Here is a 72089-nt window from a genome sequence, read left to right as displayed (position 1 = left end):
AGCTCTACCTTTCGGGTCCATGGCTCTGCCCTCTGGACCTGTGTCTCTAACCTCTGGGCCTGCAGCTCTGCCCTCTACTTCTGCTTCATCCTCTGCCTCTGCCCTTGGAGTCATTCTTTTCTTTTCCTGAAGGGTAGCACATGTTTGAAACTAAGTTGCATTATCAGCCCATTTCCACTTTTAGAATTTGGAAGTCCAACAGTCTTCTCTCATTTTTTCCTGTCTCTGTTTCTTTCAGTCCATGCTGGCAGTGTTTCTGCTGATATAACCTTCTCCAAAACCTTGTAGATCTTCGGTGTATGTCATTGTGGTGGGGGTGCAGTCCATGCCATATATATAAGGTCTCTCTGCAGAGCTGTCCGAGATAATCCCATATCTATTCCTGGTTTCTGTTGAGATGATTGATGGATCCATGAGTTACATACCTACTCTTTTTAGCAAAATGTTGTCCAGCCCTGTCCTTGGTCTTCTCTCCAGAGCATGCTTTCCCCAAAATGAGTTTCCTAATTTTAGTACCTTTTGCAATCAGGATTGCCTGAGAACCTCCCAAATCATCAAGTACTGATTCCTTTTAGCTTAGCACTTGCTTCCTCAATTTATCTCTTTCCTCTCACATTTTACTATAAGCAGCAGGAAATACCAGGCTCTGTTTTTGACACTTAGCTTGGAAATCTCCTCAGCTAAATATTAAGTTCATCACTCACAAGTTCTTTCCATCTAACAGGAGAACACAAGAAAAATGTAATGCCAATTTGTAACAAGGATTACCTTTCCTCCAGTTTCTAATAACATGCTCCTCATTTCTTTCCGAGACCTTTCAAGAACAAGCTTAACACCTGGATTTCTATCAAACATCTCTTCAAGGGAATCAAAGCATATTCTATGAAGCACCTCAAAATTCTTCCAGCATCTACCCATTAGCCAAATCCAAGGCCACTTCCACTTTTTTAGGTGTTTGTTACAGGAGCACCATTTACCTGTACTAAAATCTTTATTAGTTTCTTTGGGCTATCAAAACAAATTGCCACAAACTGGGTCACTTAAAAAGAACATAAAAATTTCTCTCACAATTGTGGAGGCCAGAAGGCTAAAATCAAGGTGTCAGTTGGGGTACACTCCCTCCAAAGACTCTAAAAGAGAACACTTCCTTGCCCCTTCTAGCTTCTAGAGGCTACAGGCATTTCTAGATTTGGGCTACATGATCTCAGTCTCAGCCTCTGTCTTCACATGGTCTTCTTTCCTATGTGTCTGAGTGTTTCAAATCTCCCTCTGGCTTTCTCTTAGAAGGACACCTGTTACTGGGCTTAGGGCACAGCTTAAATCCAAGATGATCTCATCTTAAGATTCTTAATTACATCTGTAAAGACCCTTTTTCCAAATAAGGTCACATTAACAAGTTCTAAGAGTAAGGACTTGGACATAATCTTTGGGGACCACTATTCTAACTACTATGGATATCTATTCAGGAGTTGAATTGTGAGTCATATATGTTTAATTTTTTGAGGACCACCAAATTATTTTCTGTAGTGGCTGAACCATTTTACATTCCTACAAGCAATGTATGAGGGTTCTAATTTCTCCATATACTTGTCAACATCTGTTATTTTCCTTTTTAAAAATTACAGCCATTCTAGTGGGTATGAAGTGGTATCTCATTGTGGTTTTGATTTGCCTTTCCCTGATGGCTAATGGAGTTGACCATATTTTCATCTGTTTGTAGGCCATTTGTATTTATTCTTTGGAGAAATATCTGTTCAAATGACTTTGTTCATTTTTAAAATGGGTTGTTTGTCTTTTTTGCTGTTGAATTGTAAGAATTATTTATATATTCTGGATACTAGCAAGTATTTTCTCCCATTCTGTATGTTGACTTTTCACTTTCTTCATGATGTCCTTTGATGCATAGAAGTTTAAAATTTTGATGAAGTTAAATTATTTTTTTTCTTTTTTTCCTTGTACTTTTGGTGTTTTATGTAAGACCATATTGCCAAATTCAAGGTCATGAAGGTTTACCACTATGTTTTCTTCCAAGAGTTTTATAGTCTTAACTCTTTTATTTAAGTCGTTGGTCCATTTTATTTGTTTATTTATTTATTTTGTTTGTTAACATCTTTATTGGAGTATAATGAGTATAATTGCTTTACAATAGTGTGTTAGTTTCTGCTTTATAACAAAGTGAATCAGCTATACATATACATATATCCCCATATCTCCTCCCTCTTGCCTCTCCCTCCCACCCCTCTAGGTGGTCACAAAGCACCAAACTGATCTCCCTGTGCCATGCAGCTGCATCCCATTAGCTATCTATTTTACATTTGGTAGTGTATATATGTCCATGCCACTCTCTCACTTCGTCCCAGTTTACCCTTCCCCCTCCCCATGTCCTCAAGTCCATTCTCTACGTCTGCGTCTTTATTCCTGTCCTGCCCATTGGTCCATTTAAAATAATTTTTGTACATGGTGTGAGGAATAGATCCAACCTCGCTCTTTTGAATTTGGATGTCCAGTTGTCCCAGCACCATTTGTTGAAGAGTCTGTTGCTTCCCCATTGAATAGTCTTGGCACCCTTGTCAAAAATCTATTTGCCATAAAGGTAAGAGCTTGATTCTGAATTCTCAGTTCTATCCCATTGGTCTATATATCTATCCTTATACCTGCAAACAACCTATTTTGTTTATGTAGGTTTGTAGTAAGTTTTGAAATTGGGAAGTGTGGGGCCTCCTACTTTGTCTTTCTTTCCAAGATTGTTTAGGATATTCAGGGCTCCTTGAAATTTCATGTGAATTTGAGGATCTGCTTTTACATTTCTGTAAAAAATGCTGTGGGATGTTGATAGGAATTGCACTAAATCTGTAGGCCATTTTAGGTAGTGTTGCCATCTTAACAATATTAAGTACTCCAATCCACGAACACAGAATGTCTTTCTATTTATTCAGGTCTTCTTTAATTTCTTTCAGCAATGTTTTGTAGATTTCAGTGTACACATCTTTCCACTCCTTGGTTAAATTTTAAATTTAGTGTGCAAGTCTTTTACTTCCTTGGTAAAGAATAGTATACTATCAGATACTATAATAAATAGTATTGATTTCTTAATTTTCTTTTTTATTTTAAATTGCTATTATATAGAAATACAACTGACTTTTGTGTGCTAATTTTGTATCCAGCAACATTGCTGAATTCATTTATTAGTTCCAAGTGTTTTTTTGTTGGGGGGTGGGTGGATTCTTTAGGTTTTTTAAATATAAGATCATGCCATCTGCAAATGGGGATAGTTTTATCACTATTCTTCCTTTTAATTTGGATGCCTTTTATTTCTTTTTCTTGCCTAATTGCTCTATCTAGTACTTTCTGTACAATGCTGGATAGAAGTGGCAAACATCTTTATCTTGTTTCTCATCTTAGGGGGAAGGCCTTCAGTCTTTTACCATTGAGTATGATGTTACCTGTGAGTTTTTCATAAATGCTCTTTATCAGTTTGGGGAAGTTCCCTTCTATTCTTAATTTAAGTACTTTTTATCATGAAAGTGTGTTGTATTTTGTCAAATGCTTTTTCTGCATCAAGTGAGAGGATCATGTGGTTTTTCTCCCTTCATTCTATTAATGTGATTGATTTTTTTCTTGATTGATTTTTGTATGATGAGGGGTCCTTGAATTTCTGGGATAAATATCACTTGTAATCTTTTTAATATGTGACTAGATTTTATTTGCTAATAGTTTGTTTAGGATTTTTGCATTTATATTAACAAAGAATATTGATCTGTGGATGTGTTTTCTTTTCCAGATCTCTTTGTCTGGCTGTAGTATCAGGGTAATATTCGCTTCACAGAACGACTTTGGAATTGTTCCCTCCTCTTCTATTTTCTTGGAAGAGTATAAGAAGGAGTGGTGTTGATTCTTTCAAAAATAACTGGTAGAATTCATCAGTGAAGCCATTTGGTCCTGGGATTTCATTTTTTGGGAGTTTGTTTGTTTTTTTAAATTATTGATTCAATCATTTTACTTGTTATGAGTCTCTTAAGATTTTCTATTTCTTCTTGAGTCAGTTTGGTAGTTTGTGTGTTTCTGGGAAATGGTCCGTTTCTTCTAGTTTATCTAATTTATTGGCATGTAATTGTTCATGGTATTTCTTTACAATACTTTTTAATTCTGTAAGTTTCTAGTAATGTCCCCACTTTCATCTCTGATTTTATTAATTGAAGTCTTCTCTATTTTTCTCTTAGTCAATCTAGCTAAAGTTTTGCCAATTTTGTTGAACTTCTCAGAGAACCAACTTCTGCTTTTGTTGATTTTCTCTATTGTTTTTCTATTCTCTATTCCATTTAACTCTGCTCTAATCTTTACTATTTCCTTCCTGGCTTTGGCTTTGCTGGGTTTGGGTTGAGTTTACTCTTCTTTATACCCTCACCCTCAGTTCCTTAATATGAAAACTTAGATTATTGACTTGAACTCTTTCTTCTTTTTTAATGGAGGCATTTGCAGTTATACATTTTCCTCTGAGCACTGCATCAGCTGCATCTGTAAGTTTTGATATATTTTGTCTTAATTTTCATTGGCCTCAAAGTATTTTCTAATTTCCCTTGTGATTTCTTCTCTGATTCAGTGATTATTTAACAGTGTGTTGCTAAATTTCTACATGTTTGTGAGTTTCCCATATTTTTCTTTCATTTCTAATTTTATCTCATTGTGGTTAGAGAACATACTTTGTTTTATTTCTATCCTTTTAAATTTATTGAACTTTTTTTATGGCCTAGTAAATGGCTTATCCTGAAGAATGTTCCATGTACACTTGAGAAGAATGTATATTCTGCCGTTGTTGGGTAGAGTTTTCTATAGATTCATATTAGGTCTAGTTGGCTTATAGTGTTGTTCAAGTCTTCTGTTTCCTTGTTGTTCTTCTTCATAATTGTCCTATCCATCATTGAAAGTAAGCTACTGAAGCCTCCACCTATTATTGAGTTGTCTATTTCTCCATTTATTTAATTTTTGCTTTATGTGTTTTGGTGTTCTGTTATTACATGCACATATATTTATTATTGTCATGTTGTCCTGATGTACTGATTCTTTTATCATTATAAAATATCCTTCTTTCTCTCTAGTAACGTTTTTTGTTTTACAGTCTATTTTTATCCAATATTAGGATAGTGACTACAGCTTTCTTGGGGTTGCTGTTTGCGTGACATATCTTTTTCTATCCTTTTAATATATTTGTATCTTTGACTCTAAAGTATATCTCCTATAAATAGAATATAATTAGATCTTTTTAAAATCCAGTCGGGCAATATTTACCTTTACATTTTATTATTTAATCCATTCACATTTAATCTTATTAATATAGTTAGCTTTACATCTGCCATTGTACTTTTTGTTTACTATATTTCTTATGTCTTTATTGTTCCTCTGTTTCTCCTTTACTGCTTTCTTTTGCATTAAGTGATTATTTTATGATGATACATTAAAATTTTTTTTTAATTAAAAAAATTTTTTTTGAGTTAAAAACTATTTCTCTAGTGCTTACCACTTATATTTCATCAGTATCAGCCATACATTTATACTAGCTTAATTCCAGTGATATATAGAAGAGTTACTTCTATATAGCTTTATTCCATTTCCCCCTTTTATGATATTATTGTTATACATATTACTTATATTAATTTTTTAAACACCAAATACATTTTTATAATTATTACTTTACTATCTTTAGTCATTTTCTTAGCCCAATACAGATCTGCTCCCACCTACCTCCTTTGTGCTATTTTGGCACATATGTTTTTATATTTTATAGGCCCAACCATACATTATATATATATACTATTTTATAGAATTGCTTTTTTTGGGTAAATACTTAATTTTTTATAGTGGTAAAATACATCAAACATAAAATTTACCATTTTAACCATTTTTAAATGTACAGCATCAGTGGCATTAAGTACATTCACATTGTTTTGCAACCATCACCACTATTCATCTCCAAAACTTTTTCATCTTCTCAAACTGAAACTGAACCCATTAAACAATAACTTTCTATCCAGCCCCATCTCTAGCCCCTGGTAACCACCATTCTACTTTCTTCCTCTATGATTTTGACCTGCATTTGTTGTATATGTTTCAGACATAGTTTTCTAGGTTTTGATGGTCTTTTTATTTTGTTACAGTGTTTGCTCCTGAGGGCAAAGATCACCTCTTGCTTAACTTTGAGTCACCCACAAATTATTTGTGCATTATTTACTAGTGAATTAAGATTTGTTGAAAAGACAAAACCTAGAATCTGGACAAATTTGAGAGATGAACAGGAAGACTGAGGTCCAAAGCCTGGAGGATTGGTGCAAATGGATCATTCATGCAGAGATGGAATGAAGTGAGTGGCAAAAGCTAGAGCACAGGTGGGGCCAAGAGAGTGAGAGAATCCAAGAGGACAAGAACCAGAGGCACAGAAATAGAAGTGATAGTGAACACAAAAATGAGCTTACTGCGGCAATAGTACAATTTGTTACCTGCTCTAACAGTATGTATGCATTGGCTTCATGCAAAGGACTGAGCTATCATAGATATTTCGATATTTTAGAAAAAGAGCCTGATAAATAATTTGAACCAGTGAGTTAACACCATAAAACAGAAAACCAGTGGAATAGTCCCAAATAAGGATTATGTTTCCTCAGAGTGAAGTTTTAAGATGTCTGGCAATAAATTACTTTGTTATCCTCAGGCAAGCCTATGGTTCTTTTTTTTTAAATTGAAGTAGGGTTGATTTACAATATTACATTAGTTTGAGGTGTACAACAAAGTGATTCAGTTATATGTTTTCAGATTATTTTCCATTATACATTATTACAAGATATTGCATATAGTTCCCTGTGCTATACAGTAAATACTTGTTGCTTATCTATTTTACGTATAGTAGTTTGTATCTGTTAATTCCATTATCTTAATTTATCGCCCCCTCCTTACCCTTTGGTAACCATAAGTTTATTTTCTATGTCTGTGAGTTTGTTTCTGTTTTGTAAATAAGTTTATTTGTATCATTTTTTTAGATTCCACAAATAAGTGATATTGTATGATATTTGTCTTTCTCTGTCTGACTTCACTTACTATGATAATCTCTAGATCCATCCATGTTGTGCAAATGACATTCTTTCATTCTTTTTTATGGCTAATATTCCATTGTATATATGTACCACTTCTTCTTTATCCATTCCTCTGTCAATGGACATCTAGGTTGCTTCCATGTCTTGGCTATTGGAAATAGTGCTGCAATGAATATTGGGATGCATGTGTCTTTTTGAATTAGGGTTTTCTCTGGATATATGCCCAGGAGTGGGATTGCTGGATCATATGGTAGTTCTATATTTAGTTTTTTAAGGAACCTCCATTGTTCTCCATAATTGTTGTACCAATTTACATTCCCACCAGCAGTGTAGGAGGGTTCCCTTTTCTCCATATCCTCTCCAGCATTTATTGTTTGTAGATTTTTTAATGATGGCCAATCTGATTGGTGTGAGGTGACACCCCATCGTAGTTTTGATTTGCATTTCTCTAATAATTAGTGATGTTGAGCATCTTTTCATGTGCTTTTTGGCCACCTGCATGTCTTTTTTTGAGAAACGTCTATTTAGACCTTTTGCCCATTTTTTGATTGGGTTGTTTGTTTTTTTGATACTGAGCTGCGTGAGCTGTTTGTATATATTGGAGATTAATCTCTTGTTGGTTGCATCATTTGCAAATATTTTCTCCCACTCTGTGGGATGTCTTTTCATTTTGTTTATGGTTGCCTTTGCTGAGCAAAGGCTTAATTAGGTCCCATTTGTTTATTTTTGTTTTTATTTCTTTTGCCTTGGGAGACTGATCTAAGAAAATGTTGCTACAATTTATTGCAGAGAATGTTTTGCCTATGTTCCCTTCTAGGAGTTTTATGGTGTCATCTCTTATATTTAAATCTTTAAACCATTTTGAGTTTATTTTTCTATGTGGTGTGAGAGAGTGTTCTACAATAATTTCATTGATTTACATGTGGCTGTCCAGCTTTCCCAACATCACTTGTTGAAGAGGTATAATAGATTTTTAAATCAGCAAAAAGAAGAAAAAAATGTATTTATGCTGTCTTTTATAATTACATAATTACCATTAATGGTGATATTATCAGTGTGGATATGAATTACTGTCTAGGGTTACTTGCTTTCAGCTTGAAAAACTTTCTTTAGTATTTCTTGCAAGGTGAGTCTGCTAGCAATATATTCTGTTAGTTTTTGTTTATCTGGGAATGGCTTTATTTCATCCTCATTGTTTTGAAAGATAGCTTTGCTGAATATAGGATTATTGGTTAACAGATTTGTTTTTCTTTGAGCACTATGAATATGTTATCTCACTGCCTTCCGGTCTTTATTATCTCTGCTGAGAAGTCAGCTGTTAATCTTATTGAGGTTTCCTTGTCAAAACTAGTTGTTTTCCTATTTTTTTCTTTTATATTTATATATTTTATTTTCCCCTTTATTTCTTTGATCTCTTCTTTTTTTAACATCTTTATTGGAGTATAGTTGCTTTGCAACATTGTGTCAGTTTCTGCCGTATAACAAAGTGAACCATCTATACGTATACATATATCCCCATACCTCCTCCCTCTAGCATCTCCCTCCCATGCTCCATATCCCACCCCTCAAAGTGGTTACAAAGCACAGAGCTGATCTCCCTGTGCTATGCAGTAGCTTGCCACTAGCTATCTATTTTACATTTGGTAGCGTATATATGTAAAAGCTACTCTTTTTTTTTTTCTGCTTCTTTCTCCCTCTCCTCTCCTTATGGCATTTCTATTATGTGTTTGCTGGTGTGCTTAATGGTGTCCCGTTTTCTGTGAGACTGTTCATTATTCTTCATTCGTTTTTCTCTCTATTCTTTGGATTAAGTAATCTCTATCAGTCTATCTTCATGTTTGCTAACTCTCTTCTACTTGATAAATTCTGCTGTTGAAAACCTTTAGCGAAATTTTCATTTCAGTGATTGCATTTTTTACCTCCATTTCCATTTGGTTATTTTATTATAATTTCTATCTTTACAAAAAGATATTGATATTGTCTATAAATATGTTTATAATGGCCACATTCAAGAAATTTTCTGTTAAATCTGATCACCCTCACAGGCAGTTATTGTCTATTATTTGAGTGTATGGTTCATACTTTCCTGTTTCTCTGCATGTTTCATAATTTTTTCTTGAAAACTGGATATTTTAGATAATATATTGTTGCAACTCTGGGTTCTCATCTCCACACTCCATGGCTTGTTATTGTCATTTACTTTTTTGTTTAGTAACTAGCTGGATTATTTTAGTGATTATTTTAAAGAAGTCTCTCTGCCCCACCCCACCCCCCCAGCAATTTAAACCTGTGATGTTAGCCCACAGAGAGGCACAGCTTTGGGTTTGCCCACAGTCAGTCTGAAATGACAGCGGTTTGGGCAGGGCTCTTTTCATCCCTTTCTCTGACCACATTCAGCTGTTAAACTCCACTTCTTTTTTTTTAAATTAATTAATTTTATTATTTATTTTTGGCTGCATTGGGTCTTTGTTGCTGCATGTGGACTTTCTCTAGTTGTGGCAAGCAGGGGCTACTCTTTGTTGCAGTGCATGGGCTTCTCACTGCGGTGGCTTCTCTTGTTGCAGAGCACAGGCTCTAGGCACATGGGCTTCAGTAGTTGTGGCGTGCAGGCTCAGCAGTTTTGGCTTGCAGGCTCTAGAGCACAGGCTCAGTGGTTGTGGCACATGGGCTTAATTTCTTTGTGGCATGTGGGATATTCCTGGACCAGGGCTTGAACCTATGTCCTCTGCATTGGCAGGTGGATTCTTAACCACTGTGACACCAGGGAAGCCCTAAACTCCACTTCTTGCCAGCTAATCTATTGTTTTAAACAATACCCTGTGCATAAATGGCTCTATGGTCTAATTCAATCAAATCAGGGCTCCTTTGAAAGAAGCCTTTAACTTCTCCATACTCTGTTGCAAATGAAGTCGATTCCTTTGGGAAGACATTAGTAGCTATTTGCCTGCTTCCCTCTGCTCCCAGGCAAAATCTCTCAGTCAGTGTTCTGGAACTTGGAGTGTCTCTGAATGACAGCTCCAATTTAGGAGCTGCGTATTCAGTGGAGGGAGGGGGCAATAGCTTGAGGTTCTCTCAGCTTGCCTCCTTGGTATGAAGCCACCACGTTATGAGCCAGGACAAGGGTGATTTGGGTCCTGGTTTTCTCAGTGGTACTGCACCCATGGTAGATTCTCATTTGCATGAATCAGGGTTGGATGGAAAAAGGGAGTCCCCACGTCTTGACTGCATTCACCCAGAGCATAGCCTCAGCAGCAGGTAGTTGGTAACATCCCGCCTCAGGATGAGAAGTGCTGACATCCTACCCCTCTCAGGACAAAAGCCCTCTGACTAGGAGCTGGGGGAAAGGGAAGCCTGTGTTCTTGGCTACACCAGACTAGAGTGAAGTTTCTGTCTTGCTGCGCTGTTAGAGGGATGGGTGGGAATAGTCTTGGTTCAAATACCACAGACTTGCTTTTCTTATTGAAGTTTTGTAGATTTTCTTGAATAGGTGCTTCTTCATTTGCTGTATGCCTTTAGGACCATTTCAGAGGTTTTAAATGGTTGTTTTAAAAGTAATTTTTGTAGGGAGACCTTCAAGATGGCGGAGCAGTAAGACGTGGAGGTCACCTTCCTCCCCACAGATACAACAGAAATACATCTACACGTGGAACAACTCCTACAGAACACTTACTGAACGCTGGCAGAAGACCTCAGACTTCCCAAAAGGCAAGAAACTCCCCACGTACCTGGGTAGGGCAAAAGAAAAAGGATAAACAGAGACAAAAGAATAGGGATGGGACCTGCACATCAGGGAGGGAGCCGTGAAGGAGGAAAAGTTTCCATGCACTAGGGAGCCCCTTGACTGGTAGCGATGGGGGGTGGGTGGGCGGGTGGGAAGCATCAGAGCCATGAAGGAGAGCACAGTAGCAGGAGTACAGGGGGCAAAGTGGAGAGATTCCCACACAGAGGATTGGTGTCGACCAGCAGTCACCAGCCTGAGAAGCTTGTCTGCTCACCTGCCGGGGCGGGTGGGGCCTGGAAGCTGAGACTCGGGCTTCAGAGGTGAGATTCCAGGGAGAGGACTGGGGTTGGCTGCATGAAGACAGCCTGAGGGGTCTAGTGCAGCACAGCTAACCGGGAGGGTGTCTGGGGAAATGTCTGGACCTGCCGATGAGGCAAGAGACCATTTTCTCAGGGTATGGGAGGAGAAGGGATTCCTTCCCCATGTGCCCACAGTAAGCAGAGCTCCACCTAAGTGAGCTCCAGAGATGGGCATGAGCCACGGCTGTCAGCTCAGACCCCAGAGATGGGCATGAAATGTTAAGGCTGCTGCTTGTGCCACCAAGGATCCTGTGTGCAAGCACAGGTCACTATCCACACCGCCCGCCCTGGGGAGCCTGTGCCCCCACCCTCAGAGAGCCTGTGCAGCCCACCACTGCCAGGGTCCCGTGATCCAGAGACAACTTCCCTGGGAGAACACACAGCACACCTCAGGCTGTAACAACGTCATGCTGACCTTTGCCGCCGCAGGCTTGCCCCGCATTCCAATTATGACTACTGTACCCCTCCCTCCCCCAGGTCTGAGTGAGCCAGAGCCCCCTAATCAGCCACTGCTTTAACCCCCTCCTGTCTGCAGTGGAACAGATGCCTGAGGACGATCTACATGCAGAGTTGGGGTCAAAACCAAAGCTGAACCCAAGGAGCTGTGCAAACAAAGAAGAGAAAGGGAAATTTCTCCATGCAGCCTCAGGAGCAGCGGATTAAATCCCCACAATCAACTTGATGTACCCTGCATCTGTGGAACACCTGAACAGACAATGAATCGTCCCAAACTTCAGGTGGTGGACCTTGGGAGCGACTGTAGACTTGGGGCTTGCTGTCTGTGACTGATTAGTTTCTGATTTTTATGTTTACCTTAGTTTAGTTTTTAGTGCTTGTTATCATTGGTGGATTTGTTTACTGGTTTGGTTGCTCTCTTCTTTTTTAAATTATTATTTTAATAATTTAAAAACATTCTTTATTATTTTTTTCCCTTTCTTTTGTTCCTCCCTTTGTTTCTGAGCCGTGTGGCTGACATGGTCTTGGTGCTCTGGCTGGGTGTCAGGCCTGAGCTTCTGAGGTGGGAGGGCTGAGTTCAGGACACTGGACCACCAGAGACCTCCCAGCACCACATAATATCAATCTGTGAGAGCTCTCCCAGAGATCTCTGTCTCAACGCTAAGAGCCAGTTCCACCCAACGGCCAGCAATCTCCAGTGCTGGATGCCCCATGCCAAAAAACTAGGAAGACAAGAACACCAACCCATCCATTAGCAGAAAGCCTGCATAAAATCATACTGAATTCATGGACACCCCAAAAACACCACAAGACGTGGCCCTGCACAACAGAAACACAAGATCCAGCCCCACCCATCAGAACACAGGCACCACTCCCCTACACGAGGAAGCCTGCACAAGCCATTGAACCACCCTCACCCACTGTGGGTAGGCACCAAAAACAACAGGAACTACGAATATGCAGCCTGAAAAAAGGACACCCCAAAAACAGTAAGTTAAGCAAAATGAGAAGACAGAGAAATATATAGCAGATGAAGTAGCAAGGTAAAAACCCACCAGACCAAACAAATGAGGAAATAGGCAGTCTACCTGAAAAAGAATTCAGAGTAATGATACTAAAGGTGATCTAAAATCTTTGAAATAGAATGGACAAAATACAAGAAACGTTTAACAAGGGCCTAGAAGAACTAAAGAGCAAACAAACCATGATGAACAGCACAATAAATGAAATTAAAAATTCTCTAGAAGGGATCAATAGCAGAATAACTGAGGCAGAAGAACGGATAAGTGTCCTGGAAGATAAAATAGTGGAAATAACTGCCATAGAGCAGAATAAAGAAAAAAGAATGAAAAGAATTGAGGATAGTCTCAGAGACCTCTGGGACAACATTAAATGCACCAACATTCAAATGATAGGGGTCCCAGAGGAAGAAGAGAAAAAGAAAGGGTCTGAGAAAATATTTGAAGAAATCATAGTTGAAAACATACCTAACATGGGAAAGGAAATAGTCAATCAAGTCCAGGAAGTGCAGAGAGTCCCATACAGGGTAAATGCAAGGAGAAACATGCCAAGGTATATATTAATCAAACTATCAAAAATTAAATACAAAAAAAAAAATTAAAAACAGCAAGGGAAAAGCAACAACTAACATACAAGGGAATCCCCATAAGGTTAACAGCTGATCTTTCAACAAAAACTCTGCAAGCCACAAGGCAGTGGCCAGAACTTATTAAAGTGATGAAAGGGAAAAACCTACAACCAAGATTACTCTACCCAGCAGGGATCTCATTCAGATTCGATGGAGAGATTAAAATCTTTACAGACAAGCAAAAGTTAAGAGAATTCAGCACCACCAAACCAGCTTTACAACAAATGCTAAAGGAAATTCTCTAGGCAGGAAACACAAGAGAAGGAAAAAACCTACAAAAACAAACTGAAAACAATTAAGAAAATGGTAATAGGAACATACATATCGATAAGTACCTGAAGTAAATGGGTTAAATGTTCCCACCAAAAGACATAGACTGGCTGAATGGATACAAGAACAAGACCCATATATATGCTGTCTACAAGAGACCCACTTCAGACCTAGGGACACATACAGACTGAACGTGAAGGGATGGAAAAAGATATTCCATGCAAATGGAAATTAAAAGAAAGCTGGAGTGGCAATTCTCATATCACACAAAATAGACTTTAAAATAAAGACTATTCCAAGAGACAAAGAAGGTCACCACATAATGATCAAGGGATCAATCCAAAAAGAAGACATAACCATTATAAAAATTTATGCCCCCAATATAGGAGCACCTCAATACCTAAGGCAAATGCTAACAGCCATAAAGTGGGAAATTGACAGTAACACAATCATAGTAGGGGACTTTAACAACTCACTTTCACCAATGGACAGATCACTCAAAATGAAAATAAATAGCAAACACAAGCTTTAAATGACACATTAGACAAGGTGGACTTAATTGATATTTGTAGGACATTCCATCCAAAAACAACAGAATACACTTTCTTCTCAAGTGCTCATGGAACATTCTCCAGGATAGATAACTTCTTGAGTCACAAACCAAGCCTTGGTAAATTTAAGAATATTGAAATGGTATCAAGTGTCTTTTCCAACCAGAACACTATGAGGCTAGATATCAATTACCAAAAAAAACTGTAGAAAATGCAACACACGGAAGCTAAACAATACACTGCTAAATAACCAAGAAATCAAAGAGGAAATCAAAAAATACCCAGAAACAAATGACAATGAAAACACGATGACCCAAAATTTATGGGATGCAATAAAAGCAGTTCTAAGAGGGAAGTTTATAGCAATGCAATCCTACCTCAAAATGCAAGAAAAATCTCAAACAACCTAACCTTACACCTAAAGGAATTAGAGAAAGAAGAACAATAAAAAAAACCCCGAAGTTAGCAGAAGGAAATAAATCAGATCAGAAATAAATGAAAAAGAAATAAAGGAAACAATAGCAAAGATCAATAAAACTAAAAGCTCGTTCTTTGAGAAGATAAATAAAATTGATAAATCATTAGCCAGAGTCATCAAGAAAAAGGAGTAGACTCAAGTCAACAGAATTAGAAATGAAAAATGAGAAGTAACAACTGACCCTCCAGAAATACCAAGGATAATGAGGAATGACTATAAGCAACTATATGCCAATAAAATGGACAACCTGAAAGAAATGGACAAATTCTTAGAAAGCACAACTTCCGAGACTAAACCAGGAAGAAATAGAAAATATAACAGACCAATCACAAGCACAGAAATTGAAGCTGTGATTAAAAATTTTCCAACAAATAAGCCCAGGACCAGATGGCTTCACAGGTGAATTCTATCAAACATTTACAGAAGAGCTAACACCTATCATTCTCAATCTCTTCCAAAATATAGCAGAGGGAGGAACACTCCCGAACTCATTATATGAGGCCACCATCACCCTGATACCAAAACCAGACAAAGAGGTCACCAAAAAAGAAAACTACAGGCCAATATCACTGATAATCATAGATGCAAAAATCCTGAACAAAATACTAGCAAACAGAATCCAAGAGCACATTAAAAGGATCATACACTATGATTGAGTGAGGTTTATCCCAGGAATTCAATGATTTTTTAATATACACAAGTCAATCAATATGATAAGCTATATTAAGAAACTGAAGGATAAAAACCATATGATAATCTCAATAGATGCAGGAGAAGCTTTTGACAAAATTCAACACCCAGTTATAATAAAAACTCTCCAAAAAGTAGGCATGGACGGAACCTACTTCAACATCATAAAGGCCATATATGACAAACCCACAGCCAACATCATTCTCAATGGTTAAAAACTGAAACCATTTGCTCTGCGATCAGTAACAAAACGAGGTTGCCCACTCTTACCACTATTATTCAACATAGTTTTTGAAGATTTAGCTATGGCAATCAGAGAAGAAAAAGAAATAAAAGGAATTCAAGTTGGAAAAGAAGAAGTAAAACTGTCACTGTTTCCAGATGAAATGATACTATACATAGGGAATCCTAAAAATGCTACCAGAAAACTTCTAGAGGTAATCAGTGAATTTGGTAAAGTAGCAGGATAAAAAATTAATGCACAGAAATCTCGTGCATTCCTATATACTAACGATGAAAAATCTGAAAGATAAATTAAGGAAATACTCCCATTTACCATTGCAATAAAAACAATAAAATACCTAGTAATAAACCTACCTAAGGAGACAAAAGACCTGTATGCTGAAAACTATAAGACACTGATGAAAGAAATTAAAGACGATACAAACAGATGGAGAGACATACCATGTTCTTGGATTGGAAGAATCAGCCTTGTGAAAATGACTATACTACCCAAAGCAATCTACAGATTCAATGCAATCCCTGTCAAACTACCAATGGCATTTTTCACAGAACTAGAACAAAAAATTTCACAATTTGTAGGAAAACTCAAAAGACCCCAAATAGCCAAAGCAATCTTGAAAAAGAAAAACGGAGCTGGAGGAAACAGGCTCCCTGACTTTGGACTATACTACAAAGCCATAGTAATCAAGACAGTATAGTACCAGCACAAAAACAGAAATATAGATCAATGGAACAGAAAAGACAGCCCGGAGATAAACCAACACACCTATGATCACCTAATTTATGACAAAAGAGGCAAGAATATATAATGTAGAAAAGACAGTCTCTTCAATAATGGTGCTGGGAAAACTGGACAGCTACATGTAAAACAATGAAATTAAAACACTCCCTAACACCATACACAAAAATAAACTCAAAATGGATTAAAGACGTAAATGTGAAGCCAGACACTATAAAACTCTTAGAGGAAAATATAGGCAGAACTCTCTATGACATAAATCACAGCAAGTTCTTTTTGACCCACCTCCTAGAGAATGGAAATAAAAACAAACATAAACAACTGGAATCTAATGAAACTTAAAAGCTTTTGCACAGCAATGGAAACCATAAACAAGATGAAAAAACAACCCTCAGAATGAGAGAAAATATTTTCAAATGAAGCAACTGACAAAGGATTAACCTCCAAAATTTACAAGCAGCTCATGCAATTCAATATCAAAAAACCAAAAAACAAAAACAACCCCAATCCAAGAATGGGCAGAGAGCCTAAATAGACATTTCTCCAAAGAAGATATAGATTGCCAACAAACAGATGAAAGAGTGCTCAACATCACTAATCATTAGAGAACTGCAAATCAAAACTACAATGAGGTATCACCTTACACCAGTCAGAATGGCCGTCATCAAAAAATTTACAAACAATAAATCCTGGAAAGGGTGTGGAGAAAAGGGAACCCTCTTGCACTGTTGGTGGGAATGTAAATTGGTATAGCCACTATGGAGAACAGTATGGAGGTTCCTTAAAAAACTAAGAATAGAACAACCATACGACCCAGCAATCCCACTACCTGGCATATACCCTGAGAAAACCATAATTCAAAAAGTCATGTACCACAATGTTCATTGCAGCTCTATTTACAATAACTAGGACATGGAAGCAACCTAATTGTCCATCGACAGATGAATGGATAAAGAAGATGTGGCACATATATACAATGGAATATTACTCAGCCATAAAAAGAAACAAAATTGAGTTATTTGTAGTGAGGTGGTTGGACCTAGAGTCTGTCATACAGAGTGAAGTAAGTCAGAAAGAGAAAAACAAATACCATATGCTGACACATATATATGGAATCTAAAAAAAAACAAACAAAAAAATGCCCCTCGACAGATGAATAGGTAAAGAAGATGTGGTACATATATAAAATGGAATATTAGCCATAAAAAGGAACAAAATTGGGTCATTTGTAGATTCGTGGATGGACCTAGAGACTGTCATACAGAGTGAAGTAAGTCAGAAAAAGAAAAACAAATACCATATATTAATGCATATATGTGGAATCTAGAAAAATGGTACAGATGAACCGGTTTGCAAGGCAGAAATAGAGACACAGATGTAGAGAACAGACATATGGACACCAAGGGGGGAAGCAGGGGGTGTGGTGGTCGGATGTATTGGGAGATTTGGATTGACATATATACACTGATATGTATAAAGTAGATAACTAATAAAAACATGAAAAAAAAGAAACACATCCCATTTACAATAGCATTGCATAGAATAAATACATAAAAATACATAGGAAAAAACTTAACCAAGGAAATGAAAGATCTGTGGACTGAAAAGTATAACATTGACGAAGACCCAAATAAATGGAAAGATATCCCATGTTCATTGATTGGAAAAATTAATATTTTAAAATGTTCATACTACCTAAAGTGATCTACAGACTCAATGCAATATTTTATCAGAATTCCAAGGGCGTTTTTCACAGAAAATAGAAAAAACAATCCATAAATTGTTGGAACCATAAAAGTCCTCAAATAACTAAAGCAATCTTAAACAATAACAACAAAACTGGAGATGTCACACTTCCTGGTTTCAAACTATATTTTAAAGCTCTAGTAGTCAAAACAGTATGGTATTGGCATTAAAAAAGAGATGTACAAGCCAATGGACTAGTACAGAGAACCCATAAATAAACCTGCATGCATATGATCAACTAATCTTCCACAAAGTCACCATGGATACACAACAGAGAAAGTGTAGTCTCTTCAATAAATGGTGTTGGGAAAACCAGATATTCACATACAAAAGAATTAAATTGGACCATTATCTTATACACCATACACAAAAATCAACTCAAAATGGATTAAAGACTTAAATATAAAACATGAAATTCTAAAACTTCTAGGAAAAAAAGCATAGGGGAAAAGCTCTTTGACATTGGTTTTGGCAATGAGTTTTTGGATATGACATGAAAAGCAAAGGCAACAAAAGCAAAAATCAACAAGTAAGATGACATCAAACTAAAAGAAAAGAAAACAACAAAATGAAAGGACAACCTACAGATTGGAGAAATATTGAAAAGCCCATAATTGACAAGGTGTTAATATGCAGAGTATATAAAGAACTCAGACAACTCAATAGAAATAATAAATAACCCAATCAAAAAATGTTTAACAACTCTGAATAGACATTTTTCCAAAGAACATATACAAATAGCCAAGAGGTATACAAAAAGTTGCTTAACATCACTAATCATCAGGGAAATTCAAATCAAAACCATGAGATATCACCTGATACCTCTTATGATGGCTATAATCAAGAAGTCAAAAGATAACAAGTGTTGATGGGGATGTGGAGAAAAAGGAACCCTTATACATGTTGGTAGGAATGTAAATTGATACAACAATTATGGAAAAAAATATGGAGGTTCCTCAAGAATTAAAAATAGAACTATTATCTGATTCAGCAATTCTACTTTTGGAGATATATAGATAGTTATCTATCTATCTATCTATCTATCTATATATCTCCAAAGGATATAAAATCATTATCTCAAAGAGATATCTGCACTCTAATATTCATTTCAGCATTATTCACAATAGCTAAGATAATGGAAACAAACTAGGTGTTCAACAACAGATAAATGGATAAAGAAGATGTGAGATATATATAATATAAAGACTATGTATACATATAATGGAATATTGTTTAGCCTTAAAGAAAAAGAAAATCCTTCCATTTGCAACAATATGGATAAACCTGGAGGATATTATGCTAAGTGAAAAAGGCCAGACACAGTAAGACAAACACTGCATGATCTCACTTATATGCGGAATCTAAGAAAGTTGAACTCAAAAAGAGTAGAATTGTGGTTACCTGGGGCTGGGAAGGGGAGAGGTGGGGAATGGGGTAAATATTGGTCAAATGGCACAAACTTTCAGTTATAAGATGAATAAGTTCTGAAGATCTAATGTACAGCATGGTGATCATGATTAGTAATACTGTATTGTATGCTTAAATTTTGCTAAAAGAGTAAATTTTAAGTGTTCTCACCACACACAGAAAAAGGAAGCTATGTGAGATGATGGATATGTTAATTAGCTTGATTGTGATAATCATTTCCCAATGCATGCATGTATCAAAATATCACATCGTATACTTTAAATATATACAATTTTTATTTGTCAATCATACTTCATAAGGCTGAGAGAAAAAAGTATTAGCTTTTAGTAAATTATCTTTCTGCAACTACTCAGGTGGTCATACATTTTTTTCTTCTTTATTTTCTTTAATCTGTTTTTCAATTGATTTATTTAATTTACTTAAATTGTCGAAATTCTTAGAATAAAATTATTAGCAATATATCTTGATTGTGTATTGTGATGTCTGCAGATTTGAGGTATATCCTCTTTTCTAGTCCTGATATTAGTAATTTGTATTTTTTCCTCTTTTTCTTTGTCATTCTCTTTCTTTTTTTAATTTAATTTAATTTTTTAAATAAATTTATTTTCATTTTTGGCTGCGTTGAGTCTTCACTGCTGTGCGTGGACTTTCTCTAGTTGCAGGAGCAGGGGCTACTCTTTGTTGTGGTGCGCGGGCTTCTCATTGCGATGGCTTCTCTTGTTGCAGAGCATGGGCTCTAGGCACAGGGGCCTCAGTAGCTGTGGCTCATGGGCTCCAGAGTGCAGGCTCAGCAGTTGTGGCACACGGTCTCAGTTGCTCTGCGGCATGTGGGATCCTCCCGGACCAGGGCTCGAACCTGTGTCCCCTGCATTGGCAGGTGGACTCCCAACCACTGCACCACCAGGGAAGCCCTCTTTGTCATTCTTACTAAGGGTTTAATAGTAATTTCAATGAAAAAGAAAAACAAAATCAATTAAATGAATACTGACAAAGTGAAATAATTTTTAAATGTATAAATTAATAAAATAGAAAAAGACTATTAATAAACACTTTTTTGGAAATGATGACTATATACAAATATATAAACAATAGGCAACTTATAGGAAGAAAAAATATTACAAAAGACAGATAGTAAGGGTATTTTTTAAATTTTGAGAAAGTACTATATAAAATTTCATATCAGTAAATTGAAAATATAGATTCAATGAGTAGTTTTTTAGAACAATTTAACTGACCAGATTGTCTAAAGAAGAAGTAAAATCTCTGAGTAGACCAAGAAAACAAGTTATTATGTTAGTCAAGTATCTATCCTTTTTTAAGAAGTCTTGGGGCCCAGATGTTTTGTGAATGAATCTTACTAACCCTTTTACAGAATAGATTCTTCCCATGTTACACAAACTGTCCCAGAGTATAGGGAAAGGTGGCTGCTTCCTAGGTTACAAGACTGGTACTATAATTGGGCAAAGATAGAAAGATAGTACAAAATGTGAAAGTTAAATGCCAATCCTTCCCTTGCAAATAATAGATATAAATATCCTTAATAAAACAGTAAGTGAAATGTAGCAGTATATTAAAATAATAATACATCATAACCAACTAGAGTTTACCCATTAAATGCAAAAAGATTCCAAATTAGAAAATATATTAAGGCAATGTCCTATGTTAATAGATTTAAGAAATAAAACTACATACAAATGAACAAAGAAAACAAAGATAAAACACCTTCCAATTATTATCAACATAATGGAAAAAAGAATAACATTTGTAATTGCTACAAAATTATAATTTTTAAAAAAAAATCAGCTTATTAATAAACATTTAGGATCTATATGAAGAATGCTATAAAATTTTACTAATAAATAAAGACAGAATATATATGAATGGGAAACCTCAATATTGTAAATATGTCACTTCTGCAATTTATTAACTCAAAACCCAATCCAAGTCCCAAAAAATGTATTTAGGAAACTTGATTAGCTGATTCTAAAGTTCATTTTGAAGAGAAAATGCATAAAAATCGCCTAAAGAAAAAAAGATAAAAGAAAACTTGTCCTGCCAGATAGAAAAACATACTGATAGATCAATAAAAGTAGAATTCAAAATAGAGTCATAATTACCTGGAGCATTAGAATATAGTAATGATGGAATTTTAAGTCAGTTGGGTAAAGAATATACTATTCAATAAGTATTATTAGTACAACTGGCTCTCAATCTGGAAAAAATATTAGATCTCTATCTCACCTTATAACAAAAATAAATTCTTGATAAATTAAACAGCTAAAAGAATAAATGAAAAATGTAAAATATTTTAATAGTTTTAAGATGTAGATTACATTCCCAAGTATAGATAAGATCACATACAAACAGTACACACAGCCATAAGGAAAAAGACTGATTGATTTGACAACAACAACAACAAAAATAGCAAAAAACTCAAAAGAAAAATGATAAAATGGGAGAAACTACTTGCAACATATATGATACAGAAAGGAGATATACATGGATAATATATAAAAGTATATACAATATACATAATATAAAAAGAATATATATTCAGAATATATACATTTAAAAACAAAATCAGTGGAAAAAGTGGATGAATTATATGATAGGTAATTCATAAAAAATGAAAATTAATATGGTCAATAATCAGTTTTAATTGTCCATCTCATTAGTATTATAATTAGTGAGTGACATTCAGATTAAACAAGGTGTCAATTCACCACCCATCAAGTTGGTCAAAAAATTTTTTCAGTAATCGTTAAGCAAGACAAGGGTGCCCCTCTTACCACTCCTGTTGAACACAGTACTGGAAGTCCTAGCCAGATCAATCAGGCAAGAAATAAGAAATAAAAGACATCGGAATTGAAAAGAAAGAAGTAAAACTGTATATATTTGTAGATGACATAATTTTATACATAGAAAATCCTAAAAGCTCCATTAAAAAACAGATCTAAATCAGGGAATTCAGTAAAGCTGCAGGATACAAAATTAACATACAAAGATCAGTAGCATTTCTTTACACTAACAGCTAATATTCTGGAAAAGAAATTATTCCATTTATAGCAGCATCAAAAGAATAAAATACTTAGGAGTAAATTTAATGAAGGAGATGAAAGATCTCTACTCTGAAAACTACAAGACATTGATGAAAGAAGTTGAAGAAGACACAAATAAATGAAAAATATCCTGAATTCATGGACTGGAGAAATTAATATTCTTAAAATGTCAATACTACCAAAAGACACCTATAGATTTAATGCAATCTCCGTCAAGATTCCAATGGCATTTTTTACAGAAGTAGGAAAAAATCCTAAAATTTATATGGAACCACAAAAGATCCAAATACCCAAAGCAATCCTGAGGACAAAGAATGGAGAATCACACTTCCTGATTTTAAGTTATATTAAAAAGCTATAGTAGGGGGACCTTGAAGATGGCGGAAGAGTAAGACGCAGAGATCGCCTTCCTCCCCACGGATACACCAGAAATACATCTACACGTGGAACGACTCCTACAGAACACCTACTGAAGGCTGGCAGAAGACCTCAGACCTCCCAAAAGGCAAGAAACTCCCCACGTACCTGGGTAGGGCAAAAGAAAAAAAGAAAAAACAGAGACAAAAGAATAAGGACGGAACCTGCACCAGTGGGAGGGAGCTGTGAAGGAGGAAAAGTTTCCACACACTAGGAAGACCCTCCGCGGGCGGAGACTGCGGGAGGCGGAGGGGGGAGCTTCGGCACCGCGGAGTAGTGCACAGCGACGGGTGCGTAGGGCAAAGCGGGAGATTCCCGCACAGAGGATCGGTGCCGTCGGTGCCGACCGGCACTCACCAGCCCGAGAGGCTTGTCGGCTCACCCGCCGGCGCGGGCGGGGCTGCGAGCTGAGGCTCGGGTTTCGGTTTTGGACGGAGCGCAGGGAGAGGACTGGGGTTGGCGGCTTGAACATAGCCTGAAGGGGTTAGTGCACCACGACTAGCCGGGAGGGAGTTCGGGGAAAAGCCTGCACCTGCGAAGAGGCAAGAGACTTTTTCTTCCCTCTTTGTTTCCTGATGCGCGAGGAGAGGGGTTTAAGAGCGCTGCTTAAAGGAACTCCAGAGACGGGCGCGAGCCGCGGCTAAAAGCGCGAACCCCAGAGACGGGCGCGAGCCGCGGCTAAAAGCGCGAACCCCAGAGACGGGCGCAAGCCGCGGCTAAAAGCGCGGACCCCAGAAACGGGCGGGAGACGCTAAGGCTGCTGCTGCCGCCACCAAGGGGCCTGTGTGCGAGCACAGGTCACTCTCCACACCCCTCTTCCGCGGAGCCTGTGCAGCCCGCCACTGCCAGGTTCCCGGGAACCAGGGACAACTTCCCCGGGAGAACGCACGGCGGGCCTCAGGCTGGTGCAACGTCACGCCGGCCTCTGCCGCAACGTCACGCCGCCTCTGACGCCGCAGGCCCGCCCCGCACGCAGTGCCCCTCCTTCCCCCCCCCACCCCCGGCCTGAGTGAGCCAGAGCCCCCGAATCAGCGGCTCCTTTAAGCCTGTCCTGTCTGAGCAAAAAACAGACGCCCTCCAGCGACCTACACGCAGAGGCAGGGCCAAATCCAAAGCTGAGCTCCTGTAAGCTGTGAGAACAAAGAAGAGAAAGGGAAATCTCTCCCAGCAGCCTCAGAAGCAGCGGATTAAAGCTCCACAATCAACTTGATATACCCTGCATCTGTGGAATACCTGAATAGACAAGGAATGATCCCAAATTGAAGAGGTGGACTTTAGGAGCGAGATCTATGATTTTTTTCCCTTTTCCTCTTTTTGTGAATGTGTACGTGTATGCTTCTGTGTGAGACCTTGCCTGTATACTCTTGCTTCCACCATTTGTCCTAGGGCTCTATCTGTCCATGGTTTTTAAAAAAAATTTTTTTTCTCAATAATTAATTTTAATTGTAATAACTTTATTATACTTTACCTTCGTTCTTTCTTTCTTTCTTTCCTTCCTTCCTTCCCTCCTTTAGACAACGAATCACCCCAAATTGAGGAGGTGGTCTCTGAGAGCAAGATTTATGATTTTTCCCCCTTTACCTCTTTTTGTGAAGGTGTATGTGTATGCTTCTGTGTAAGATTTTCTCTGTATAGCTTTGCTTCCAACATTTGTCCTAAGGTTCTATCCGTCCCTTTTTTTTTTTTCTAAATATTTTTTAATTCAATAACTATATTATACTTTATTTTATTTTTACTTATCTTCTTTCTTTCTGTCTTTTTTCCTTCTTTCCCTCCTTCCTTCCTTCCTTCCTTCCTCCCTCCCTCCCTCCCTCCTTTCTTTCCTTCTTTGCTTCTTTCTTCCTCCCTTCCTTTCCTCCTTTCCTTCTTTCTTTCCTCATACTTCTACTAATTCTCTCTACTTTTTCTCCCTTTTATTCTGAGCCGTGTGGACGAAAGGCTCTTGGTGCTCCAGCCAGGAGTCAGGGCTCTGCCTCTGAGGTAGGAGAGCCAACTTCAGGACACTGGTCAACAAGAGACCTCCCAGCTCCACATAATATTAAATGGCGGAAATCTCCCAGAGACCTCCATCTTAACACCAGCACCCAGCTTCACTCAACGACCAGCAAGCCACAGTGCTGGACAACCTATGCCAAACAACTAGCAAAACAGGAACACAACCCCACCCATTAGCAGAGAGGCTGCCTAAAATCATAATAAGGCCACAGACACCCCAAAACACACCACCAGACGTGAACCTGCCCACTAAAGAGACAAGATCCAGCCTCATCCACCACAACACAGGCACTAGTCCCCTCCACCAGGAAGCCTACACAACCCACTGAAACAACCTTAGCCACTGGAGACAGACATCAAAAACAACGGGAACTACGAATGTGCAGCCTGCAAAAAGGAGACCTCAAACACAGTAAGATAAGCAAAATGAGAAGACAGAAAAACACACAGCAGATGAAGGAGCAAGATAAAAATGCACCAGACCTAACAAATGAAGAGGAAATAGGCAGTCTACCTGAAAAAGAATTCAGAATAATGATAGTAAGGATGATCCGAAATCTTGGAAGTAGAATGGACAAAATGCAAGAAACAGTTAACAAGGACCTAGAAGAAATAAAGATGAAACAAGCAATGATGAACAACGCAATAAATGAAATTAAAAGTACTCTAGATGGGATCAATAACAGAATAACTGAGGCAGAAGAACGGATAAGTGACCTGGAAGATAAAATAGTAGAAATAACTACTGCAGAGCAGAATAAAGAAAAAAGAATGAAAAGAACTGAGGACAGTCTCAGAGACCTCTGGGACAACATTAAACGCACCAACATTCGAATTATAGGGTTTCCAGAAGAAGAAGAGAAAAAGAAAGGGACTGAGAAAATATTTGAAGAGATTATAGTTGAAAACTTCCCTAATATGGGAAAGGAAATAGTTAATCAAGTCCAGGAAGCACAGAGAGTCCCATACAGGATAAATACAAGGAGAAATATGCCAAGACACATACTAATCAAGCTGTCAAAAATTAAATACAAAGAAAGCATATTAAAAGCAGCAAGGGAAAAACAACAAATAACACACAAGGGAATCCCCATAAGGTTAACAGCTGATCTCTCAGCAGAAACCCTACAAGCCAGAAGGGAGTGGCAGGACATACTGAAAGTGATGAAGGAGAAAAACCTGCAACCAAGACTACTCTACCCAGCAAGGATCTCATTCAGATTTGATGGAGAAATTAAAACCTTTACAGACAAGCAAAAGCTGAGAGAGTTCAGCACCACCAAACCAGCTTTACAACAAATGCTAAAGGAACTTCTCTAGACAAGGAACACAAGAGAAGGAAAAGACCTATAATAACGAACCCAAAACAATATAGAAAATGGGAATAGGAACATACATATCGATAATTACCTTAAATGTAAATGGACTAAATGCTCCCACCAAAAGACACAGATTGGCTGAATGGATACAAAAACAAGACCCTTATATATGCTGTCTACAAGAGACCCACTTCAGACTTAGAGACACATACAGACTGAAAATAAGGGGATGGAAAAAGATATTCCATGCAAATGGAAACCAAAAGAAAGCTGGAGTAGCAATTCTCATATCAGACAAAATAGACTTTAAAATAAGGACTATTACAAGAGACAAAGAAGGACACTACATAATGATCAAGGGATCGATCCAAGAAGAAGATATAACAATTGTAAATATTTATGCACCCAACATAGGAGCACCTCAATACATAAGGCAAATACTAACAGCCATAAAAGGGGAGATCGACAGTAACACATTCATAGTAGGGGACTTTAACACCCCACTTTCACCCATGGACAGATCATCCAAAATGAAAATAAATAAGGAAACACAAGCTTTAAATGATACATTAAACAAGATGGACTTAATTGATATTTATAGGACACTCCATCCAAAAACAACAGAATACACATTTTTCTCAAGTGCTCATGGAACATTCTCCAGGATAGGTCATATCTTGGGTCACAAATCAAGCCTTGGTAAATTTAAGAAAATTGAAATTGTATCAAGTATCTTTTCTGACCACAACGCCATGAGACTAGATATCAATTACAGGAAAAGATCTGTAAAAAATACAAACACATGGAGACTAAACAATACACTACTTAATAATGAAGTGATCACTGAAGAAATCAAAGAGGAAATAAAAAAATACCTAGAAACAAATGACAATGGAGACACAACGACCCAAAACCTATGGGATGCAGCAAAAGCAGTTCTAAGGGGGAAGTTTATAGCAATACAAGCCCGCCTTAAGAAGCAGGAAACATCTCGAATAAACAACCTAACCTTGCACCTCAAGCAATTAGAGAAAGAAGAACAAAAAAACCCCAAAGCTAGCAGAAGGAAAGAAATCATAAAAATCAGATGAGAAATAAATGAAAAAGAAATGAAGGAAACAATAGCAAAGATCAATAAAACTAAAAGCTGGTTCTTTGAGAAGATAAACAAAATAGATAAACCACTAGCCAGACTCATCAAGAAAAAAAGGGAGAAGACTCAAATCAATAGAATTAGAAATGAAAAAGGGGAAGTAACAACTGACACTGCAGAAATAAAAAAAATCATGAGAGATTACTACAAGCAACTCTATGCCAATAAAATGGACAATCTGGAAGAAATGGACAAATTCTTAGAAATGCACAACCTGCCAAGACTGAATCAGGAAGAAATAGAAAATATGAACAAACCAATCACAAGCACTGAAATTGAAACTGTGATTAAAAATCTTCCAACAAACAAAAGCCCAGGACCAGATGGCTTCACAGGTGAATTCTATCAAACGTTTAGAGAAGAGCTAACACCTATCCTTCTCAAACTCTTCCAAAATGTAGCAGAGGGAGGAACACTCCCAAATTCCTTCTACGAGGCCACCATCACCTTGATACCAAAACCAGACAAGGATGTCACAAAGAAAGAAAACGACAGGCCAATATCACTGATGAACATAGATGCAAAAATCCTCAACAAAATACTAGCAAACAGAATCCAACAGCACATTAAAAGGATCATACACCATGATCAAGTGGGGTTTATTCCAGGAATGCAAGGATTCTTCAATATACGCAAATCTATCAATGTGATAAACCATATTAACAAATTGAAGGAGAAAAACCATATGATCATCTCAATAGATGCAGAGAAAGCTTTTGACAAAATTCAACACCCATTTATGATAAAAACCCTGCAGAAAGTAGGCATAGAGGGAACTTTCCTCAACATAATAAAGGCCATATATGACAAGCCCACAGCAAACATCATCCTCAATGGTGAAAAACTGAAAGCATTTCCACTAAGATCAGGAACAAGACAAGGTTGCCCACTCTCACCACTCTTATTCAACATAGTTTTGGAAGTTTTAGCCACAGCAATCAGAGAAGAAAAGGAAATAAAAGGAATCCAAATTGGAAAAGAAGAAGTAAAGCTGTCACTGTTTGCAGATGACATGATACTATACATAGAGAATCCTAAAGATGCTACCAGAAAACTACTAGAGCTAATCAATGAATTTGGTAAAGTAGCAGGATACAAAGTTAATGCACAGAAATCTCTGGCATTCCTATATACTAATGATGAAAAATCTGAAAGTGAAATCAAGAAAACACTCCCATTTACCATTGCAACAAAAAGAATAAAATATCTAGGAATAAACCTACCTAAGGAGACGAAAGACCTGTATGCAGAAAATTATAAGACACTGATGAAAGAAATTAAAGATGATACAAATAGATGGAGAGATATACCATGTTCTTGGATGGGAAGAATCAACATTGTGAAAATGACTCTACTACCCAAAGCAATCTACAGATTCAATGCAATCCCTATCAAACTACCACTGGCATTTTTCACAGAACTAGAACAAAAAATTTTGCAATTTGTATGGAAACACAAAAGACCCCGAATAGCTAAAGCAATCTTGAGAACGAAAAAAGGAGCTGGAGGAATCAGGCTCCCTGACTTCAGACTATACTACAAAGCTACAGTAATCAAGACAGTATGGTACTGGCACAAAAACAGAAATATAGATCAATGGAACAGGATAGAAAGCCCAGAGATAAACCCACGCACATATGGACACCTTATCTTTGATAAAGGTGGCAGGAATGTACAGTGGAGAAAGGACAGCCTCTTCAATAAATGGTGCTGGGAAAACTGGACAGGTACATGTAAAAGTATGAGATTAGATCACTCCCTAACACCATACACAAAAATAAGCTCAAAATGGATTAAAGACCTAAATGTAAGGCCAGAAACTATCAAACTCTTAGAGGAAAACATAGGCAGAACACTCTATGACATAAATCACAGCAAGATCCTTTCTGACCCACCTCCTAGAGTAATGGAAATAAAAACAAAAATAAACAAATGGGACCTAATGAAACTTCAAAGCTTTTGCACAGCAAAGGAAACCATAATCAAGACCAAAAGACAACCCTCAGAATGGGAGAAAATATTTGCAAATGAAGCAAATGACAAAGGATTAATTTCCAAAATTTACAAGCAGCTCATGCAGCTCAATAACAAAAAAACAAACAACCCAATCCAAAAATGGGCAGAAGACCTAAACAGACATTTCTCCAAAGAAGATATACAGAATGCCAACAAACACATGAAAGAATGCTCAACATCATTAATCATTAGAGAAATGCAAATCAAAACTACAATGAGATATCATCTCACACCAGTCAGAATGGCCATCATCAAAAAATCTAGAAACAATAAATGCTGGAGAGGGTGTGGAGAAAAGGGAACACTCTTGCACTGCTGGTGGGAATGTGAATTGGTTCAGCCACTATGGAGAACAGTATGGAGGTTCCTTAAAAAACTACAAATAGAATTACCATATGACCCAGCAATCCCACTACTGGGCATATACCCTGAGAAAACCAAAATTCAAAAAGAGTCATGTACCAAAATGTTCATTGCAGCTCTATTTACAATAGCCCAGAGATGGAAACAACCTAAGCGCCCATCATCGGATGAATGGATAAAGAAGATGTGGCACATATATACAATGGAATATTACTCAGCCTTAAAAAGAAATGAAATTGAGCTATTTGTAATGAGATGGATAGACCTAGAGTCTGTCATACAGAGTGAAGTAAGTCAGAAAGAAAAAGACAAATACCGTATGCTAACACATATATATGGAATTTAAGGGGGGAAAAAATGTCATGAAGAACCTAGGGGTAAGACAGGAATAAAGACGCAGACCTACTGGAGAACGGACTTGAGGATATGGGGAGGGGGAAGGGTGAGCTTTGACAGGGCGAGAGAGAGTCATGGACATATACACACTAACAAACGTAGTAAGGTAGATAGCTAGGGGGAAGCAGCCGCAAGGCACAGGGATATTAGCTCGGTGCTTTGTGACAGCCTGGAGGGGTGGGATAGGGAGAGTGGGAGGGAGGGAGACGCAAGAGGGAAGACATATGGGAACATATGTATATGTATAACTGATTCACTTTGTTATAAAGCAGAAACTAACACACCATTGTAAAGCAATTATACCCCAATAAAGATGTTTAAAAAAAAAAAAAAGCTATAGTAATCAAAACAGCATGTTACTGGCATAAAAGCAGACTCATAGACCAATGGAATGGCATTGAGAACCCAGAAATAAACTCATGCATATACAGTCATCTAATACTTGACAAGGGAGCCAAAAATACTCGATGGAGAAAAGACAATCTCTTTAATAAAAAGTGCCTGTAGAAGAATGAAATTAGACTCCTATTTTACATCACCCACAAAAATTAACTCAAAATGGATTAAAGACTTAAACGTAAGACCTGAAACCATAAAAATCCTAGAAGAAAATATAGAAAAAAAACTCCTTGACATGGGTCTTGGCAAGGATTTTTTGGATATGACCTAAAGCACAAGCAAAAATATCAAAAGTAAAAAGTGGGACTACATCAAAATAAAAATCTTCTCCAACAAAGGAAACCATCAACAAAATGTAAAGGTAACCTACGAATGGGAGAAAATATTTGCAAATCACATATCTGATTAGGGGGTAATATTCAAAATATACAAAGGACTCATACAACTCAATAGCAAAAAAAGAAAAAAAAACAATCTGATTTAAAAATGGGCAAAGGAACCAAATAGACATTTTTCTAAAGAAAACATACAAACGGCCAACAGGTACATATATAGGAACTCAACATTACTAATCATCAGGAAAACACAAATCAAAACCACAGTGAGATATCACCTCACACCTGTTAGAATGGTTTTTCTTCAAAAAGACAAGCAATAGGGACTTCCCTGGTGGTCCAGTGGTTAAGACTCAGTGCTCCCAATGCAGGGAACCTGGGTTTGATCCCTGGTCAGGGAACTAGATCCCACGTGCATACTGCAACTAAGAGTTCACATGCCACAATTAAGAGTCCAAATGCCACAACAAAGGTCCCGCACGTGGCAATGAAGATCCCACGTGCTGCAACTAAGACCCGGCACAGCCGAATAAATAAATAAATATCAAACAAACAAACAAACACAAGCAATAACAAGTGTTGACAAGGATGTGGATAAAAGGGATCCCTGGCGCACTGTTGGTGGGAATGTAAATTGGTGCAGCCACTATGGAGAACAGTACCGAGGGTTCTCAAAACATTTAAAAATAGAACTACCATATGATCCAGGAATCTCATTTCTGTGTATATATCCAAAGGAATTAAAAACAGGATATCAAAAGATATCTGTACTGCCATATTCACTGCAGCATTATTCACAATAGCCAAGATATAGAAACAACATAAATATCCATTGACACTTGAATGCGTAAAGAGGGTGTGCTATACATACATACATATATATATATAATTATATATAAATTATATAATTTATATATAAAATTCAGCCATGAGAAAAAAGGAAACCTTGCCATTTGCAACAATATAGATGGACCTTGAGGGCATCATGTTAAGTGAAATAAGACAAATACTGCGTAGTATCACACATATGTTTCATTTAAAAAAAATCAAACTCATAGAAACAAGAGCAGAAAAGTTGTTGCCAGAAGCTGGGGGAGGGGGAAAATAGGGAAAGGTTGGTGAAAGGGTACTACAAACTTTCAGCTATAAGATGAGTAAAGTCTGAGGATCTAATATAAATCATGATGACTATAGTTCTTTTTTCATGATGACTATAGTTGATAGCACAGTATATTATATATGAAATTTGCTAAGCGAGTAGAACTTAAATGTTTTCACACACACACAAAATAGATAAATATGTGAGGTCACAGATGGAGGAATCCCTTCACGATGTGTAAGTACATCCAATCACCATGATATACACTTTAAATATCTTACAATTTTACATGTCAATTAAACCTCAATAAAGCTGAAATAAATTAAGTATATATATACTTTTTGACCTAGCAGTAAAAATAGTGTCATTTATATCATTATTATGTTATCAGTATGTCTCTCCACCTTAAAAAAAAGAACAAAATTATATTTCTATATGTTCATGTATATGTAATGTTAAAGCATATTTTTTTAAAACCTGGACACAGACTTAACCTCTGATGTGGAGACTAGTAAAGATCAAAGGGGACTATTACTCACCTGTATTGTTTGAATGTTTACAATGAGTGTATTAATATTTACTTGTATAATTAGAGACAAATTAAAAGAAATTACAAATAACAGCAATGAGAACACTGCAGTGGTGTCTGATGTAACCAGGCTATCACTGTCACCTTTAAAGGCTCCTAATAGCTCTGATCTTCAGTAACTGACTTGCATGGCAAGGTTATCTCAAGGTGGAGAAAACTTCTCAGGAAGCATATGATACCTGAATTTAGGGGCCTGCCTTAGATTTGTGATGTGGCTTCCCAAGCAAAATCAAAGGCCCCAGACTTTGAGAATTCCCCACAAGCTCTGCATTAGCTTGACACTTCCCAGAAGGATGCATGTTCTGTCAGTTACACAGAAAGCTACACTCTTCTAATCCCAATTAAGCTAGAAGTAATGTTTTGATCCCTCTTCCTCTTTCCCCCTCCTGCTATGAGTCTCTAAGTAGTCTATTCCCCAGTTACTGGGAGCCACTCCTGGGTCCCTCTGCCCCAGAAGTGTTCCTTCCTGGCTGTGGCCCAATTAAGCCACAGCTGAGTTGCTCTGAAGTGACAAGTCCTGGGAGGCTTGTTAAATTCAGTGCTTAAGAATATGGGAGAAACATCATTAAGAACTTCAGCTTATTATACACCTGGGCCAACAGCAGCAGCTAAGCAGGAAAAGCAGAAATGATTGTGTCCCTCAGAGGCATCTCAAGAAACTTCTTTTAACTTTTACCTAAGTTTATCCCAAGTGTGTACCCTAGCTACTAAGCACATACCCAAGGCACCTTAACTTTCACCACTACCATCACCCTGTTATTTTCATCACACATTACATCACCATTATAACCTCATCACCCCATTAGAATTCTCATCATCATTTTCACCCATCACCCCCAAAACATCATTCTTTGCTTATTGCATTATCATTCTCAATATTATTACTAACTCATCATCTCACCATTTCATCACCATCACTGTAATGTATATCTGCAAATCATGAGAAGAGAGCAGCATCCTCAAAATTCAGAGAAAAAGTCTTTATTTGAAAAACAGACAAGAAAAATACTTTTAAATAGCTGTTCTGTGATTTCAACCAGGTACAAAAGAACAAAGCAAGCCATGATGAGAAGTAATAAACTGAGATAAGAAGAATGCATTAAGTACAGTAAAATATAATTTGACACAGAAGACAAAAGACAAACCTGAACTGAAGATACTAAATGGGACCATTGATCTTGCATAAAATTTTAAATATTCCCAGAATGCAGGGGAAAAGAAAGACAATTACGATGATTGCAGAATAAAGGGTGAGTTGTGTCAGGGAGGCAGAAATTCTCTTCTACTCTTCTTTTGGTCTAAGAATTAAATCGACATGAGACAGATTAACAGGAGAAAATCACACAAAAGTTTAATAACATGTATACATAGGAGGGACCCAGGAAAACTGAGTAACTCATCAAAATGCCTGAAACCCTCACCTTAAATACCATCTTTAGCTCAGGACAAAAGAGGGTACTGGGGCTAGTGGTTTGGGCCTTCAAAAGGGAGGAAGGCAATTCACAGGGAGATGAAAAAGCAAATGTTTCGTGAACAAATGTTCACTGGGCCATGCAGAGACAAGGGGACACAGAGTGAGCTCTGATCTCTCAGAGTTTCCCCTACCACACCTAGTCCATATTCACTGCAGATGTCTCTGGTGATAGCTTTATTCCTGTAATAGGCCCTCTGCCTAATTTCTTCAGGCAGTTATGGGGAAGCTCTAAATTTCTTCCTGAGTCTTTTGGGCTTTGATCGTTTTCAGCTTGAAATAATCCATGTGCCATAGAGGCATTTGGAGGTGTCAAATTTTGTTCCCCTACAGTTTCATAGATCCAACTTACAAATATTAAAGAATTTCTAAAGAAGACAACAGTAAATGGATCAGAAGCATTATCCAAAGGTATACTATAAGAAAACTTTCTGAATCTCAAAAGAAATACTATGAAGATCAAAATATTCCACTGTAACCAGGGAAAATTAATGAAAGAAAGACTTCTTTAATTTAATATATAACAGCATATATTCAGCTGATAATTGTTATCCACACTGCAGCTAGAATGATCTATTCAAAATACAAGTTTTAGAACATCATCCCCAGTTTTAAATACTTTAATAACTTTCCAGTGCTCTTAAGATAAAGAACAAAGTTCTAACGTGGCCTACAAGGCCCATGGTTTGACCCTGCACGTCTCCATGTGCTCTCCCTTGCTTCCTGCGTAACTAAGCTTCCTTCTGTTCCTTGCACATACCATGCTCCTTCTGACTTTAGGAACTTGGTATGTGTTGTTCCCTCCAAACATCAATTTCCTCTAGTTAACTCCTAATTTAGGATCTCATACATCACTTCCACAAGAAAACCTTCCCAGACCTAACTATGCTAAATATACATATTACATGCCCTTGTAGCACCATGCACCTTTCCACTTTAGTACTTCTAACAATTAGGGTTTATATTTATTTGTATAATTCTTATATTCTATCTGCCTCTCTCTCAGAATATGATATCCACAAGGGTAGAGACCAAGGAGCCAAATCAAGTTTCAAAGCATTATACAAACAGGCAGGATGTACACTGCAGCGTCCAATTGGCCCACGGTAAACCCATACATCCTTGAAACTCTAAATGGGGAAGTGCAAGCAGTCCCACTGCTGCCTTCTCTCCTCTTCCTGCCTTCCAAGTCCCCTCCAGTCAGCTTCCTGTCTTCAGTATTCTCCACGTAGGAAGGAAGCACAAGTCTCATTCACCCCTCAAGCCCCAGTGGACATATCAATCTCTCAGTCTCTCATGGTGCACCTGTCCAGTTGCATCCTGGGGCAGGGGTGGGGAGGAGGCCCAGAGTTGCTACAGCTCAGCAAAAATCTCTCTTTGCAACCAGTCTGAACAATTCTCTTGGAGCTTCCCTCACTTGACCTGTGAGGGGCAAGGGAGCACCCATTCCCCTCCCTCACTAAAAGGGAAAAAAGTAAGAATCATATCACTGTCCCCTAGGAGAAAGACTACACCAAACACTCTTATTTAATGAACCCATCTTTCCTATTTCAAGTATTTTTATATAGTCTACCAGTGCATGATGATGGGCTGATGATCACAGGGATTGATTTATACCTTGCAACTCATTGAGGCTCTTTGAAAAAGTGGAGCTTTAGCCAAATTTTGATACAACAGGAAAAGTCCCAGTCAACATCCTGTTATGACTATGTTCCTCAAAGACTGGAAGATAGGGAATACAAAAAGAGAGTCAACCATAATCCCACTTTTCTAAAACCAATGGCATTTTTTAGTGTGTTTTCTTCCACTATTTTATCAAGTACATAATTTTGTGTGAACTGTATTCATCGTATACTGGTCATTTTGTAGACTACTTTTTTTCCCCACTTCATGTTATATCATATACATGTTTCCAGTTGTTCTACATTCAATCTATTATCTTAATTGAAAGCATAACAACATGCACAAAACTTGTGCATTTGAAAAAACTTTTTTTCCCACTGTGCCATGTGGCTTGTGGGATCTTACTTCCCCGACTAGGGATCAAACCCGGGCCCACAGCAGTGAAAGCACCAAGTCTTAACCACTGGACTGCCTGGGAATTCCCTAAAACTTTCTTTTATAAACAATACCGAAATGAATATCTTTAAACATGTAGAATTCTCCATTCTTGAACTAATTCCTTAGGAGTGAGTGCTAAAATTGGTGTTACAGAGTATGTTGGACATCTGATTTTTTCTGGCCAGTATCCACACCTACTGCTCCTACTAATAGTACCTTAAAGATTTTCTCCATAAAATCTTACAAAAGCCCATAAATTCCAAAATACTAAGTAGATTCTAATTTTCTACATAAGTAATCATGTCATCAGAGAACAAAGGCCGTTTTAGTTCTTTTTTCCAATGGATGCTTTTTATTTCTATTTCTTGCCTTATTTCACTGATGAAGCATCCAGTGTAATATTGAATAGAAGCATTGAAAACAGACATCTTTGTCTTGCTCTTGATCTTAAATCAAGAAATTATTTATGCCTTTTGCCGTTAAGTATAATTTTAGTTGTAGTGTTTATAGATGCTCTCTATCAGGTTAGGGACTCCTTTTGATTCCTATTTATCTGAGAGTTGTTATGAGACATGGATGTTAGATGTTGTCAATACATTTTCTTCATCTATTGAGATGATCATATGGTTTTTGGTTTGTTAATATGGTGAATTACAGTGATTAATTTTCTAATGTCAAGTCAACTTCGCATCTCTACAGTAAATCTCACATCGTCATGACGTATTACTCTTTTAATATATTGTTGGGGGCTTCCCTGGTGGCGCAGTGGTTGAGAGTCTGCCTGCCGATGCAGGAGACACGGGTTCGTGCTCTGGTTAGGGAAGATCCCATATGCCGCAGAGCGGCTGGGCTCGTGAGCCATGGCCGCTGAGACTGTGCGTCCGGAGCCTGTGCTCTGCAACGGGAGAGGCCACGACAGTGAGAGGCCCGCGTACCGCAAAAAATAAATAAATAATATATTGTTGGATTTGATTTGTTTAAATTTTTGTTTAGGGTTTTTGCATCTATGTTCATGAGGGACATTGATCTATAGTTTTCTTTTCTTATAATGTCTTTGTCTGGTTTTGATAGCAGGATAATGCTGACATCATAGAATGATTTGGGAAGTACTCTCTCCAATATTCTGGAAGAGTTTGTGCAGCATTGGTGTTATGTCCTCCTTAAATATTTGGTAGAATTCACCCGTGAAACTATATGGGCTGGAGTTTTCTTTGTGAGATGTTTTTAACTAAAAGTTCAATTTGCTTAATAAATAAAGGGCCATTCAAGTTATCTATTTCTTCTTGAGTGAGTGTTGATTCTCTAAGAATCATTCACTGATTTTCTTGGTTTTACTACCTCCTACTTCATTGATTTTCACACTAATTATTATTTCATTTCTTCTAAGCAGAAGATGTTTCTATGTTGAGTTTAGTCTGTTTTTCTTTCCCTAGTTTCTTAAGATGGAAACTGAGGCAATTGATTTTAGACTTTTCTTCTTTTCTGATATAGGCATTTAGTGCTACAAATTTCCTCTAAGTATTACTTAAGCAGCGTGTCACAAATTTTGATATGTTGTGTTTTTATTTTCATTCAGTTCAAAACACCTTCTAATTTTCCACGTTGATTTCTTCTTTGGACCATGGGTTTTGTAGAAGTGTGTTGTTTAGTTTCCAAATATTTGTAGATTTTCTAGAAATCTTTGTTATTGATTCCTACTGAACCAAATCTGGCATCTGTACCCTGAGACCGAATTAAATCTCAGAGACAGAGGTTTTGGTAAAGTAGAAAATAACAGCTTTATTGTTTTGCTAGGCAAAGGGGGCCACAGTGGCCCCCTCATAACTGTGTGTCCCAACCTGGAGGGAGTAGTGAGGACTTTTATCCTGATGCTTCACAGAAGGCATGATCAGCTCGTGGACATTCTTCTGACTGGTTGATGGTGAGGTAAGTGGGAGTCAGTATCATTAACCTTCTGGCTCCAACCAGTCTGGGGTCTATGTGCTAGTGGGCAGCATATAGTTAACTTCTCCCACCTGGTGGGGGTTTCAGTCTCTGCAAAACAGCTCAAAGATATTGTTATGTGGATCCCTTGAGGGGGAACCAGGATCCTGCCCCAAGCCTGCACTATTGTTTCCTTTTTTTTTTTTTTGCACTATTGTTTCTTTTTTTTTTTTTGCACTATTGTTTCTTGACTGTTCCTTCCTTGTCTCCTCATCCCCTCCCTTACTTAATTAGCAATTGTTTGAACCTGCGGGTTGGAACACAGGGAAGGTCATGGAGGTTGAATGAAGCCTATTTCCTATAATCAAGAAATGGGGGACACAGAAAGGCTCTTGTGCCCAGGAACCCCACAGGGTCCTCCTCGGTTTCACTACTTTAATTTCATCATGGTCATATACTCTGTGTGATTTGAATACTTTTCAATTTATGGAGATTTGTTTCATAGCCTGAAATATAGACTTTATTGGTCAAATGCTCCCTATGTACTTGAAAGAAATATTTTTTTCTGCTGTTGTGGGATGAATGTTCTATAAATGTCAATTAAGTCATTCTGCAAAACCAGGTCCCCCTAAAACAGAGTATCCAAAACTTTATTCCCTTTCTTGGACCACCCTTTTCCCCTCAGAACTGAGGGATATCAAAGAAAAGGAGGGATTGAAACTGAGCAGAACCCTGCAGGGCCCTCCCAGGTAAAAAGCCTCTCTGTGTCCCCTGTTTCTTGTTTGTAGAAAAAGGCTTTAGTCTCCTAGGCCTTACCTGAGTTCCAAAGAGCAAGCATGAGCAGATACTAATTAGAGAAGTGAGGGAATAAAAAAACAAAGGAAAAGTGGTTAAGCAAGAAAAGTAATGATAGCTTAAACAATAGCCAGAGATTAAACAGAGTCCTAGTTTCTCCTCAAGGGATGTACAATCTTTGAGTTGTTCTGCAGAAACTAAGACTCTTGCCAAGGTGATGGATGGTGATTACATGCTGACCACAAGCACTTAGACCCTAGACTAGTTGGAACCAGAAGCCTGATGATTAAGATTCCTGAAACATCACCCTGTTACATCACCACCAGGCAATCAGAAGAAAGTCATGTACCCTGCAGCCCTCGCCCCCCTAATTTCTCCTTTAAAACCCTTCCCTGAAAGCCATTGGGGAGTTTGGGTCTTTTGAGCATGAGCTGTCCTTTCTCCTTGCTTGGTGCCTGCAATGAATGCTGTACTTTCCTTCAATACAAACCCATGTCAGTAAATTGGCTTTTCTGCATGGTGGGCAAGCGGACACAAGTTAACTTTGGTAACCATTGTTTGACAGTGTTGTTGAAGTCTGCTATATATAGCCCTCTGGATTTTCTATTTGTTCTATGGATTAGAAAGAGGGGACTACTGATATCTCTGACTACAGTTGTAGATTTGTCTGTTTCTCTTTGGAGATCCCTCAGTTTTTGCTTCATGTATTTTGAAGGTCCTATCTACCAAGATGCTTCTCTGGGCCCCTCCCAGGGCAACCTCACCACCAACCCATCTACCCTTACCCAAGGTTAGCAACTGTAAGTGTAGTCAGAGTGTAGCAGACCCTCTGTGTGTATGGTTAGGAGCACTCCTGGACCAGCCTGCCAGACTCTCTGCAAGTCCCAAACTCCTTGCTTGGTGTCTCCCAGGGAAACAGACTGGGATGGGCCTTGGAAGATGGAACCCCAGGAATGGGCAGGGTGGGAAAGAGGTCCTTCCCCTCCTCCAATAGGTGTCACCTCAGGCCCAGAGCCAGAAGCTAATGGAGGAGGTAGGGGCAGAAAGGCCAGGCCTAAATCATCTGTGAGGCAATGTGAATGGCAGTGGGCCTGTGGAATCAGGATTCCACACAATCTTGAGGTTTGGCAGCATAAGATAAATGGAACCAACCCAGCTCCTCCAAGTTCTGTGATCCACCTTTTTTCTGAGGGACAGACAGGACTCGAAATCAGAGCACCTCAGGTGTCTCTGCCTCACAACCAGATTGCCCAAGACCACCAGATTCCCTCAGAAGCCTTGGGGGATGTGGGGGCCAGTGAGGGTGACTGTTGGAAGGATTATGGGTTGGAGTTCTGTGCCTCTCCCACCGCACACCCCACCCCCACTGTTTCCCCTGGGGTCAAAATAGTCAAAGGACCTTAATATCAAGGCCTTAAGATACTTGCAACACAGACAAACTCTTGAAAAAGTTCTTATTCAGAATAGTATAGAACTCCTACAAGTCATTGACAGGCAACCTAGGAACAGGCACTTCCCAAACAAGATATGAAAATTGCCCATAAACACATGAAAAGTGAGGAAGGCACAGGTGGGGGCCTGGCCCTGAGAAATGTCCCTGAGGCTCACTGCTCACAATGTCTGCACCACAGTCCTACTGGGCCATGTTTTCCACAGCAGCCCTTCACAAGGAAGGTTCTTCTAGTAAGAGGGCTAAACCCAGAGACAAGGGTGGGAGAGAGAGTGTGGACTTGCTGTAACTCTTTCAGAGCAAACAGCCCAGTCAAGGGTTTGGGCTGTAATTCCGGGTCTGCCTGTGTTTGCTCTGACAATTCCTTTTCCCTTTGGGCTTTAGCTTCCCTATTTGTTTAAGAAGGAGTGGGACTGGAGCAGGCATGGTACCTGGCGGTCAATCTATGAATTCAATTTAATTTGGTCAGTGTAGTATTTTCTCTCTCTCCTCTCTCTTTCTTCTGCCTTTTCTTGAAAAATCAGGTGGTTGGGCAACAACGGGCTCACTTTTCCACATTAAAATAATCAATCTAGAACTGAGTATGTGGCAGCATCCAGTGGACTGGGCAATAACCCTGGCCCAAGGCATCCCCCTGTTACCTCCTCAGGACAGAAGTATGGAGGTGCAGAGACAATGCTATGTGTTCATCCCATAGTTTCCTTTTCCTGGGCATTTCCCAGGCTTCCTGTGGTTAGTTTGGGACAATGTGACAGAGATTTATGAATTTTCTGTGCATTCTTTTTTAAAATATTTGTCTTTGTCTGACTTACTTCACTAAGTATAATGTTATCTAGGTCCATCCATGTTGCTGCAAATGACAATATTTCATTCTTTTTTATGGTTAATATTCGATTGTATATATATACCACATCTTCTTAAGCCAGTTATCTGTTGATTTACATTTGGGTTGTTTCCATGTCTTGGCTATTGTAAATAGTGCTTCTATGAACATTGGAGTGCATGTATCTTTTCAAATTAAAGTTTTCATTTTTTTCTGAATATATACACAAGGGTGGGACTGCTGGAATATATGGTAGATCTAGTTTTAGTTTTTTTGAGGAACCTCCATAATGTTTTCCATATTGGTTCCACCAATTTACATTCCCATCAACAGTATAGAAGTGTTCCTTTTCTCCACACCCTGCCCAGCATTTATTATTTGCAGATTTTTTTTTTTTTTTTTGTGGTACGCGGGCCTCTCACTGTTGTGGCCTCTCCTGTTGCAGAGCAACAGGCTCCAGACGCGCAGGCTCAGCAGCCATGGCTCACGGGCCCAGCCGCTCCACGGCATATGGGATCTTCCTGGACCGGGGCACGAACCCGTGTCCCCTGCATTGGCAGGCGGACTCTCAACCACTGCGCCACCAGGGAAGCCCTGCAGATTTTTTTTAATGGTGGTGTGACGTGATAGCTCATTGTGGTTTTGATTTGCATTTCTCTAATAATTAGCAATAATGAGCATCTTTTCACGTGCCTATTGGCCATCTGTATGTCTTCAGAGAAATGTCTATTTGGGTCTTCTGTCCATTTTTCACCTGGGTTGTTTGTTTTTTTTGATGTTGAGTTGTATGAGCTGTTTGTATACTTTCACCCCTTATTGGTCACATCATTTGCAAATATTATCTCCCATTCCATAGGTTGCCTTTTCCTTTGTTTATGGTTTCCTTTGCTATGCAAAAGCTTTTAAGTTTCATTATGTCCCGTTTGTATATTTTTGCTTTTATTTCTTTTCCTGGGAGACTGATTTAAGAAAATATTGTTACAATTTGTGTCAGAGAATATTTTGTCTATGTTCTACTGAAGGAATTTTATGATGTCATGTCTTATATTTAGGTCTTTAAACCATTTTGAGTTTATTTTTTGTATATGGTTTGAGGAAATGCTCTAATTTCATTCTTTTACAAGTAGCTGTCCAGCTTTCTCAACACCACTTATTGAAGAGACTGTCCTTTCTCCATTGTATATTCTTGCCTGCTTTGTCATAGGTTAATTGACCATAGGTATGTGAGTCTATTTCTGGGCTCTCTATTCTACTCCATTGATCTGTATGTCTGTTTTTGTGCCAATACCATGCTGTTTTGATTACTATGGCTTTGTAGTATATTCAAAATCTGGGAACATGATACCTACAGCTTTGTTCTTTTTTCTTAAGATTGCTTTGGCAATTCCGGGTCTTTTGTGGTTCTATAGGAATTTTACAATTATTTTTTCTAGTTCTGTAGAAAATGACATGTGTTTTTAATAAGGATTACATTAAATCTGTAGATTGTTTTGGGTAGTATGGCCATTTTAACAATATTAGCTCTTCCAATCCAAGAGCATGGGATTTTTTGCTATTTCTTTGAATCATCTTCTGTTTCCTTTATCAATGTTTTATAGTTTTTAGCATATAGATCTTTCACCTCCTTGGTTAAGTTTATTCCTAGATATTATTTTATGTGATTTTAAATGAGACTTTTTAAACTTTCTCTTTCTGATGTTTCATTATTCTTGTAAAGAAATGCATCAGGTTTCTGTATATTAATATTATATCCTGCTACCTTGCTAAATTCATCTATATTTTGCATGGAGACTTTAGAGTTCTCAATACAGAGTATCATGTCATCTGCAAACAGTGATGGTTTTACCTCTTCCCTTCCAATTTGGATATCTTTCATTTCTTCTTCTTGATTGCTTTGGCTAGACTTCCAATACTATGTTGAATAGAAGTGGTGAGATTGGACACCCTTGTCTTGTTCTAGATTTTAGTGGAAAGGCTTTCAGCTTTTCACAGTTGAGTATTATATTGGCTGTGGGTTTGTCATAAATAGGTTTTGTTTTGTTGAGATATGTTCCCTCTATACCCACTTTGGAAAGAGTTATTTTTTTTTATCATGAATGGATGTTGAATTTTATCAAATGCTTCTTCTTTATCTGTTGAGATGATCATGTGGTTTTTGTCTTTTCTTTTGTTGATGTGGTATATCACATTGATTGGTTCCCATATGTTGAACCATCCTTGTGAATTTGGGATGAATCCAACTTGGTTGTGGTGTATGATCCTTTTTATATGTTGTTAGATTCAGTTTGCTAATAATTTTTTGAGAAATTTGCATCTATAGTCATCAGAGTTATTGGCCTGTAATTTCCTTTTTCAGTGATATCTTTGACTGGTTTTGATATCAGGGTGATGGTGGTTTCATAGAATGAATTTTGGAGTGGTCCCACCTCTTCAATTTTTTGGAATAGTTTGAGAAGGATAGGTATAAGTTCTTTGGTGTATTTTGCTATAATTCCCCTATGAAGCCATTCAGTCCCACAACTTTGTTTGCAAGTTTTTAAAATTACAGGTTCTATATCACTTCTAGGGTTCAGTCTGTTCAAATTTTCTATTTCTTCTTGACTCAATTTTGGTAGGCTGTATGTTTCTAGAAACTTGTCCATTTCTTCTAGGTGGTCCAATTTTTTGGCATGTAACTGTTCATTGTATTCTCTTATGATTTTTTTGTATTTCTGTGCTATCAGTTGTTATTTCTCCTCTTTCTTTTTTTATTTTGTTTATTTGGGTCCTCTGGCTGTTCTTCTGGTGAGCCTGGCTAGAGGTTTATTGATTTTGTTTATATTTTCAAAAAACCAGCTCTTGGTTTTGTTGATCTTTTCTGTCATTTTTTCTTTCTATTGTATTTATTTCCTCTCTGATCTTTATTATTTCCTTCCTTCTGCTGACTTTGGGTTTTGTTTTTTCTGTTTTTCTAATTCCTTTAGGTTAGATTGTTTGTTTGAGATTTTTCTTGTTTCTTGAGGAAGGCTGTGTCACTATGAATTTTCCTCTAAAAACTACTTTTGCTGCATCCCATCGATTTTGTATGCTTATGTTTTCATTGTTGTTTCACTTGAGTTTTTTTCTGATTTCTTCTTTGATTTCATCGTTGACCCATTCATTTTTTAATAGCATGTTATTTAGTCTCCACGTGTTTGTTCTTTTCCTGTTTTTCTTTCTGTGTTTGATTTCTAGTTTCCTACCGTTGTGGTCCAAAAAAATGCTTGGATTAATTTGTATCCTCTTAAGATTTTTGAAGTCTGTTTTGTGCCCTACTGTGTTGCTTATCCTAGAGAATATTCTGTGCACACTTAAAAAGCATGTGTATTGTTTTCTTTGGATGTAGTGCCCTGTAGATATCAATTAAGTCAAACTGGTCTATTGTGTCATTTAAGACCTCTTTTGCCTTACTGATTTTCTGTCTGGATGATCTCCATTGATGACAGTGGGGTAATAAATTCTTTATTTTTATTTTATTTTTGTCCAGTTCTCCCTTTATGTCTGTTAGTATTATTTTTACACATTTAGGTTCTTCTATATTGGGTGCATATATGTTAGTGGTTGTAATATCCTCTTCTTTTATTGATCCCTTTATCACTATATAAGGCCTTTCTTCATGACCTTTGTTTGAAAGTCTATTTTGTCTGATATGAATATTGCTACCCCTGCTTTCTTCTCATTTCCATTAGCATGAAATGTCTTTTTCCATCCCCTCTCTTTCAGTCTGTGTGCGTTTTTTACCCTGAAGGGAGTCTCTTGTATGCAGCATATTGTATTTTCTTGTTTTTTTCTTTAAATCCAATCTGCCATTCTATGTCTTTTGACTGGAGCATTCAATCCCTTGATCTTTAAAGTAATTATTGATAGTTATTGATATGAACTTATTGCCATTCAAAACCTTGTTTTCCTGTTGTATTTATAGTTCTTTTTTGTTCATTTCTTTCTTTTTGTTTTTTCCTTTTTTGTGGTTTGATGATTTTCTTTTGTAGTATGCTTGAGTTCCTTTCTTTTTGGATTTTGTGAATCCATTTTATTTTTTAATAAAAATTTTTATACAATTTTTAAAGGTTACTTTCCATTTACAGTCAATACAAAATATTGGCTATATTCCTGACATTATACAATATGCTTGAGTCTATCATACTCTGTTGTATGTTCTTGATTTGTGATTCCAATGGAGTTCAAGTATGTTGACTGAGAACTATATCTACTTACTTTAAACTGACACTCTTACAAGTTCAAACACATTCTAAAAGATATACATTGTTGGGCTTCCCTGGTGGCGCAGTGGTTGAGAGTCCGCCTGCCGAAGCAGGGGACACGAGTTCGTGCCCCGGTCTGGGAGGATCCCACATGCTATGGAGCGGCTGGGCCCATGAGCCATGGCCGCTGAGCCTGTGTGTCCGGAGCCTGTGCTCCGCAACGGGAGAGGCCACAACAGTGAGAGGCCTGTGTACCGCAAAAAAAAAAAAAAAAAAAAGATATACACTGTTTTACTTCACTCCTCCACATTTTGTGATTTTGATGTTTTATTCTAAAACTTCATGCTTATCCTTTTACTGTTAATTAGAGTTATAATCGCTTTTATAATTTTTTTGATTTTTAAAAATGTATGTAATGGCTTATTTACATGAACTTCAATCTTTTCATATATTTCCTTTCCTGTTATTTTCTCTTTCCTACAGATTCTTGCCTATTTTTTATTTAGAGACAACCCTCCAGTATTTCTTTTAGGGTAGATTTACTATTGCTGAATTCTTTAATTTTGCTTTTCTGAGAAATTCTTTCTCCTAGTCTAAATGATACTCTTGCTGGTTAGAGTATCTTACATTGCAGGTTTTTCCTTTCCAGGACTTTGAATATCATGCCACTCGTTTCAGGCCTGCAAAGTTTCTGCAGAAAAATCAGTGTCTCCCCTCTACCCAAACTTTCTTGCCACCAAACTTTGAATCTTGTTGTGAGGTAGTTACTTAATAGCTTTCTCTAGTTTTCTCATTTTCCTATGGAAATTAGTCTATTCACACTTTCTATCTTTAAAATGTTTAATTTTATTAATCTGTATTTCCCTAAGAAATTATCTGTTTTGCCTAAGTTTCCAATTTTCTTTGCATAGGGCTCAGCAAACTAATCTCTTGTGATTTTTCAATCTTTCTTATGTTTCAATGGTTTACAATAACATTCATTCTCTAAAGAGAAAGCGGCAGAGAGACCTTCAAGATGGCAGAGGAATAAGATGTGGAAATCAGCTTCCTCCACACATATATATCAGAAATACAACTACATGTGGAACAACTCCTACAGAACACTGAACGCTGGCAAAAGACCTCAGACTTCCCAAAAGGCAGGAAACTCCCCCACATACCTGGGTAGGGCAAAAGAAAAAAGAAAAAACAGAGACAAAAGAATAGGGACAGGACCTGCACCTCTGGGAGAGAGCTGTGAAGGAGGAAAAGTTTCCACACACTAGGAAGCCCCTTCACTGGTGGAGATGGGATGTGGCAGGAAGGAAGCTTCAGAGCTATGGAAGAGAGTGTGGCAACAGGGGTGCAGAGGGCAAAGCGGAGAGATTCCCGCACAGAGGATCGGTGCTGACCAGCACTCACCAGCCTGAGAGGCTTGTCGGCTCACCAGCTCGGGTGGGTGGGGACTGGGAGCTGAGGCTCCAGCTTCGGAGTTCAGATCCCAGGGAGAGGACTGGGGTTGGCTGCGTGAACACAGCCTGAAGTGGGCTACTGTGCCACAGCTAGCCGGGAGGGAGTCCGGGAAAGAGTCTGGACCTGCCTAAGAGGCAAGAGACCATTGTTTTGGGGTGCACGAGGAGAGGGGATTCAGAGCACCACCTAAACGAGCTCCAGAGACGGACGCTAGCTGCAGCTATCAGCACGGACAACAGAGATATAGGCATGCAATGCTAAGGCTGCTGCTGCAGCCACCAAGAAGCCTGTGCACAAGCACAGGTCACTACCCACGCCTCCCTTCCCAGGAGCCTGTGCAGCCTACCACTGCCACGGTCCCGTGATCCAGGGACAACTTCCCCAGAAGAACACATGGTGCACCTCAGGCTGGTGAAACTTCACACTGGCCTCTACCACCACAGGCTCACCCCACCTTCCGTACCCCTCCCTGCCCCGCGCCTGAGTGAGCCAGAGCCCCCAAGACAGCTGCTACTTTAACCATATCCTGTCTGAGTGAAAAACAGACGCCCTCAGGCGACCTACATGCAGAGGCGGGGCCACATCAAAAGCTGAACCCCAGGAGATGTGCGAACAAAGAAGAGAAAGGGAAATTTCTCCCAGCAGCCTCAGGATCAGTGGATTAAATCTCCACAGTCAACTTGATGTACCCTGTGTCTGTGGAATACCTGAATATACAATGAATCATCCCAAAATTGAGGCAGTGAACTTTGGGAACAACTGTAGACTTGGGGTTTGCTTTCTGCATCTAATTTGTTCCAGTTTTATGTTTATCTTAGTTTAGTATTTAGAGTTTATTATCATTAGTAGATTTGTTTATTGATTTGGTTGCTCTCTTCCTCTTTTTTTTAATATAGATATATATTTTTTTCCTTTTTCTCTTATTGTGTGTATGTGTATGCTTCTTTGTGTGATTTTGTCTGTAGAGCTTTGCTTTTACCATTTGTCCTAGGGTTCTGTCTGTTATTTTTTATTTATTTATTATTTTAGTATACTTTTTAGTGCTTGTTATCACTGCTGGATTTGTTTTTTGGTTTGATTGCTCTCTTCTTTCTTTCTTTTTTTTAAATACTTTTTGTTTTTTTATTTTTAATAATAATTTTTTATTTTAATCATTTATTTATTTTTTCTTTTTTTCTCCATTTTCTTCTGAGCTCTGTGACTGACAGTGTCTTGGTGCTCTGTCTGGGTGTCAGGCCTGTGCCTCTAAGGTGGGAGAGCTGAATTCAAGACATTGGGCCACGAGAGACCTTCCAGCTCCACATAATATCAAACAGCAAAAGCTCTCCCAGAGATCTCCGTCTCAATGCTAAGACCCAGCTGCACTCAATTACCAGCAAGCTATAGTGCTGGACACCCTATGCCAAACAACTAGCAAGATGGGAACACAAACTCACCCATTAGAAGACAGGCTGCCTAAAATCATAATAAGGTTACAGACACCCCAAAACACACCTTGGACGTGGTCCTGCAAACCAGAAAGACAAGATCCAGCCTCATACACCAGAACACAGACACTAGTCCCCTACACCAGGAAACCTGCACAACCCACTGAACCAACCTCAGCCACTCAGGGCAGACACCAAAAACAATAGTAGCTATGAACCTGCAGCCTGTGAAAAAGAGACCCCAAACACAGTAAGTTAAGCAAAAACAGAAGACAGAGAAATACGCAGCAGATGAAGGAGCAAGGTAAAAACCCACCAGACCAAGCAAATGAAGAGGAAATAGGTAGACTACCTGAAAAAGAATTCAGAGTAAAGGTGATGCAAAATCTTGGAAATAGAATGGCAAAAATACCAGAAATGTTTAACAAGGACCTAGAAGAACTAAAGAGCAAACAAACAATGATGAACAACACAGTAAATAAAATTTAAAATTCTCTAGAAGGGATCAATAGCAGAATAACTGAGGCAGAAGAACGGATAAGTGACCTGGAAGATAAAATAGTGGAAATAACTACTGCAGAGCAGAATAAAGAAACAAAAATGAAAAAGAAATTGAGGACAGTCTTAGAGACCTCTGGGACAACATTAAACGCACCAACATTCGAAATATAGGGGTCCCAGAAAAAGAAGAGAAAAAGAAAGGGACTGAGAAAATATTTGAAGAGATCGTAGTTGAAAACTTACCTAACATGGGAAAGGAAATAGTCAATCAAGTCCAGGAAGCAGAGACTCCCATACAGGATAAATCCAAGGAGAAACACGCCAAGACACATATTAATCAAACTATCAAAAATTAAGTACAAAGAAAAAATATTAAAATAATAAGGGAAAAAACCAAATAACATACAAGGATCTCATTCAGATTCAACAGAGAAATTAAAACCTTTACAGACAAGCAAAAGCTAAGAGAATTCAGCACCGACAAACCAGCTTTACAACAAATGTTAAAGGAACTTCTCTACACAGGAAACACAAGAAAAGGAAAAGACCTACAATAACAAACCCAAAACAATTAAGAAAATGATAATAAGAACATACATATCAATAATTACCTTAAATGTAAATGGATTAAATGCTCCAACTAAAAGACATTAAATGGTTTTGAATGGATACAAAAACAAGACCCGTACATATGCTGTCTATAAGAGACCCACTTCAGACCTAGGGACACATACAGACTGAAAGCGAGGGGATGGAAAAAAGATATTCCATGCAAGTGGAAATGAAAAGAAAGCTGGAGTAGCAATTCTCATGTCAGACAAAATAGACATTAAAAAAGACTATTACAAGAGACAAAGAATAACACTACATAATGATCAAGGGATCAATCCAAGAAGAAAATATAACAACTGTAAATATTTATGCACCCAACATAGGAGTACCTCAAAACATAAGACAAATGCTAACAGCCATAAAAGGGGAAATCGACAGTAACACAATCATAGTAGGGGACTTTAACATCCCACTTTCACCAATGGACAGATCACCCAAAATGAAAATAAATAAGGAAGGAAACACAAACTTTAAATGATACATTAAAGAAGATGGACTTAATTGATGTTTATAGGACATTCCTTCCAAAAACAACAGAACACACTTTCTTCTCATGTGCTCATGGAACATTCTCCAGGACAGATCATATCTTGGGTCACAAATCAAGCCTTGGTAAATTTAAGAAAATTGAAATCGTATCAAGTATCTTTTCTGACCACAACGCTATGAGATTAAATATCAATTACAGGAAAACATCTGTAAAAAGCACAAACACATGGAGGCTAAACAATACACTATTTAATAACCAAGGTATCACTGAAGAAATCAAAGAAGAAATAAAAAAATACCCAGAAACAAGTGACAATGAAAACACGATGACCCAAATCCTATGGGATGTAGCAAAAGCAGTTCTAAGGGGGAAGTATATAGCAATACAATCCTACCTCAAGAAACAAGAAACATCTCAAATAAACAACCTAACATTATACCTAAAGCAATTAGAGAAAAAAGAACAACAAAACCCTAAAGTTAGCAGAAGGAAAGAAATCATAAAAATCAGATCAGAAATAAATGAAAAAGAAATGAAGGAAACAATAGCAAAGATCAATAAAACTAAAAGCTGGTTCTTTGAGAAGATAAACACAATTGATAAACCATTAGCCAGACTCATCAAGAAAAAAGGGAGAAGACTCAAATCAATAGAATTAGAAATGAAAAAGGAGAAGTAACAGCTGACACTGCAGAAATACAAAAGATCATGAGAGATTACTACAAGCAACTATATGACAATAAAATGCACAACCTGGAAGAAATGGACAAATTCTTCGAAAAGCAAAACCTTCCAAATCTGAACCAGGAAACAATAGAAAATATAAACACATCAATCAAAAGCACTGAAATTGAGACTGTGATTAAAAATCTTCCAACAAAAAAGCTCAGGACCAGACAGCTTCATAGGCGAATTCTATCAAACATTTAGAGAAGAGCTAACACCTATCCTTCTCAAACTCTTCCAAAATATAGCAGAGGGAGGAATACTCTCAAACTCATTCTACAAGGCCAACATCACCCTGATACCAAAACCAGACAAGGATGTCACAAAGAAAGAAAACTACAGGCCAATATCACTGATGAACATAGATGCAAAAATCCTCAAAAAATACTAGCAAACAGAATCCAACATCACATTAAAAGGATCATAGGGCTTCCCTGGTGGCGCAGTGGTTGACAGCCCGCCTGCCGATGCGGGGGACACGGGTTTGTGCCGCAGTCCGGGAGGATCCCATGTACCGCGGAGTGGCTGGGCCCGTGAGCCATGGCCGCTGAGCCTGTGCGTCCGGAGCCTGTGCTCCGCAGTGGGAGAGGCCACAACAGTGAGAGGCCCGCGTACCGCAAAAAAAAAAAAAAAAAAAAAAGGATCATAAACCCCATGATCAAGTGGGGTTTATCCCAGGAATGCAAGGGTTATTCAAGATATGCAAATCAATCAGTGTGATACACCATATTGACAAACCGAAGAAGAAAAACCATATGATCAGCTCAATAGATGCAGAAAAAGCTTTTAACAAAACTCAACACACATTGATGATAAAAACCCTCCAGAAAGTAGGCATAGGGGGAACTTACCTCAACATAATAAAAGCCATATATGACAAACCCACAGCCAACATTGTTCTCAATGATGAAAAACTGAAACCATTTCCTCTAAGATCAGGAACAAGAAAAGGTTGTCCCTCTCACCACTATTATTCAACACAGTTTTTGAAGTTTTAGCCACAGCAATCAGAGAAGAAAAAGAAATAAAAGGAATCCAAATCAGAAAAGAAAAAGTAAAACTGTCACTGTTTTCAGGTGACATGACACTATACATAGAGAATCCTAAAGATGCTGCCAGAAAAATACTAGAGTTAATCAATGAATTTGGTAAAGTAGCATGATACAAAATTAATGCACAGAAATCTCTTGCATTCCTATACACTAATGATGAAAAATCTGAAAGAGAAATTAGGAAACACTCCGATTGACCATCAAAGCAAAAAGAATAAAATACCTAGGAATAAACCTACCTAAGGAGACAAAAGACCCGTATGCAGAAAACTATAAGACACGGATAAAAGAAATTAAAGATGATAAAAACAGATGGAGAGATATATCATGTTCTTTGATTGGAAGAATCAACATTGTGAAAATGACTCTACTACCTAAAGCAATCTACAGATTCAATGCAATCTCTATCAAACTACCAATGGCATTTTTCACAGAACTAGAACAAAAAATTTCACAATTTGTATGGAAACACAAAAGACTCTGAATAGGCAAAGCAAACTTGAGAAAGAAAAATGGAGCTGGAGGAATCAGGCTCCTGGACATCAGACTATACTACAAAGTTACAGTAATCAAGACAGTATGGTACTGGCACAAAAACAGAAATATAGACCAATGGAACAGGATAGAAAGCCCAGAGATAAACCCATGCACATATGGTCAACTCATTTTTGATAAGGGAGGCAAGAATATACAATGGAGAAAAGACAGCCTCTTCAATAAGTGGTGCTGGGAAAACTGGACAGCTACATCCCTAACACCATACACAAAAATAAACTCAAAATGGATTAAAGACCTAAATGTAAGGCCAGACACTATCAAACTCTTAGAGGAAAACATAAACAGAACACCCTATGACATAAATCACAGCAAGATGCTTTTTGACCCACCTCCTAGAGAAATGAAAATAAAAACAAAAATAAACACATGGGACCTAATGAAACTTAAAAGCTTTTGCACAGCAAAGGAAACCATAAACAAGACCAAAAGACAACCCTCAGAAAGGGAGGAAATATTTGCAAATGAAGCAACTGACTAAGGATTAACCTCCAAAATTTATAAGCTGCTCATGCAACTCAATATTGAAAAAACAAACAACCCAATCCAAAAGTGGGCAGAAGACCTAAATAGACATTTCTTCAAAGAAGATATACAGTTTGCCAACAAACACATGAAAGGACGCTCAACATCACTAATGATTAGAGAAATGCAAGTCACAACTACAATGAGGTATCACCTTACACCAGTCAGAATGGCCACCATCAAAAAATCTACAAATAATAAGTGCTGGAGAGGGTGTGGAGGAAAGGGAACCCTCTTGCACTGTTGGTGGGAATGTAAATCAATACAGCCACTATGGAGAACAGTATGGAGGTTCCTTAAAAAACTAAAACTACAACTACCATATGACCCAGCAATCCCACTACCTGGCATATACCCTGATAAAACTATAATTCAAAAAGTCATGTACCACAATGTTCATTGCAGGTCTATTTACAATAGCCAGGACATGGAAACAACCTAAGTGTCCATCAACAGATGAATGGATAAAGAAGATATGGCACATATATACAATGAAATATTACTCAGCCATAAAATGAAATGAAATTGAGTTATTTGTAGTGAGGTGGATGGACCTAGAGTCTGTCATTCAGAGTGAAGTAAGTCAGAAAGAGAAAAACAAATACCATATGCTAACACATATATATCGAATCTAAAAAAAAAAGGTTCTGAAGAACCTAGCGGCAGGACAGAGGAATAAAGATGCAGACATAGAGAATGGACTTGAGCACACGGGAGAGGAAGGGTAAGCTGGGAAGAAGAGAGAGAGTGGCGTGGACTTATATATACTACCAAATGTAAAATGGATAGCTAGTGGGAAGCAGCTACGTAGCACATGGAGATCAGCTCGGTGCTTTGTTACCACCTAGAGGGGTGGGATAAGGCAGGTGGGAGGAAGGGAGATGCAAGAGGGAAGAGATATGGGGACATATGTATATGTATAGCTGATTCACTTTGTTATACAGCACAAACTAACACACCATTGTAAAGCGATAATACTCCAATAAAGATGTTTAAAAAAAATAAATTATAGCATAATTAGAAAAAAAAAAGTGAGAGAGAGAACGGCATTGGGAAACTTAAGTTACTTGCACAAGAACCAACAGCCAATAAGTGGTAGCTTACCAATCTTTCCATACAGAAACTTTGAGATCATTAGTGCAGAAATAGGTCTAAAGGGCAAAGAATTTAGAGAGGCAGACATTTCAGTTTAGCACCAAAATACCTCCCCCAAATGGCTGACCTGTATCCCACCTGACAGGCAGTTATTACCCACTCTGCCATTTGATTTGTTCAAGGAAACACGGGGGAAAAGTTAAAAAAGAAATCACAACCCTATAGAGACCACAATTAACAGAAAATTAATTTAACAACATTTTTTAACCTCATCCCTAAGTACCTATACACTTCCTAAGAACTGTTGGTTTGTGGACTGCAAATTCTTTGAGGACAGGTGCTGTGACTTCCTTTCAGCAGTGCCAGGGATCAGTGATGACAGTAAACAATTAACAGTGCCCATCAGTGAACTGCAGGGAAGCAGAGACAGTGGTAAATCTGGCTGAGAACATTGGTATCTTCCTTGATTTCTCCCTTTTCCACCAAAACACCCAAGCCATCACATGCTCTTGCTTCTTTCCTCATCACATCTTTCAGCATATCCCCACTCACTGCCACCACCCAAATCTAGTACCTTCATAAATTATGCCTAGGTCTCCCCCACTAAACGTTCCTCTTCAATCCAACCCCCTCATCAGTACTCCCAAGCCATTCTTCTGAAAATACTGTGTCTCCCTCTTTCCTCCACCCCATTCCTCATCCCTGGTTCTTAAAAATAGAGGTTGCTTATCTTTAAGATAAAATCTATTATCATCCTGAATTACAAACTCTGTTACTATCTGTCCTAGGAGAGAGGCATTCTCTCTCATCACACTTTAGCCACCTCATCACAATTTATCCACAAGACTCACCTCTCCACTACCCTGGTTCTTTACTCTTGTAGAAGAGCCACCAGGTATACTCTGCACCCTCTGGAAGGAACTCCAACAGCCAGGAAGCAGGAAGCTCTTCCCCATTATCCAGGCAGCACCCTTCCCCACAAAGCCAGAAGCAGGAAGCTCTTAACAGATGCAAGTCCCTTCCACCAGCCCCATATTCCCTACCCACTCCCCAGATGGAGGGAGCACTCCAATAGTCCATGGGACCCTTCACTTTCTGCCTGAAACCCTCTGGAACTGCTTCCTGGAACTTTGCCATACCATTGGTGCAGTGGTACTCACCCACTCAAATCACCTGCCTAGCCCAGTCCTGTTACATCTCTGAGTAAATGCTTTAGAACTATACCACTACCCAAATTTGCATCTAAGTGCTAGAGACAAAATCTCAATCCCACCAGAATTTCATGACTCTCTAGTCATTCAGTCTTCCCAGACTCGCATTTCTCATTAACCCCTCTGCTCAGCCCCCAGTTGCCCAAATCCCTACTTCTCCCTTTCCCCAGTTTTCTCTCCCTTTGTCTTCTCAACTTCAACCCCATAATCAGCAGCCACCTGTCCCAATATCTTCAACCTGGAATTTTCCCTGGGATACCACATCCCCTACAGCTCTCCAAAAGGGAAGTTCTTTTTTCTCACTCCTGGCCTGTGAGTTCCCTAACATTCTCATCCCCAATGACCTTTTCTCCCACCTCCTTTCCAGTCACCTCAAGTCATACCCACAGTGGAGCTTATCACCCATAAAATTGTATCACTTCCCCAGTAAGAATCTAAGCATTCCTAATGCATTTAGCATACAGTAAACACTTCTTATATGGCTCTTTAGGACTGTCCATGGCCTACTTCTCGATGTTATCTCTACCTCTCCTGCTCCCTTTCCTGTGACCACATAAGCCTTCTTCCAGCTCTGCAGACAATGCAAAGTCCTTTCCTGATTTGAGCCTTTGTACCTGGCCAGAAATGCCCTTCTCTTGGCTCTTTGCATAGGTGACTTTTTCTCACTCTCAGCTAAATCTTAATTCCTGACCAAGACCTTACCTGTCATCTCTTGGTAAATAGATTTCCCTCCTCCATTTTTCCATATCACAGAACACTGTTTTCTGAGAGTTTCATTTTTCAGAAACAAAACTCAATTTCTATTTTAACCTATCTTTCCACTGGTGGGAGAAATAATATCAATCTTGTTGGGGTTTTCCAACCCCTCTCCTGATTTGAAGCTCTGGAGAGCTTACAAAGTGCTGAGCTATGCAATGGTGGGGTGAGGTGTAGTCTGATCCTCTGTGTCTGACACCCAATGAGAGAACCTCACTCCTATGAGGCCATTAGTCCCCACAGGTCACTGTGACATCTTCTTGGGTTGTGTTATTATAATTTCATGACTGTAAATCTCTCCACATATCTCTCTTGGTTTCCACAGGGCCTGATACTGGTTGGGAATTAATGGATGCTCACGAAATACTGGAATTGAATTGCCTCATGCCCAAGACATCTGGGCCATCAATGAGGCCTGAAAAAAAGTTGGATGCCCATGCTCTCTCTTAGAGAGCCTCATATGTCATTTAGTTCCCTTGAGAGAATAAGAGGCACTGTTATATGTGCTGCTCAAATGTGCAGCAAACATACAACAACTTTAATTTTTCTTTGGTTTCCTAATTCATCTTAGGATTTACAGAAGGCTCACAAGTTTACTGCATTTGAGTTTTATGCACTTCACTTATTGTGACAGTTTTATGCACTTCACTTATTGTGACATAGAATTTTAGAGACACAGAGGTCTTGGGGACCTTTCAATTTGAGGTGCTCATTCTATGGATGAATAAAGTAGGATCCAGAGAAAGGAAGTAAATTGCTTAAAGTCACAGAACAAATTAGCAAGGTTGGGACTAGAACCCAGGTCACTTAAGGTCATGTTCTGTGGCCTTCCACAAGACAATGCAGAGTATACCATGTCAGTCCCATGAACCACATTGGTTCCATGCACCAAATCAGATCTGTGGCTTACATTGGTTCCATATACCATTGGCCTAATTTTCAATGTTGGCTACATATATTTATTGTTTACATGTGCCACTTTGATTGCCTACATCACCTTGACTTTCTACTGTGTCCATGTACCATGTCACTTAGAGTTACCATGTTTCATGTTGGTTACATGTATTCTATTGGTTCCAGTGCCACTGTGGTAGATTATAATATCACCCCCATTATTTGCTGCTCTCACTGTAGAGGAAATATACATCCATACCCATTGCCACGTGATCTGCATTACTTTTCTGTGGAAAGGAAATACTTCCTGCCCTTTTACCAGCAGGCTTAAACATAGGGCTTGGTTTGGTCAATAGGACATGAGGAAAGAGTTGTGTGTTACTTCTGAGCAGAAGCTTTAAGAGTCATCATGTATTTCAACCATTGTTGCTTTCTGTCTCTCATAAGACTTTCATGTGCCAGATACAGCCTCATCCTTCACACTGGATCCAAGAATCCAATGGCAGAAGGCCACAGTCTACTTACAACTGACATAGAACATAAGAAATATATGAACTTTTACTGTTGTAAGCCACTGAGATTATGGGGTTGTTTCTCAACCAAAATGTAGCAAGTTGATCAAGAAAACCATGTTTGGTTTCATGTACCGCATTTGTTCCATTGACCAAGTTCTATGTTGGTTCAAATGCATGATATTTGTTTCATATGTTATATATGCTGTCCCTCAACATTGGACAATCTACCACAGGCCCCTCCACCCCAGGCCCCTCCTGTCTTCCAGTTCACCAGGCTAATCTACTCCTCTGCATCACTTTGAGAAAAGCCCTCTTAATGTCCTTGCTCCTCAAAATGTAGACCACAGGGTTAAGCAGGACAGTGAAGACATTATAAAAGAGTGAGATCTGCTTGTCTTGCTCAGGGGAATATCTTGAATTGGGCCTTATATAGATGTAGGTGGCTGGAGCATAGAAGAATGTGACCATAGTCAGGTGGGAAGCACAGATAAAGAAAGCCTTACAGCGGGGCTGCATGGACTTGATCTTGAGAATGGCCTGGGCAATACGGATGTAGGAAGCCACAATGAGGGAGAGTGGGGCAACAACCATGAAGACACTGATGACCAGGTCCACCATCGCAATGAGGTTGGTATCCATGCAAGCCAAGCTTCGTACTGAGGGACCCTCACAGAAGTAGTGGTTGACCATGTTGGGCCCACAGTATGGCAGCCTCATAGTGAAAAATGTATGGATCACAGAGAAGAAGAAACCACAGGCCCAGGTCCCAGCTGACAGCCGTGTGCACAGACCCCAGCTAAGGATGACAGCATAACGCGGAGGGTAGCAGATGGCCACATATCGGTCATAAGCCATGACTACAAAGAAAATGGACTCGGTCAGGCCCAGAGCACCAAACATATACATTTGTAGCCAACAGCCAGCAAAGGAGATGGTCTGAGATTGAGCAAGAAGATGCGCCAACATCTGGGGCATGGTGGTGGTGACAGAGCCCATATCCAGCAGGGAGAGGATACAGAGGAAGAAGTACATGGGAGTGTGGAGATGCATGTCCAGGCATATCGGGGTGACGATGAGCCCATTGCCAAGGACTGAACTCAGATAAAGGAGAAGGAAGGCAATGAAGAGGATCCTGTTGGTCGTGGGGTCACTGGAGAAGCCAAGCAGGATAAATTCAGAAACCCAGCTTTGGTTCTGCCCTGGAGGCATCCGCATGGTGGGCCTATAAGAGAATCACATTCATTTCAATGTCATCTAAAATATGATAGCCTAGTAAGAACTGGAGGCAGACAGGCGGGGATTTTAATTCTGGACCCACTACTCACCTACTGCCCTGAACCAGTGACTTAACTCTCTGAGCCTCAATCTTCTCATCTGTAAAATGTGACTAATACTACTCATCTCTCAGGGTTTTTATGAGAAGTTGGGGCAATGTATAAAAGTGTCTTATATGATGTCTTAAAACACTAAAGAGAAGTAGAATGCTCGTTTGCAATCTCCCCAGTCTTACTCCCCACCCCTCAGTGGAAAAACTGGTCACTCAAATGTCTAGCAACAATTGATTTACACCACATCTGCTGAAGCCCCAAACTTGTGGAGGTGGCCTTCCCCTCTGCCTTAGAGATATTTGTCTGGATGTGCTCCAAGACTCTCCCCACCCTGTAAACATTTCTCCTTTGGCAGCTGGCAATGGGAGGCATTATCAATAGAGGTCGATAGAGGGACAATGTGATGAGGGCAGCAGGAAGGCACTTATGTTGGGGCTTCAATCTTCCTTCTTCTGTTACTCAGCGGGACAGCCAGTGGGTTGGTGGGGACCAACCACAGTCACATACTCAGGCCACACACACTCTCCCCACCCAGTGGCTACTGCCATGGGAGCTCTGGCCTGTGGCTCCACCCCCACCCCCAGTAGCACACTGTATATTCCTGTGGCAGTCATACCCTCTTTGAAAAAGTCTGGGTTCAGTCTTTTTTGGGGTGGGGAAATTAGGGGTGTCAGGATCAGGAGGAGGGAGGGAAGTATCTCTTAAATCCTTAGTCCCTTCAATGTGCACTCGTCATCAGCCATGAGGTAGTAGCTGCTTTTTTTTTTTTTATTGCTACCTCTGGTTCTCTCTTACCCCTTTTAGCAGTTATCTACCTTTTACTAGTTAACAATTCTGCATACTAAATTTTCCCTCTTCATATTACTGGTGTGTTCTGTCTTCTTCCAGGATCCTAAATGATACAGATGCTAAATCTATGGGGAGTGAGTTTGGTAAGGAACAGAATGTTACATAGTTATAAGCTATCTATTGTTAAAGTAATTATTAATTACAAAAATAAAAAGTAGTAACTATCAGTGGAGAAACTGGACAGCATCTTAACTGAGTGATTATAATTAATATCACCAATAAGGAGCAGATAGACACAATGTGTCTCCATATGTGAAATCCTAACAATATATGTATCACCTATATATTATTTCAGCCAAAAAGCAAAACCTGAATCTAATCATGGGGAAACATCATAGAAACCTAAGATGAAGAACATTTTATAAAATAACTAGCTTCTAATCTTCAAAAACTATCTGTCATGAAAGACAAAGAAAGGCTAATAATCTATAATAGATGCAAGGGGACTAAATAAAATATAACAACTAATGCAAGATGTAATCCTGGAAGGGGGGAATGCTATGAATAACATTAATTTGACAATTGATAAAACTGAAATATGAATTAGATTTCTTTAGATAAGTGTATCAGTATCAAATTTCCCAAATTTGATAACTACTATATAAGAGAATATCTTTATTCTCTTACATCTTAGGAACTGTTCTCTGAAGTATTAAAAGTAAAGGAACATGATGCTTGCATATTATTCTCAAATAGTTCTGGAAATTATAATGACAACAATGCTAAAAAATTAATAAATCTAAGTATGGGATATACAAGATTTTTTTGTAGTATTCTTTCTGCTTTTCTGAGGGCTTTGAAATTATTTCCGAAAAGAGCTTTTGAAAAAAATTTTAATGTGAAATAAAATCTTTTTCAGATAAATGAAAAGTGGGATTATTTAAAGAGAGTTCTTCAAGCAGAAAGAAAGTGACAGAAACACAAAAATGCAAAAAGAAATGAAGAGTTCCTCAAGGAAAAGATAAATATAAATGAATAATGAATATAAACCAATAAAATTTTGTGGGATTTAGTGGGAAGCAGATGCATAGCACAGGGAGATCAGCTCGGTGCTTTGTGACCGCCTAGAGGGGTGGGATAGGGAGGATGGGAGGGAGGGAGATGCAAGAGGGAAGAGATATGGGGACATATGTATATGTATAACTGATTCACTTTGTTATAAAGCAGAAACTAACACACCATTGTAAAGCAATTATACTCCAATAAAGATGTTAAAAAAAAACTAAAAATAAATAAATAAAATAAAATAAAACAGATGGAAGACTAAAGATTATGGCAAGAATAGCACAAGAAATGGAAGAGGTATATAGAGATAGTGTTCTAAATATTTAGCATAATTGGAAAGGGGGTAAAACTAATCACTTGCTGTTAGACTGCGATAAGTCAAAGATTATGTTAAAATATCCAGGAAAATCAATAAAAGAATAAATAATGTATAGCCAATGACCTAAAATAGGAGAAAATGAACTAATAAAAATGTTCATTAATCCAAAATAATGCTCTTTTGAGAGAGGAAAAAACCAAACATAAAATAGGCAGGTCAATAAAAAATAAGTGGAACTTAAGTATGTAGGTAATTACTTTAAATGCAAAAGGACTAAATATTTTCATCAAAAGCATATTTTCAAACTGAATTTGTTTTTAAATCCACATATTATTCACAAGAAACATAGCTTGTTCATTCTGCAATATATAAATATATCAAATCAACCTGTTCACCTAAAACTTAAACAATGTTACATCAGTTATATTTCAATAAAGCTGGGGGAGAAAAGAAATACACCTTAATGTAAGGTCATAGACACAGTAGGAAGAAAATATACCATGCAAATATTAACCAAAAGAAACATTGTAACTTCATGAAACATTTGTTGAAATTGACTCTATGCTGCATCATAAATGTAAACTCAAAAAAACCCAAAGGGTGATAATCATTCAGAGTATACTCTCTAAACCATGAAATTGGCTAGAAATCAATTTCAAATTACATATCATGGGTAAGTACCCTACTCCTTTGAAATTAGCATATACTTCTAAATAATTTATGGGATAAAGAAAAATCAAAATGGAAATTAGTATATATTAAAATAAATGATGATAAAAAATCATTGTCAGTGCTTAGGGGGAGCCGTATACCCATAATTGCATATATTTGAATATTTTTAAAAGGCTAAAAATTAATCAACTAAACTTTTATCTCAAGAAGCTAGAAAAGGAACGACAAATCAAACCCAAAATGAAGTTGAAGGAAGGAAATAATAAAGATAAGAGCAGAAAACAGTGAAATCGTAAACAAACTAACAATAGAGAAAAATCAACAGAGCCAAAAGTTCATTCTTTGAAATAATATCTAAGTCCTTAGCAAGGCTGATAAAGAAAAATAAATAAAACACAAATTACCAACATCAGAAATGAAAGGGGAACATTACCATAGGTCCTAGAGTGATTTAAAAGCTAATTTTAAAAATTATAAACAACTTTATAACAATAAATTTGACCATTAGACAAAATGGGCAAATGAAAACACAAATTAACAAAACTGACAAAGAAGAACTAAAAGAAGAGTCCACTGTCTTTCCAAAAAAAAAGAATCTATAATTTTAAACTTTCCTAGAAATAAAACTTTAGGCCCAGACAGTTCACTGGTGAATTATTCCAACATTTAAGAGAGGAACAATACCAACCATAACAAACTCTTTCAAAGCATAGAAGAAGAGTGAAAATTTCCCAACTCATTTAATGAGGCCAGCATAAACTCAATACCAAAAAGTAACAAAGACATTACAAGAAGGAAAACTCATAAACGAATCTCTCTCATGGGCATTGCTGCAGAACTCCTTGACATTATATTAACCAATTTAATTTAGCAATATATTAAAAAGGATAGCACATCACAATCAAATTGGGTTTATTACAAGAATTCAAGGTTGGTTTAGCATTTGGTATGCAACAATGTAATCATCTGATTAATGAAGTAAAGGAGAAAATTTATCTGCTTAACTTAATAGATATAGAAAAAGCATCTGGTAAAAGTCAACAATCAATTAAGATTAGAAATAAACCTCCTAACAAAGTAAAAATACATGGGAACTTTTTTTCCTTTTTTTAAAAAATTGCTTTACAATGTTATGTTAGTTTCTGCTGTACAATGAAGTGAATCAGCTATATCTATACCTATAACCACTCCCTCTGGGCCCTCCCTCCCACCTCCCCCCATCCCACCCATCTAGGTCATCACAGAGCACTGACCTGAGCTTCCTGTGTTTTATGGCATGGAAGGGAACTTTCTTAATGTGATAAATACTATCCCCAATAAAAGAAGCAACCTACAGCAAATATCATACTACATGGTGAAATACTGATAACTTACTCCCCAACATTGAAAGTGAAACAAAAATATTCACTATTAGTATGCTTATTAACTATTATACTAGTGGTCCTAGCCAGTGAAATAAGTCAAGAGAAAGAAATAAAAAAAACGAAGGATTGGGAAAGAAGAAACAAAACGGTCATTATTTACAGAACACCTGATTGTGTAGGTAGAAAATTTAAAAGAACCCAAGGCAAACTGGAATTAATAAGTACACAAAAATCCAACATATCAATATTTGTCTATACCAGCAATTAGAAAATAAGTTATAAGAGCAGTTTTGAAAACCAAACATGTAGTAATAACCCTAATAAAATATGTGTAAAAAAACATTCTTTAGAGAAATTAAGGTAGACCCAAGTAAATGGAGGAATATGCCACATTCATGCATGGGTTAGACAATTCAACATTATAAAGATGTAAAGTTGATTTATAGATTCAACGCAATCTGTCTAAACCCCAGCCGTTTTTTCTACAGAAAATTGACAAGGTAGTCATAACATTTACATGGAAATTCTGAAGAATCTTGAAAAAAAAATCAAAGCTGGAGGACTTACCAAATATTCAGATTTACTATAAAGCTGTAATAATTAAGCAAGTATGAAATTGGCACAAAATAAACAAATAGATCAATGGAACCGAATAAAGTCCAGAACAGACCTCTGAATACATAGTCACCTGATTCATGACAAATTTGATCCTATAATGAAATGGGGAAAGTATTGTCTTTTCAAAAAATTTTGCTGGATCATGGGGATATTCACACAGGAAAAAAAAATTTTTGAAACCTATCTCACACAGTAAACAGAAATTAATTCCAGATATATTGTAAATTTAAATGGTAAAGATAGAATAATAAAATTTTTAAAATCAAACACAGACAAATATCTATGTTACTTTGCAATAGGCAGAGATTTCTTAAACAGGACCAAAAAGCACTAACCATAGAGAAAAATATGATAAATTATATATTTTTATATAATTACTTATAAAGATAATTACACATATATAATTACATAGAATTATATATATATAATTACATAGAATTATATACACAGATTATATTAAAATGAAGAACTTAAGATTTGTTTACAGAATAAAGAACTCTTACAAATAAACAAAAACAAAAAACACAAAGGCTGCCCAATAGAATAATGGACAAAATATTTAAAAGGACACTTCACAATAGGAGCTATCTAAATAGTCATTAATCAAGTGAAAATGTACTCGACGTCATTAGTCATACAGGAACTGCAAGTTAAGACCACAGTGTAACACCACTACACACCTACCAGAATGGCTAAAATGAAAAATACAAGGAGTTGGCAAGAGTAACCAGAACTTTCTTACACTGCTGATGGGAGACTAAATTTGTACAATTCCTCTGGAAAAGGTTTGATGGTATCTCTTAAACTTGAACATATGCATTCCACATTACTCAGCATTCTACTCCTAACTATATCCCCCCACACTTATATACATTTGCGTATATTCTAGGAAAAGACATGTACAAAACTGTTTAAAACACTAGTCAAAATAGCTCAAAGTAGGGAACTACCCAAGTTTCATTCAACAGTATAATGGTTAAAAAACACTGTTGCATGTTCATATAGAGGTTAACTTTTGGGTGGGTAAAAACTCACAGGAGACGTCAGGCCATCCTCAGTCTTCACTATCCCTGCCCTCACCTCCTCACCTGACCAGTGAACCACCTACATATCCCTCAAAGCCAGCCCTTCCTTTGCCCTGGGTCAGGAGCCCATCATTTCTCTCCCATAATCCTGTACAAGCCCGTCCTTGGTCTCCCTGCCTCTGGATTCTTTTCTTTACTGCATTCTTTGTATGGACTACTACAAATGATTGGTCAAAATACAACAGTGGTCCTGTCTCTCTCCTATTTAAACCATTTAAAGGTTCCCAATTCCTGATCACATTAGACAGATGCACAGAGCCCTTCATAAATGACCTGCCCACTGCAGACTTGTTCAGCCTCAGCACTCAGCTCTGTCCCCTATCCTATCTTTTCCATACAAGCATAGTCTCCATACAAGCATGCCCAGTTTCATGTATGTCTCTGCAGACCCTTGTCTAGTTCTCTAGCATGGAAGAACACCACCCCCTGCATCCCTGCTGCCCACACCGACTCTGTTACACATCCAACCTTTATTCCCATATTAGGACTCAGCTCAGCTTCCCACCAGGAAGACTTCCTAGGCCCAGTCCACCATCTCCCACTCCCAAACCTTGATTAGATGCTTTATTTCTCATAGCCCCTTGTGCTTACTGGCTAGTTATAACCCTAGTGATCCTAGAGGATTCTGATATGAAGTTTGAGGTCTAATGCCTTGGGAAAACTTTCTCTCTCTGATGTTAACTTTATTCCCACTGATTGACTTGGAATATCTACAATAAAGTATGGATAAAGAGGTGAGTTTATAACCTCCCTTTCAGATATACTAATAATAGCTAATGTTTAATGAACAATTTCTGTGTGCCAGGCATTGCTACACAAACTTTATCTCATCCTCACAACAACTCGTTGAGGTAAGTATTACCTCCATTTTTACAGATAGAAAAGAAAACTAAGTCACAGAGAAAGTAATTGATTCACACTAAATTATACGATTTGTGTGATGGACCTGGGACTTGAACCAAGGCAGTTTGGCTTCACAGACAACTCTTAACCATTATCATCTCCTGCTTCAGGTGAACAGGCTGTAAGTTACCCTGAGGGGTAAAGAATGCAAACTTCCCTCATCTGCTCCTCAAGTTGAACTTCTTGAGGTTTGGCACGAATTACTATAGAATCATGGCCTATGAGGTATAGACACCAGATAAGATGGGATCAGGCCCCTCCTAGGACAAAGGGCTAGAGTTGCAGCTACAGACTATCTCTCATGATAAAATTTCCTTCATTTTCTCCCATCACTTGGATATGGGATTTGGTGGGGAAAAAAACGTCTCCTAAGATTCCATTAGCTCAGCAATCTCTGTCTTCATTTGCAATAGCCCAGGCCACTAGAGAGCAGGGGGGTGAGTCCTAATCATTGTAGTAACTGATGTCATTGATGAAGGTTTCTCCCAGCATAACCATCATTGTCCTTTCATGTTGTCTCTTAGCTGGACTTGGAGATCTCAAGCTCAGGAAATTATATTATTCATATCCTATTTCTAGCTCCTGGAACATGGCTTGGCAGAGAGGAACTATCCATATATATTTACTAAATGAATAAATGGAAGAAGGAAGGAGGTCTAGGATGAAAGAATGGGAGAGGATTGATATGTGAGGTGGTGAGGAAAGAAGAGTGGGAAACGAGGGATGCTGGGACATAAGCACAGAGAGGACCTGGCTACCTCTGACCTCCAGCCCCCACAGATGCCTGGATGCCACCCAGAGCCCCAAGCCAAGTGACCATCTCACCCCTCTGGTATCCACAGAAACAAGTCACGGAGAGACTGTCACTTGTTTTTAAGGGAAAAAGACTGAACAGGAAGTGCCCAGGGAAACTGAGTCCAGTGAGCCAAGATTCTAGGCCACCCAGTCTCCAGAAAAGTGCTAGGTTTCTGAGAGGTGGAAGGCTGAATCCCCTGCCTTCTCTCCATTGTGCAGCTCTTTGCACTTGGCCAGCCCAGCCCTGGCTCCTGAAGGCCTTGCCTGTCAGGTCCTCAGGTGCAGATGGAGGGAGCCTCAGCCAGCCCAAGCTCTTCCCAGTGGGTCAAGCTGCTGAGGCTTGATGGTCCTGCCTCCTTACCAGGCTTTCCTGGGAGAGAGGAGGCGGGGGCATCCCCCTTCCTCCTGCCAGCACTGTCCCTGTCCCTGGTGGGGATGCCAAGATGGAATTCTCTGAATTTTGTCAACAAGAACCCCACAAGGAAGAGGACCTTGGGGACAGAGCAGGAGTAAACTACACTCCAGTTGGGGAGGCATAATGACCTGTCTATTTCCTTAGTCCTCAGAATAATTCTGCTGGATAGGTATTATTATTTTATTCCCTTTAGAAATGAGGTTTAGAGAAGTTAAGTAACCTATGCCTAGGTTCACAGTAAGTAATAGAACGAGGCTGACTCCAAAGCCTTCACTATTCTCTTTTTTTTTCTTTTCTATATGGTCTCTATCAGCCTGCCTCTTCATCTATATAATGTAGGATAATAGTCTCCACTTTAAAAATCAGATATTAATTATGTAAACAGACAGCTTGGACCAATTTAAAATTACATTAATTCATTTGAGATAACATGGAGACATTCTAAATGGTTTAATCAATGTCTGTACCAGTTTAATAAGTAAAAACAATTTGACCTCTACTCTGCTGTTATAGACAATCTGGTATGCCTTTGGACTTCTTTTGCTAAAACTTTAATGGTAATGTTATGGGCCATTAGAGACAGATATTAATCATTATGTTAAGAAAATATAATTTTATTCATAAGTTTCTAGGTGTTTAATCAGGAATGATTAATTTGTCTTCAAAATAATTTGGGCCTCAGGATACAAAATTAATATACAGAAATCTATTGCATTTCTATACACTAACAAAGAACTATCAGAACGAGAAATTAAGACAAAAATCCCACTTACAATTGCATCAAAAAGAATAAAATACCTAGGAATAAACCTACCTAAGGAGGTAAAAGGCCTGTACTTGAAAAACTATAAGACACAGATGAAAGAAATGGAAGATGACACAGATGGAAAGATATATCATATTCATAGATTGGAAGGATTAATATTGTTAAAATTACCATATCTATCCAAATGAATCTACAAAGTTAATGCAATCCCTATGAAAATACCAATGGCATTCTTCACAGAACTAGAAAAAATAATTTAAATTTTGTATGTAAACACAAAAGACCCTGACTAGCCAAAACAATCTTGAAAAAGTAAAGCAGAGCTGGAGATACCATGCTCTTTGACTTCAGACTACATTACAAAGCTATAGTCATCAAACCAGTGTAGTACTGGCACAGAAACAGACACATAGATTAATGGAACAGAACAGAAAGCTCAGAAGTACACCCATGCACCTATGGTCAATTAACCCATGATGACAAAAGATGCAACAATATACAATGGAGAAAAGACAGTCTCTTCACTAAGTGGTGCTGGGAAAAATGGACAGCTACATGTAAAAGAATGAAATTAGAACATTTTCTTACACCATATACAAAAATAAATTCAAATTGGATTAAAGACCTAAATGTAAGACCAGAAACCATTAAACTCTTAGAAGAAAACATAGGCAGAAGACTCTTTGACATAAATTGTAGCAATTTTTTTTTTTTGGATCTGCCTCCTAAGGCAAAGGAAACAAAAGCGAAAATAAACAAATGAGTCTTAATGAAACTTAAAAGCTTTTGCACAGCAAAGGAAACCATGGACAAAATGAAAAGGCATCATACTGAATGGGAAAAATTTGCAAATTATATGACTTATAATGGGTTAATCTCCGAAATATATAAACAACTAATACAACTCAACATCAAAAAAACCAAACAGCTCAATTAAAAAATGTGCAGAACATATATACAATGGAATATTACTCAGCCATAAAAAGGAACAAAATTGAGTTATTTGTAGTGAGGTGGATGGACCTAGAGTCTCATACAGAGTGAAGTAAATCAGAAAGAGAAAAACAAATACTGTATGCTAACGCGTATATATGGAATCTAAAAAAATCACACTGATGAACCTAGTGGCAGGGCAGGAATAAAGATGCTGACATAGAGAACAGACTTGAGGACACAGGGGGAAAGGGGAAGCTGGGACAAAGTGAGAGAGTAGCATTGACATATATGCACTACCAAATGTAAAATGGATGGCTAGTGGGAAGCTGCTGCATAGCACAGGGAGATCAACTTGATGCTTTGTGACGACCTAGAGGGGTGGTATAGGGAGGGTGGGAGGGAGGGGATATGGGGATATACGTATACATATAGCTGATTCACTTTGTTGTACAGCAGAAACTAACACAATATTGTAAAGCAATTATACGCAAATAAAGACAAGAAAAAAATGTGCAGAAGACATGAATGACATTTTTCAAAAAAGACATATAGGTGGCAGACAGGCACAAGAATAGAAGCTCAACATCATTAATCATCAGAGAAATGCAAATCAAAACCACAGTGAGATATCATCTCACACCTGACAAAATGGCTGTCCTCAAAAAGACCACAAATAACAAATGTTGGTGAGGATATGGAGAAAAGAAAAAGGAATGCTTGCACACTGTTGGTGGGAATATAAATTGGTGCAACCATTGTGGAAACCACTATAAAGGTTTCTTGAAAAACTAAAAATGGAGCTACCATGTGACCCAGCAATTCCACTCCTGGGTATATATGCAAAGAGAATGAAAACACTAATTTGAAAAGATATATGCACCCTAATGTTCATACCAGCATTATTTACAATAGCCAAGATATGGAAGCAACCTAAGTGTCCATCAACAGATGAGTGGATAAAGAAGATGTGGTGTATATACAATGAAATACTACACAGCCATAAAAAATGAAATTTTGCCATTTGCAACAACATGGATGAACTTGGAGGATATTGTGCTTAACAAAATAAGTGAGACAGAGAAAGACAAATACTATATGATATCACTTATGTGTGGAATCTAAAAAATAAAACAAAGTAGTGAATCCAACAAAATGAAACAGATTCACATGTATAGAGATCAAACAGTGGGGAGAGGGAAGGAGGGAAATCCAACAGTGGGGCAGTGGATAAGACTCCGCACTCCCAATGCAGGGGGTCTGGGTTCAATCCCTGGTCAGGCAACCAGATCCCACATGCATGCAGCAACTAAGAGTTCGCATGCCACAACTAAGGAGCCCACGTGCCACAACTAAGGAGTTAGTGAGCTGCAACTAAAGGAGCCCTGGAGCCGCAGCTAGGGAGGCCCCCTGCCACAACTAAGACCTGGTGCAACCAAATAAATAAATAAAATACATAAATATTAAATAAATAAACAAATAAGTTACAGGATATATTGTACAGCACAGGGAATATATTCAATATTTTACAATAACTATAAACAGATTATAACTTTTAATAATTGTGGATCACTATGTTGTGCACCTGAAACTTACATGATATTGTAAATCAACTATGCCTCAATAAAACAAACAAACAAAAAATAATTGGGGCATCTTTAACATTACTAGCAAACCCCCCCTACCCAATACTAGCCAAATCCCTCTACCCAATACCTCCTCCAAATCTCTAACCCCTCCATCATCCCCAAAGGAAAACCTTATCCTGATCTAAAATACCATAGATTAGTTTCACCTTTTTTTTGAACATTTTATAAATGGAATCACAGCATGCATTCTTGTGCCTGTCTTCATCCACTGTACATTATGTGTGACAGATTTATCAATATTATTCTGTGTAGCTGTATTATTCATGTGCTTTTCATTATTGTAGAATATTACAGTATATGACTATACATTTATTTATCTATTACACTGTTAATGGATATTGAGTTGTTTTCAGTCTGTGTCCATTACAAATAAGGCTGCTATGAACCTCTGTTCATGCTTTTCTGGTATACATGTGCAACCATTTCTCTTATAAATTATAGATAGACTTGAAATTGCTGGATCATAAAATATGTGTATATTCAACTTCAGTAGATAATGTTAAACATTGTCCAAAGTGGTTATATGAATTTACATATTTGGCACCAGTATACAAGTGTTCCAATTGCTTCACATCCTCACTAGCATTTGGTATTGACAATCTTTAGCCTTAGCCATTGTAATGAGTCTGTAGTGTTAATTCATTGTTATTTTAATGTATAGTTCCCTGAATGTCAATAAAATTGTGCATCTTTTTATATTTTTATTTTTATTGGGCATTTTGACCTTCTCCTTGGTGAAGTGCCTCCTCAAGTCTTTTACCATTTTTCCATTGAATTGTCTATCTGTTTCACTAATTTGTAGTTCTTTATATATTATGGATAGGAGCCATTTGTCTATTATAATGCCTAAAATATCTTCTTCCACTCTGTATTTTGTTTTTATTCACTCAGATGTCTTTTAATAACCAGAAGTTCTTGATTTTAAGATTGTCCAATTTTTCAATCTTTTCCTCTATGCTTAATGAATATGGGTTCTTTTAAGAATCTTTCCCTATTCCCACGTCTTAAAAATGTTTTTTTTCTATTATTTCTTGGATTTTTCTTCTGTTTCATTTTCCCTTTCACATTTGGATCAACAATTTACCTGGAATTAGTTTTTATGTCTGGTGTGAGGTAGGGATCCCATTTCATTTTCTCCCATATGTATATCCAATCGCCTGATCACCATTTATTGAACAGAATATAATTTCCCCACTGCTCTGCAGTGTGGCATCCCCATCATAAATCAAATGTCCATATATGCATAGATCTGTTTCTGGACACTATTCTTTTTCATTGGTCTATTTTTATCTAACCTTGCTGTCTTAAGTACTGCACCATGCTCTCTTAATTATGGTAGCTTTATAATAAAGCTACATATCTACTTTAAAAAGTGTTCCAACTGTATTATTCTTCAAAATTGTCTTGGTCTTTCTTCATTCTTTGTGCTTCTATATAAATTCTAGAGTCAGGATGTCAATTTCATCCACCTACCAATTTTGTTTTTAAAAACTAAACTTGCTAGTATTTTACTTGTTATTGCACTAAATCTATTTATTGGATCAGAGAGAATTGAGAATTATCATATTTACACTATTGAGTCTTCCAATCCATGAACATTTTATATCCTTCCATTTATTTAGGTCTTATTTAATTTTAATAAAATTAACAAATTCATGCACATTTTTTATTTGATTTATTCCTAGATACTTGATAAGTTTGATATTACTGGGAATGGCATGATCTCTCTAAGATTTACTTTCCAATTTTTATTTTTGGTAAGAAGAAATACAACTGATTTTTGTATTTTGACCTTGATCTAGTGACAATAATAAATTCACTTATTTCTAGTTACTCTGTGAATTCTTTTGGATTTTGTGCATATGCAGTCATGTCAATGTTATTTTTTTCTTTTCCAATCTTATTCTTTTTTTCTTTCTTTTTTTTTTTGGCCTCATTCTACTACTGGAATATTTGGAACTATGATGAAAAGAAGTGCTGATAAACTTTTTTGTCTCATTCCCAATCTCAAAAGGAAAGTTATCAATATTTTACTATGGCTTGCCATAGCAAATTTTTGCAGAAAATTTTTATCAGGTTAGGGAAATTCTCTTCTATTCCAATTTTTGAAAAAGTTTATCATGAATGTATGAATAGTTAAACTTTATCAAATGCTTTTTCTGCATCTAGAGATGGCAACGTGACTTTTTGCCTGTTAATACTGCAAATTACATTAATTGATTCTCAAAGGTTAAGTCAATCTTCAGTCTTGGATTCACCCATCATGGTCCTGATATTTTAGTC

General features: G+C 37.8%; 1 protein-coding gene across 1 annotated transcript; it reads right to left on the bottom strand.

Moving 5' to 3' along the window:
* Window positions 1-57372: 57372 nt before the first annotated feature.
* LOC111175408 (olfactory receptor 2A5-like) lies at window positions 57373-59298 on the bottom strand. The gene has a single exon (XM_022574974.2). The coding sequence runs from the start codon at window positions 58318-58320 to the stop codon at window positions 57373-57375; it is 948 nt and encodes a 315-aa protein (XP_022430682.1). The 5' UTR covers window positions 58321-59298.
* Window positions 59299-72089: the final 12791 nt, after the last annotated feature.

Source organism: Delphinapterus leucas, chromosome 1 (assembly GCF_059928025.1).
Source record: "Delphinapterus leucas isolate spDelLeu-1000000601 "Yukka" chromosome 1, BTC_Dleu_Yukka2, whole genome shotgun sequence".
NCBI lineage: Eukaryota > Metazoa > Chordata > Mammalia > Artiodactyla > Monodontidae > Delphinapterus > Delphinapterus leucas.
This window is presented reverse-complemented; position numbering and strand designations above follow the sequence as displayed.

What these genes read in the sequence shown, in the direction of transcription:
- LOC111175408 (XM_022574974.2), bottom strand. Translation starts at nt 58,320, where the DNA reads ATGCGGATGCCTCCAGGGCAGAACCAAAGCTGGGTTTCTGAATTTATC.